Source organism: Amblyomma americanum, chromosome 9 (assembly GCF_052857255.1).
Source record: "Amblyomma americanum isolate KBUSLIRL-KWMA chromosome 9, ASM5285725v1, whole genome shotgun sequence".
NCBI classification, from domain to species: domain Eukaryota; kingdom Metazoa; phylum Arthropoda; class Arachnida; order Ixodida; family Ixodidae; genus Amblyomma; species Amblyomma americanum.
The window spans coordinates 127537199-127607306 of record NC_135505.1 but is presented as its reverse complement, the minus strand read 5'-3'; the positions used below and the strand labels follow the sequence as shown (position 1 = coordinate 127607306).

At 48.8% G+C, this 70108-nt stretch overlaps 4 protein-coding genes across 4 annotated transcripts; 1 reads left to right on the top strand and 3 right to left on the bottom strand.

Annotated features, from left to right (window-relative positions):
- The first annotated feature begins 9860 nt into the window (after positions 1–9860).
- LOC144105479 (short-chain dehydrogenase/reductase family 9C member 7-like) lies at positions 9861–21879 on the top strand. The gene is made up of 5 exons (XM_077638599.1): positions 9861–10092; positions 12179–12385; positions 13672–13854; positions 16066–16198; positions 21543–21879. The coding sequence occupies exons 1-5, from the start codon at positions 9882–9884 to the stop codon at positions 21877–21879; spliced, it is 1071 nt and encodes a 356-aa protein (XP_077494725.1). The 5' UTR covers positions 9861–9881.
- A 2303-nt stretch (positions 21880–24182) lies between these two features.
- LOC144103665 (uncharacterized) lies at positions 24183–34942 on the bottom strand. The gene is made up of 7 exons (XM_077636326.1): positions 34850–34942; positions 32670–32738; positions 31375–31677; positions 28758–29084; positions 26869–27745; positions 25647–25941; positions 24183–24671 (listed from the first exon to the last, which is right to left on the bottom strand). Exons 1-7 carry the CDS (start codon positions 34940–34942, stop codon positions 24326–24328), a joined length of 2310 nt encoding a protein of 769 aa, XP_077492452.1. The 3' UTR covers positions 24183–24325.
- Positions 34943–36218: 1276 nt separating this feature from the next.
- Positions 36219–55341, bottom strand: LOC144103664 (dehydrogenase/reductase SDR family member 9-like). The gene is made up of 6 exons (XM_077636325.1): positions 55190–55341; positions 45511–45752; positions 42928–43134; positions 42470–42652; positions 41102–41234; positions 36219–36770 (listed from the first exon to the last, which is right to left on the bottom strand). The coding sequence occupies exons 1-6, from the start codon at positions 55339–55341 to the stop codon at positions 36428–36430; spliced, it is 1260 nt and encodes a 419-aa protein (XP_077492451.1). The 3' UTR covers positions 36219–36427.
- Positions 55342–58403: 3062 nt separating this feature from the next.
- LOC144103662 (short-chain dehydrogenase/reductase family 9C member 7-like) lies at positions 58404–65483 on the bottom strand. The gene is made up of 5 exons (XM_077636324.1): positions 65279–65483; positions 64270–64476; positions 62609–62791; positions 59453–59585; positions 58404–58743 (listed from the first exon to the last, which is right to left on the bottom strand). Exons 1-5 carry the CDS (start codon positions 65481–65483, stop codon positions 58404–58406), a joined length of 1068 nt encoding a protein of 355 aa, XP_077492450.1.
- Between the last annotated feature and the right edge of the window lie 4625 nt (positions 65484–70108).

Sequence of the window (70108 nt, the reverse complement as noted above, 5' to 3'; positions counted from 1 at the left end):
CTTTAGCCCCTCGAGAGCGCAAGGCATGGCAAGTCCCATCTAAAACAGACCGATAAACGGTCAAAGCACTCAAAGCCAGGTTTAATTAGACGTGCTACGCGTCCAAGACAGCAGGGAGCTCGTGCGAGGAAGACGAAAACCTCTAGCCCCTCGAGAGCGCAAGGCATGGCAAGTCCCATCTAAAACAGACCGATAAACGGTCAAAGCACTCAAAGCCAGGTTTAATTAGACGTGCTACGCGTCCAAGACAGCAGGGAGCTCGTGCGAGGAAGACGAAAACCTTTAGCCCCTCGAGAGCGCAAGGCATGGCAAGTCCCATCTAAAACAGACCGATAAACGGTCAAAGCACTCAAAGCCAGGTTTAATTAGACGTGCTACGCGTCCAAGACAGCAGGGAGCTCGTGCGAGGAAGTCGAAAACCTCTAGCCCCTCGAGAGCGCAAGGCATGGCAAGTCCCATCTAAAACAGACCGATAAACGGTCAAAGCACTCAAAGCCAGGTTTAATTAGACGTGCTACGCGTCCAAGACAGCAGGGAGCTCGTGCGAGGAAGACGAAAACCTTTAGCCCCTCGAGAGCGCAAGGCATGGCAAGTCCCATCTAAAACAGACCGATAAACGGTCAAAGCACTCAAAGCCAGGTTTAATTAGACGTGCTACGCGTCCAAGACAGCAGGGAGCTCGTGCGAGGAAGACGAAAACCTTTAGCCCCTCGAGAGCGCAAGGCATGGCAAGTCCCATCTAAAACAGACCGATAAACGGTCAAAGCACTCAAAGCCAGGTTTAATTAGACGTGCTACGCGTCCAAGACAGCAGGGAGCTCGTGCGAGGAAGACGAAAACCTTTAGCCCCTCGAGAGCGCAAGGCATGGCAAGTCCCATCTAAAACAGACCGATAAACGGTCAAAGCACTCAAAGCCAGGTTTAATTAGACGTGCTACGCGTCCAAGACAGCAGGGAGCTCGTGCGAGGAAGACGAAAACCTTTAGCCCCTCGAGAGCGCAAGGCATGGCAAGTCCCATCTAAAACAGACCGATAAACGGTCAAAGCACTCAAAGCCAGGTTTAATTAGACGTGCTACGCGTCCAAGACAGCAGGGAGCTCGTGCGAGGAAGACGAAAACCTTTAGCCCCTCGAGAGCGCAAGGCATGGCAAGTCCCATCTAAGACAGACCGATAAACGGTCAAAGCACTCAAAGCCAGGTTTAATTAGACGTGCTACGCGTCCAAGACAGCAGGGAGCTCGTGCGAGGAAGACGAAAACCTTTAGCCCCTCGAGAGCGCAAGGCATGGCAAGTCCCATCTAAAACAGACCGATAAACGGTCAAAGCACTCAAAGCCAGGTTTAATTAGACGTGCTACGCGTCCAAGACAGCAGGGAGCTCGTGCGAGGAAGACGAAAACCTTTAGCCCCTCGAGAGCGCAAGGCATGGCAAGTCCCATCTAAAACAGACCGATAAACGGTCAAAGCACTCAAAGCCAGGTTTAATTAGACGTGCTACGCGTCCAAGACAGCAGGGAGCTCGTGCGAGGAAGACGAAAACCTTTAGCCCCTCGAGAGCGCAAGGCATGGCAAGTCCCATCTAAAACAGACCGATAAACGGTCAAAGCACTCAAAGCCAGGTTTAATTAGACGTGCTACGCGTCCAAGACAGCAGGGAGCTCGTGCGAGGAAGACGAAAACCTCTAGCCCCTCGAGAGCGCAAGGCATGGCAAGTCCCATCTAAAACAGACCGATAAACGGTCAAAGCACTCAAAGCCAGGTTTAATTAGACGTGCTACGCGTCCAAGACAGCAGGGAGCTCGTGCGAGGAAGACGAAAACCTTTAGCCCCTCGAGAGCGCAAGGCATGGCAAGTCCCATCTAAAACAGACCGATAAACGGTCAAAGCACTCAAAGCCAGGTTTAATTAGACGTGCTACGCGTCCAAGACAGCAGGGAGCTCGTGCGAGGAAGTCGAAAACCTCTAGCCCCTCGAGAGCGCAAGGCATGGCAAGTCCCATCTAAAACAGACCGATAAACGGTCAAAGCACTCAAAGCCAGGTTTAATTAGACGTGCTACGCGTCCAAGACAGCAGGGAGCTCGTGCGAGGAAGACGAAAACCTTTAGCCCCTCGAGAGCGCAAGGCATGGCAAGTCCCATCTAAAACAGACCGATAAACGGTCAAAGCACTCAAAGCCAGGTTTAATTAGACGTGCTACGCGTCCAAGACAGCAGGGAGCTCGTGCGAGGAAGACGAAAACCTTTAGCCCCTCGAGAGCGCAAGGCATGGCAAGTCCCATCTAAAACAGACCGATAAACGGTCAAAGCACTCAAAGCCAGGTTTAATTAGACGTGCTACGCGTCCAAGACAGCAGGGAGCTCGTGCGAGGAAGACGAAAACCTCTAGCCCCTCGAGAGCGCAAGGCATGGCAAGTCCCATCTAAAACAGACCGATAAACGGTCAAAGCACTCAAAGCCAGGTTTAATTAGACGTGCTACGCGTCCAAGACAGCAGGGAGCTCGTGCGAGGAAGACGAAAACCTTTAGCCCCTCGAGAGCGCAAGGCATGGCAAGTCCCATCTAAAACAGACCGATAAACGGTCAAAGCACTCAAAGCCAGGTTTAATTAGACGTGCTACGCGTCCAAGACAGCAGGGAGCTCGTGCGAGGAAGACGAAAACCTCTAGCCCCTCGAGAGCGCAAGGCATGGCAAGTCCCATCTAAAACAGACCGATAAACGGTCAAAGCACTCAAAGCCAGGTTTAATTAGACGTGCTACGCGTCCAAGACAGCAGGGAGCTCGTGCGAGGAAGACGAAAACCTTTAGCCCCTCGAGAGCGCAAGGCATGGCAAGTCCCATCTAAAACAGACCGATAAACGGTCAAAGCACTCAAAGCCAGGTTTAATTAGACATGCTACGCGTCCAAGACAGCAGGGAGCTCGTGCGAGGAAGTCGAAAACCTCTAGCCCCTCGAGAGCGCAAGGCATGGCAAGTCCCATCTAAAACAGACCGATAAACGGTCAAAGCACTCAAAGCCAGGTTTAATTAGACGTGCTACGCGTCCAAGACAGCAGGGAGCTCGTGCGAGGAAGACGAAAACCTTTAGCCCCTCGAGAGCGCAAGGCATGGCAAGTCCCATCTAAAACAGACCGATAAACGGTCAAAGCACTCAAAGCCAGGTTTAATTAGACGTGCTACGCGTCCAAGACAGCAGGGAGCTCGTGCGAGGAAGACGAAAACCTTTAGCCCCTCGAGAGCGCAAGGCATGGCAAGTCCCATCTAAAACAGACCGATAAACGGTCAAAGCACTCAAAGCCAGGTTTAATTAGACGTGCTACGCGTCCAAGACAGCAGGGAGCTCGTGCGAGGAAGACGAAAACCTCTAGCCCCTCGAGAGCGCAAGGCATGGCAAGTCCCATCTAAAACAGACCGATAAACGGTCAAAGCACTCAAAGCCAGGTTTAATTAGACGTGCTACGCGTCCAAGACAGCAGGGAGCTCGTGCGAGGAAGACGAAAACCTTTAGCCCCTCGAGAGCGCAAGGCATGGCAAGTCCCATCTAAAACAGACCGATAAACGGTCAAAGCACTCAAAGCCAGGTTTAATTAGACGTGCTACGCGTCCAAGACAGCAGGGAGCTCGTGCGAGGAAGACGAAAACCTCTAGCCCCTCGAGAGCGCAAGGCATGGCAAGTCCCATCTAAAACAGACCGATAAACGGTCAAAGCACTCAAAGCCAGGTTTAATTAGACGTGCTACGCGTCCAAGACAGCAGGGAGCTCGTGCGAGGAATACGAAAACCTCTAGCCCCTCGAGAGCGCAAGGTATGGCAAGTCCCATCGAAAACAGTTCGGCCGCGGCATGGTGCCACTGGATTGATTGGGACTGTGTCATTACTCCCCCTCTCTGAAGGGCAACGACTCGGTGCCGCAACAATGAGGAGCACGAAGACAAGGGACGGCGCATGTGTCCGGCGGCTGGTGTGGACAGGCCTGAAGTGCTAGCGGGCGTGGTACGGCTTCATCCGTGCGACATGGACGACTTCGGGGGTCGGCCGTCGAGAGGAGCGAACTGTACCCTGGGGAAGAACTTCATAGTTCACCTCACTGACTTTGCGGAGTACCTCGTAGGGGCCAAAATATCGGCGTAGAAGCTTTTCGGAGCGCCCACGCATGCGTATTGGGCTCCAAACCCAGACTTGTTCGCCGGGCTGGTAACTAACAGCTCGGTGGCGGAGGTTATAGCGGCGAGCGTCGAGGGCTTGCTGGTTCCGGATGCGCTGTCGGGCGAGTTGGCGGGCGGCCTCGGCGTAACGAACGAATTGGGCAGCACCCATAACAGATGAGGTACTACTAGTCGGGAGCAACATGGCGTCCAGGATGGCTGTGGCTTCGCGACCATGCACCAAACGAAATGGAGTGAAGCGTGTCGTTTCTTGCAGAGCAGTTTTATAGGCAAATGTGACGTAAGGGAGTATGGCGTACCAGTTGCGGTGGTCTGCGTCAACATACATGGAAATCATGTCGGCGATCGTCTTGTTGAGCCGTTCGGTGAGGCCGTTCGTTTGAGGGTGGTAAGCGGTTGTCTTGCGGTGACTGGTGCCGCCCAGGCGCATAACCTCCTGCATAAGGGCCGAGGTGAAGGCCGTTCCTCTGTCAGTTAAAACGATGGCGGGTGCACCGTGACGAAGCACAATATTTTGAACGAAAAAGTTCGCAATTTCGTCAGCGGTACCGCGAGGGAGAGCTTTAGTTTCACAGTACCGGCTGAGGTAGTCTGTGGCGACCACAATGTAGCGGTTACCCAGCGAGGACTCCAGAAATGGGCCCAGTAAGTCCATGCCGACTTGGTGGAAGGGGACTTGTGGCGGATTAATAGGCTGCAGTAGTCCGGCTGGCTTAGTCGGCGGCGTCTTGCGACGTTGGCACTCACGGCAAGTTCTGACGTAACGCTGGACAATTGAAGCAACCCTGGGCCAGTGGTACTTTTGGCGTATCCGCGCCATAGTGCGAGAAAAACCCATGTGACCAGAAGATGGGTCGTCATGGCACGCCTGCAGAACTTCGTCGCGCAAGGCCGCAGGTACGACGAGCAAATAGGCAGCTTCCTTCGGGTTGTTGTTTTTCTTATACAGAATGCCATCGCGCAAACAGAATGACGACAGTCTACGTGAGAAGATTCGCGGGGGTGACGCAGCGCTTCCTTCAAGATACTCAATGAGAGGCCGTAGTTCACTGTCGTCCCTTTGGTGTTGAGTGAGAACGGATGTGGAGACGGCGCCGAGAAAAATAGATTCATCGTCGGGATGTGCTCGGTTGTCCTCGATATGAGCACGAGACAGACAGTCGGCATCATTGTGCTTCCTGCTGGACTTATAAACGATGGTGACATCGAACTCTTGAAGGCGAAGGCTCCAGCGTGCAAGCCGTCCCGAGGGATCTTTGAGGTTCGCCAGCCAACACAGTGAGTGGTGGTCACTGACGACCCTGGAAGGACGGCCATATAAGTACGGGCGAAATTTGGTCACCGCCCACACAACGGCCAGGCATTCTTTTTCGGTGGTGGAATAGTTTGCCTCAGATCGTGACAAGGTGCGGCTCGCGTATGCGATTACGCGTTCGAGACAATCCTGCCACTGCACAAGGACCACACCGAGGCCGATGTTGCTGGCGTCTGTGTGCAGTTCAGTAGCGGCTGACTCGTCGAAGTGTCCAAGGATGGGCGTACTTTGGAGACGAGTTCGGAGGTCTTCAAAAGCCTTCTGTTGTTTCAGGCCCCAGAAAAACGGTTCGGAATCTTTCGTGAGGCGGGTGAGGGGCTCAGCGATCTGGGAGAAGTTCTGCACAAAACGCCGATAATAGGCGCAGAGACCCAGAAAGCGGCGCACGCTTCGCTTATCGGTGGGCACAGGAAAAGCAGCCACGGCGGCTGTCGTATCAGGGTCAGGGCTAACCCCTTTAGCACTCACGATGTGGCCCAAAAACTTCAACTCTTCGAAAGCGAAGTGGCACTTGTCGGGCTTCAGGGAAACTCCGGCCGACCGAATTGCTTCGAACACAGCGCGCAGGCGTCTCAGGTGCTCTTCAAACGTATCAGAGAAGATGACAACGTCATACAAGTACACGAGACAGGACTGCCATTTCAGATCGGCAAGAACGGTATCCATCATCCGCTAGAAGGTTGCAGGAGCCGAGCACAGGCCGAAAGGGAGCACCCGGAATTCGTACAGACCATCCGGTGTAATAAAGGCGGTCTTCTCCCGGTCGCGTTCGTCCACCTCGATTTGCCAATAGCCGCTGCGTAAATCTAGCGATGAGAAGTACTTGGCATGGCGCAGCCGATCCAGGGAGTCATCAATGCGCGGCAGAGGATAAATATCTTTTTTTTTGTGACTTTGTTTAAACGTCGGTAATCAACGCAGAACCGTAGGGTTCCATCTTTCTTTGCTACTAGAGCAACAAGCGACGCCCACGGGCTCGTCGACGGCTGTATCACGTCGTCCTGGAGCATTTCTTGAACTTGGCGGCGAATGGCATCACGCTCCTTTGAAGAGATCCGGTAAGGCGGCTGACATAACAGCCGCTGGTTGGCGTCGACTATAATTCGGTGCTTAGTGAGCGGTGTCTGCCTAACCTTAGAGGTCGAGGCGAAGCAGTCACAGAAAGACTGGATAACGCTTTCGAGACAGTGTTTCTGATTAGACGGGAGGTTCGGGTTCGCGTCAGTTTTTATGGGAGTGGTCGGTGCCTCCACTGATGCCGAGGCTTCGGACAAAGCGTGCTGTCCCGCGAATTCGCCGAGTTCTTCGAAATGCGCAATAACTGTTCTGCCAGGCAAACACTGAGGTTCACAGCCAAAATTGGTTCAAGAGCTCAGTTCGGCCATTGTTCAGCTCGACAATTCCGCGAGCAACACAGACTTGCCGACCAAGGAGCAGCGACATGTTGGTTTCAGCGATGCCACGAGTACCAGTGATGTCGCAATCTACGGTAACAAACATGCTAGCTCTTGACGGGATTAATACGTGGTCGTCAAAGACGCGTAACTTAGTCCCGCGTGGCTCAGGATCGCCGTCAACAGGGGGTTGAGTGGAAAATAACAGGACCAGCTCCTGAAGGTTGATGACAGCACCGTACTCCCGAAGGAAATCCAAACCAAGTATCAGGTCTTTGGAGCACTCCGGTAGCACTGCAAAGCAACCAGGGAAAGTAGCACCGCGGATCTGGATTCGTGACGTGCAGACGCCAATTGGCGTAACCACATGACCGCCGGCGGTGCGGATCTGGGGTCCAGACCAAGGGGTCAGCACCTTTCTGAGGGCCGTAGCTAGCCGACTGCTCATTACAGAAAAGTCAGCGCCGGTGTCCACAAGTGCGGTCACATCACGATTATCAGCGATTACTGGGATTTCGGCAGACACCAGTCGGTCGCAGCACGTCGTTGTCGTTGAGGTCGTCGGGTCAGGTCGTCGTCGGTCGGATCGTAGCCGCGAATCGTCGGGTGGAGGTTCTTGACTTGATCCAATAGCGGCGGCCCTACCCCCGGGGGACGCCGTCTTCAGTTTTCCCGATGTGGGGACGCGCCTCTGAACTGGCTAGAAAAAGACGGGCGGCTTGGCAAAGAAAACCGCTTTGGGGATGGCGAACGGGACTGGCGTCGCCGCGAGGTCGTTGGCTGCACGTTATCGGACAGATGCTGCTCGATGTCCCGCGGCCGTTCTCCGTAGCGTGGTCGAGGTGCGTCAGGTGAAAACCCCCTTAAGCCCATTCTCCGGTAGGGGCAGTGGCGGAGGATGTGGCCGGGCTCCCCACAGTGGTAGCAGAGCGGCCTATTGTATGGCGTACGCCAAACGCGCGCTTTGCTCATGGTGGACAGGGGCTCCTGTGGTACGACGGGTACAGCTGCAGTTGGGTACCGCAGTGAAGGCACAGGAGTGACGGGAGAAAATGCTTGACTCACTGGCCCAGGACGACTTTGTAGTGCTTGACTGTACGTCATCACATAGGGCGCTGGCTGCGGAGCTGGTGGCGACTGAACAGCTCGCCGGATTTCATCTCGGACCACGTCCGGTATGGCAGCGACGCTTGCCTGTGGAGCTTCGAAGCGAAGTTTCTCGAGTTCTTCGCGCACCAGGCTCCTCACAAGCTCTCGAAGCTCCTCAGTGGGTAACGACGTGGGCGTGCAGTGGTGAGCAGCTGCAACACTAGCCTGACGGCCGTAGTGCGCGCCCCGTTCATGCAGAGAACGCTCCATGCTTGTTGCCTCCTTGGCAAAGTCGGCCACCGTTCTTGGCGGGTCACGTACCAGTCCGGCAAACAATTGCTCTTTGACGCCGCGCATTAGGTGGCATACCTTCTTGTCCTCGGCATAGCAGGGTCGGCGCGATTGAAGAGTCGCGTCATGTCCTCTATGAACATGGCGACGCTCTCGTTCGGCTGCTGCGACCTAGATTGCAAGCCGATTTCAGCCTTCTCCTTTCGTTCGCTGGTGTTGAACGTGGCTAAGAGCTCTCGGCGAAAGATCTCCCAGTTAGTGAAGAAGCTTCATGGTTCTCATACCACGTCTTGGCCGAGTCCTGTAGTGCGAAGTACACGTTCCGCAATTTGCGCTCGCCGTCCCACTTGTTGAAGCCCGCCACACGGTCAAAGCTGGCCAACCAGTCTTCGACGTCCTCAAACCTCTCACCGTGGAATGATGGGGACGACCGAGGTGTCTGAAGGACAAACGGCGGGGCATTCCCGGAATGCTGACTTGTCTGGCTAGCCGTAGCGGACGTCATGACCCTTGCTGGTCTTGCGAGTTGGTCGAACTCTGGTTGTAGGCCTCGTAGGCGGCGGCTCGCCTTGTGGACTGTTGCTGTAGCCACGCGTTGAGAACTGACGTCATGAGTGTCCTCGAGGTCAGCGTACATGGATCGTCACCCGGCTCCTCCACCAAATGTCACCGATAAACGGTCAAAGCACTCAAAGCCAGGTTTAATTAGACGTGCTACGCGTCCAAGACAGCAGGGAGCTCGTGCGAGGAAGACGAAAACCTCTAGCCCCTCGAGAGCGCAAGGCATGGCAAGTCCCATGTAAAACAGTTCGGCCGCGGCATGGCGCCACTGGATTGATTGGGACTGTGGCAATATGCAACAACTCCCAGTAGCGCCATCTCGGTGAATACTACGAAAGTAGGGACCAATTTTTCTCGTCTTTGGAAATGTCGTCACGCCACCTCAGCTACTTCTATCAAAGTGCTGTCCTCAACATGTGAATTTTAAATAAGGCATGCGCCATTTAAACGGCGTCTACGTGACAGTATATATATGCTTGTCAGCACCTCATGCGTTCACCGACTTTCAAAAGGCATTGTGGGCTTTGAGTTTCGCGGACTCATTCCACTCTGTGCGACAAAGCTTATCCAAATACTTTCTCCCGGCTTTCGGCGCCCCACTATGCGGACTGGCCAAAACTTCTCAGCATACCTTAGCCGACCACTTGATTAAAAGCGCCATTGTGTTTCGCTTCCGCTTCGCCCGCTCTCTCTCTCTCGTAGCTGAACCTCCCTTGCCGACGAAAAAATTAAAAACTCGTTACTTAGCTCAAAAAGCTGCTTTCTTTTTTTCCTTCTAAGAAGCTTCTCACTTGGTTGCTGTGTACGTGCCAAGCATGTTCGCCCGTCACTGGGACAGTTCATAATGGCCGGCCGTGGTGTACGCAACGACATCCTCCTCAGACGTTACTTCGCCTTCTTTGTATTCTGTTTCTATTACACAACTTTGGGCTTTCCAACTCTCTTGCATCACTTAACACAATCTTATCCCGGTATGAGAGATTACTTTTGCCGCTCCCTCAAAATGCGCTTTCTTTTGGTCAGTGTCTTCCACTCCGGCTAGCGTTCAACACTTCGGAGCTCTGGAAATGTACAACCTTACCGCGGCTCGGTTAACCTCTGTGGCGGCTGCGTTGTTGTGGCTGCTCGCGCTGCGGATACCTTGGCTCCTGAATTTGGCGACCAACGTGGGGTTGCTTCTGCTAACTCTCACTGCAGGATATTGGTTGTTGTGGTACGCTCACCGAGCACTATTTAATGGAAACGTTGATCCTAAAGGAAAGTGCGTCCTCATTACAGGTGAGAAGGCTGTTTGTTACAGCGAGGTTTAAAAGCTTGTTTTAGAGTTCAGCTCTTCTGCTCCCGTTCCTGCGTTCCGCATCGTAGTCGACGCCGTCGGTGTTGGCGTATTCGGCGTAACACGCCACCTGACAGGTGGCGTGTGCAGGCGTGACAGGTGGTGTGTTGGCTGTTAGTAACAAAGCGAAACGCCACCTGTCAAGGCGAGAGCGGATGAATTGGCAACCGTGGTAGGTGCCTGCCACGGAAAGATTCCGGAAGGTGGCTAGCAGCTTAACACGCCACCTGCTAGCCATGGCACCTGCTTGCTTTGTTCACTGTTTGGAGCAGCAACGTTCTCTTGTTCTTGCAGCACTAAAATGCGCTCGCATTCAATGAAATAGAATTCAGAACCAGAGCTTTATTTGCGAAATTGATATAGTGTTTACAAAAATTTATATTTGGTTATTTCCTACAGCAATGTTATTCTATGCCAGCCATTTCGGATCTGCCTTTTCAAAAAAGTTATTACAGCCATTATTAGCATTAGAAAATAATCTTTAGTGCTTGATAGTCGTTTCGGGGCTTTTCGAGGTCCACGGCGTAGACGTCTTTCCCTGAACGGCGTCTACGCTGAGCAATATCAAGTGACGGATAATAATAATAATAATAATTGGTTTTTTGGGGGAAAGGAAATGGCGCAGTATCTGTCTCATATATCGTTGGACACCTGAACCGCGCCGTGAGGGAAAGGATAAAGGAGGGAGTGAAAGAAGAAAGGAAGAAGAGGTGCCGTAGTGGAGGGCTCCGGAATAATTTCGACCACCTGGGGATCTTTAACGTGCACTGACATCGCACAGCACACGGGCGCCTTAGCGTTTTTCCTCCATAAAAACGCAGCCGCCGCGGTCGGGTTCGAACCCGGGAACTCCGGATCAGTAGTCGAGCGCCCTAACCACTGAGCCACCGTGGCGGGACAGTGACGGATTCTTGGACATAAATTTTAATTGAGGCAATTGTTTTTAACTGTTAGGCAGGTGCGGAAAATTGTAAGGTGCTGCTATGGAAATATTAAGTAATGGTTCCTTCTTCCAATGCGCAGCAGTATCTTTTTTATTTAGTTTGTCCATTGCTCACGTCGAGTAGAAAAGACTGCCATAGAAAACCAATGGGAAATGTTTTTGCCGATAGCAAGAATGTTAATAGCAAAAAAATGCAAGCCTGCCGAGGAGAGGCATAGTGCGGATATATTGATTATAGTGGCATCTTATTATATCAAAAAATTGCTTTAAAAAAACAAACCGTCGTTGAAAAATGCGCTTGCCCAGAGTTATTGGTTTCAGTTGATTGATATGTCTAGTCTGTCAAATAAAAATGGCGGCCATTGGCAATGCGCTATTTGTGGTCATGTGATAAATTCACGCCGCAATGTAGTGTGCCTTTCGATCGCAACCTCGCCGCAAAACTGGATTTCGCGCCCGAGTTGCCAGCATGTGGTTCTGATGCCGCAAAATCGATGCTCCAACTCAACGCAATTAAGATTCTTTCTGGAAAATAATTTCCCGAGGAAGGTCACAATGTAAGTATTTCATCTTAACTGCACTAAATAGGCACCAGGAACGGCCGCGTCTTTGAACACCTGAAGAAAAAAATATCTGCGTCACAGAATTTTCTCCTTCGCAAACGTTCAGCTCTTGCGCAAGGTTTTGTCTTCTTCAAATTAAATTCCGTCAGCACGTCGTAAGGGTGAGTATTGCTGATCCGGATCTGTTAGTTATGCCAGTTAACACAAGAAAACCGCTCGAAAAAACGCCATTGAAGAAATCAATGCCTCATTCTCTCTGTCGCTTTCCGAGTCGAGTCGCTTACTAACTTCTTTCAGTTCTTTCTCACCAGTGAGTGTACTTCGAACACGTGCACGAAAATTCTTATCCTAGGCATCATCGAATGGAGCTTAACTAATTACGCATAGCAAGGCAGGCTCACAAGCCCGGGATAAGAAAGTTCAGAAATATTTTATAACGCTCATCAGAGATTCATCAAGAGATGAAACATATGCGGCCACCATGACATTGTTCATTCAAAGGTGGCATCTTTTACACCGCAGGATGCGACACCGGATTCGGGCACATGTTGGCTGCGCAGTTGGCCGAAGAAGGGTTCTTCGTCTTTGCTGGGTGCTTGGATGAAAATGGTGATGGTTCCCAATTGCTCAAGCGGTCCAAGAACATCCAAGTGATGCAGATGGACGTGACGAAGGAGGAGGACATTGCTCAAGCATTCCAAAGCGTGCAGGACACCCTTGGAGACAGAAGTAAGGGTGTTTAAAACTCCGAGTCGCGACCTGACCAAGAAATCAATGTCCAGACTGAAGTCACGAGTAAGATAATAGTTTCCATGTGATGTGGACACAATCACCCTCATCATTACAACTGTCATCAGCAGCCTATTATGTACATAGCACTACAAGGGATCTCCAAATTATTTTCAATTCACCCGGCCCTGCACTGTCCTAGAACACTTCATAAACGCCGTAGCTAGGAACAGTTCAAAGCAGTCAGGAACGCTGTTGGTGATATGTGCATTAGACGAAAGCGCAACTTTGTGCCGAACTCCTGAATGGCTAATATGGCAGTTGCGGCAAAGTGCAAGCTTTCGATGAAAGGTGACAAGTTAGATCGTGTTTGCTTAATTATTTCAAATAGCTTTTCAGGATACCTGAATGGACATGGGCATGTGCTCCCAGATTAACACACTTCTGAGATTTTGAGACCGCCTTCGACAGATCTACAACAGAAGAGACCTTAGCGCTGAGTAAAGTGCTGGCACCACTTATCGGAGTGTGCTTTTGACCATGTAAACAACGGGCAGTACATTAGATTGTCTTCAAACGCAACTCCTGTTCAGAAGACGCTGGTCGATCGGTAAGGAAAGCTACATAGTAGTGCTGGCTTCCGGCTAGTTTTCACTGCAACGACAGTACGTGGTTAACGTAACTAAAGGTATGGTAAGGCAATCAGTGCACCAATTCACACCTTTAGCGCTATTCTTTAGGGGATTTTTTCCTTGTCCAATAAGCTCTAAAGTTACCAAGTCCACACCTATCGTTTAGCGCTATTATATGTTGCTGCATAAGAAAAACGGTTGTATTAGAGGGCTTAGCTTGTTATTGAATTATGTTTTCATTGATTCTTTCATGCAATCATCCATTGAAACTTTTATTCAGCCCATAATTACGGTCTCTTGGATTAACCTTTCGGACCGGTGTGGTAAAAAGATAAGGCTGAGATGTACACATTCTTGCCTTTCCAAGAACAAGCACAATACGAAAACTCACCAGAGCAACTTTACGTGGTTTATGCACCTTCGTAACACCGAAGACTTCTGGTCTATAGTTGGATGTGACACAGAATTCACAGTTATAATCACAGCCTGTGCTGCACGAAAGTCGGCGCTGTTGGTCTTTTTTCCTCGACATTGAACGTTTCGTTAAACACCTGCATGTCTTTCTTGTCATTCCGGCCGTGCCACATCTCAAGTCACTGGACGCGACGAACAAGACTGTAGCCGGCACCTTCGCGTCTTCTTCCGTTAATGCAGAGCTGTGGGCCGTGGTTGCCAACGCCGGAGTCGGCTGCATTGGTTACATCGAGTGGCAGCCCCTGAGTCGGGTACGCTCCGTTTTCGACGTCAACACGTTCGGTGTCCTGTCGGTCTGCACCATGTTTTTGCCGCTGCTGAAGAAGGCTCGCGGCAGGCTGGTACTCGTCACCAGCCTCATGGGTGTGTACCTTAGGCTCTTTCATGTATTACGTACTGTTACCAGTGAGCTGCTCTAGGGGCTAATAGACCTACGTTATGGAGGTGTCACAGTACCCTTATGTTGAACAGTGTCTTTCTGATCGCTTTTTATCATCATCAGTCTCATTACGCGCACTCCAAAGCGGAGGCCCCTCCCATGTCTCACTAATTAACCCTGTCCTTTGCCAGCTGCGCACACCCTATGCCTGCAAACTTTCTAACCTCATCCGCCCAGCTAACTTTCTGCCGTCCCCTGCTACCATTAAGGACCATCGGTTACCATGTCTTCGCATTACATGCATTGCCCAAGCCCATTTCTTCCTCTTGATTTCGACTAGGATGTCATTAACCTGCGTTTGTTCCCTCACCCACTCTGCCTGCTTCCGGTCCCTTAACGTTACACCTATCATTTTTCTTCCTGGCTCGCTGCGTTGTGCTTAACTTAAGATGAACCTTTTTCCTTATATTCCACGCCTCTGCCCCGTAGGTGAGTACCGGTAAGATATAGCTGTTTTATACTTTCCTCCTGGGGAATATTGGTAAACTTATTTGGTTATCTGGTTAAGCAGCCTCGTGATCGAAATTAATTCAAACACCTTTACTGTTCACAACAGCGCCGGGAACACGGACAAAAGGGGAGAATAGACAAAACAAGCGCTGTGCTTGTTTTGTCTATTGTCCTCTTTTGTCCGTGTTTTCTGCGCTGTTGTGAACAATGCATTTGTAAAAACTCGCCCAACTTTTTACACTCAACTTTAGTACGACCTGCCTCAACACCCAAAGTTCCCTTGGCACTTACAAACCCATTAACATAAATCTAACTTTTGACTTCTAACTTTCTAGTGATCAGAAAAATCTTGCATCGTTCAGTCGGTCAATCCTGGTGCAAAAATATGTGACCAGATTTAGATGTCCCTGCTCTAATACTGCATTATTGCACTTCGTATATGTGCCTGTCGTTATGAGCTTAAAGGTCTCTTTCTCAAATCGCAGAGCTGCCTCTTTTTTTGGATTGTATATCCACCCCACATTCCCGTTTGCGAAAATAAGCATAAGAATAAACACTGCAAACTCTGCACTTGCAACAGATCACATGTGAACTTCAGTGCGCCACGCTTGATCGTAATTATGTTAATAATGCGTGTAGCTGCACCACCTAGGTCAGAAGTGTTATTAGTTTAAAATCACGATGTAATCGTTCGCATACTAAAAACTTTTATTACAATCCAGCCAACATGAAAAAAGTTCTCCCACGTCAGGAATCTTACGTCGTGATCAAGACTCCCTCGGAGGTGGTTTTCATCGGAGTTGGTTTTGCGATATCCCTTTTCAAAGCCGGTGATCCTGAGCGGATCCTGTACGAATCCTCTGGCTTGCGTGTGTTGCCCGCAAAGGCATTTCATCATCTTTTCTTAGCCTTAATTGTTTACTGTTTCGTGATAGAAGCTTAAACAGCGGGCTTTCGTCTTCCCTACAGTAGGATTATAGAGCCGCCTGCACACCGCTGAAAAGCGGCAACGCTGCCAGCAGCTCGGCTGTGAAACAGTCCTCTCTAAGGCAACCACCACAGAGCGAATGAGCTCATTAGTAAGGAAGGCAGAGCGATTTGTCTCCTCTGGCCTGCATCTCTGCGCTTCCCGCCAGGAGTAAGGAAACAAGTAAAGCCACGAAGGTTGCTGAGAAGGTTCTAATGCCGCTAATACGCGTCTAAAATGACTAATTTAACAACGCGTGTGAGTCGTGAGCCAAAATGACGAAAAAAAATGAATATTAAAAGTTGTTTTTGGAGAAAGAAAATGGCGCAGTATCTGTCTGACATCTCGGTGGACACTTCGGTGGACACCCGAGCCGCACCGTAAGGGAAGGAATAAATGAGGGAGTGAAAGAAGAAAGGAAGAAAGAGGTGCCGTAGTGGAGGGCTCCGGAATAATTTCGACCACCTGGGGATCTTTAACGTGCACTGCCGTTAAAGAAGCAAGCAGGTTTTGTGGACGAACAGACGTTAAGTTTCGTTGAACGCTCATTCCTTCCTTTCATGGCTCCCTTCATTGAATGAATGAATGAATGAATGAATGAATGAATGAATGAATGAATGAATGAATGAATGAATGAAACACCTTTCAGTCCAGAGGAGGCGGGGATAACCTCTGATAGAACATAAACCGAACGTTTCGCATCTCTTTTTGTGCGCAGGTCGGATGACGCTGCCTGAGTGTCTTGCCTACTGCATGTCCAAGACCGCCTGCACCACACTCGCCGACGGTCTTCGCCGGCAGTACTTCAACAGAGGAATTCACGTCTGCACGGTTGAGCCCGTAGCTTACAGGTTTGCTCGCTTCCTGCGGAAATTCTTTGTGATGCTGGAAGTTTCACTCTTTTCATTCGAAAATTAAAGTTCAAAAGTGTGAGCTCCACACAGCAATTGGGTGCTGTAACCAGGTCGTTCAACCCGCCATCGCGCAATACTTAGGAACATGTAAGTGCCAAACCTTCATCCAGCTTTAAAAAAGACTACAGTTTGGAACCGTTAGACGGAACACGCTAAATGGTTGAACTGGCTCTCTGAAACCTACCAGGCCGACTTCGAACCAGTACACCACAGTTTTGCGCCCATAACTTGAAGCACAAAGACGGAACACCATACTCATACATCTGCGCGCGTTATCAGAAACAAGCTGGTTGCAGTGCTTGCATGGCACTCTCATTACCCATAAAAACTCTAGCAGCGCATAATGGCTATAGATGCGCCCTTTCAAAAGCAGCCGTGAGCTTGAGAAAACATGCGCTTTACTGTCACGATGAAATAACGCCTCAAATTCACTTAGTCTGTCCTTCAAGTGTAGCCCGAAGAGAGTAGTAAACAGGTGGTTCTTGCATACAGGTACAGTAACGTAACGCTGCTAGAAAAATCAACAAAAACAATGAACGCGCTCAAAGTAGGAACTATTTCAATGAAACAATTAACGTCTTCATCAACAGGCGTAGCCATAATAACACAGTGCGAGATGAACTTAGTTCGTGGTGCAAATAAGAGCCGAACTGCATTGGCGTTTTTGTAATGTAGCAGTGTGAGATCAGACACGCATACTCTGTCTCTCGGAGAAATGCTATGGCAGAAATTTGGGTTTGGGCCCGCGTGAGCGGGGTTCATGAGTGAGCCTCCTGGAACGAAATGTGAGTCATTTTTTGTCGAGACGACCTCTACTCCGCTTTCAAAATGAAGTGCCCGCAGCCAAGCGGTCGCAGCCAAGCGGTCGCGGCCAGCGGCTCAGATAACAGGGATGGACGAATCCATGAGAGTGCACCGAAAGGGCCGGGTGACAGAATGCATCTAGTAGGTTCTTCGCGGTGTTTGTACACGCTGGCCATTCACGCCGGCAACGAATTTTATTCAACCATCACACTATAAGCATTCCTCCAGCGCCGCTTGACTACAACTTTGACAAACGTCCCGTGCTCCAGTCTATAGCGTTACAAAACAACTTTGGTTAAACGTCCCTGTCGACGACGCGCAACAAGCGAGCGTCTACAAGTAACAAGTAATGCACACCTCTTCTTGAAAAGCACTCTGTGATCCGGACAGGCGATAACGCAAACATTAAAAACCCCAGAAGATGAGTGTGCGTTTCCGGAGGTAGGAAGTAAATCGAGCTCACACAGCGCTTACTCACGCAAAGTTCCATTTCGGTCATCATTCACGGGCTGAGCGATAGTTCAGGCCGCGCATCTACCTTGCAACACGAAAAATCCAGTGGACAGCTCGCGATGAGCGGCTTATGGTCGCGGGTTTCACACCGACTGCCTTTCCGCCCGTTTGGAAAGACATGGCGGCACAGACATAATCGGCATTAGTCTTGAACCCGATGGCTACCGCTGCTTATAAAGCCGATTATAAACGAGGATAGGAAGTTTGTCGCTGCGCACATAATCTGTTCTGCACACACAGCTTTGTTCTAAGTGGATTAGGAAGCCAAATGAATAAAAAATACCCGCGTATACTTACCGTATAAAGACGATTAAGTTGGATTTCGATGAAAACGTAATCCCCGACAGAACACGCCGACGTCACCGACACATGCACGCACACAGTTGTTTGCAACCCGAATGATTTTCCGCCGTCTCACGGTAAAATGGGTAAAACGTGAAACAGAAATCCATTTCACGGTCGTATCTCTACCGCTCGCACTCTTGCCATGTGTAGCTTGTTCTGGTATCCGATACCACCGAGGGCAATTGGTTTATAAGGTTGAACTCTCCACTCTCGCTTTAAAAACGTCATTGTTTTCGCGAAAACAAAACCACAACCTTATTGCTTTGTCCATATACGCAGCATCTCCCACCGAATAGTATGTGGCAAAATTTTTGAATAAAAATTAAAAGGTTGCAGAGCATAACGTGCTTTTTGCGTGTGTTCGTGTTTAGGAAACTGGTAGGGGCGACATCAGCGTGTCATCGGGATCCGAATCAGCAGGTGTATGAGAAGGAACGAAAAAATACTAGCTTTGTGGTTGCTGCGTCGCACCACTCTCTCACGTGCATGCAAGCTGCAGACGTATAAATGGCAAATGTTAATCACGCAGAGGATCATACTGTTTCAGACTCTTCTAACGGTGTTTCTAAGAGATTGGCGCACCCTTGAATTCTCGCACCCGTCTTTGGCCCTACATTTTCAGGACGGTTTAAAGATAAATGTAGAATCGCTGAAGAAATGTTTCAGAATTAGGCGCGTTGGACAGCAACCACTGAAAGATGGAATGGAATTGTGTCGAGGGATTCCTTTAAGGGAGAGTGTTTTCCTTTTATGCAGTACAGTTTGCGGGCATTCTTACTTCAAGAATGGCTGCCTTCCTCTATTTACCTGTTAGTAATAAATAAACATTATTGAAATGTATTCACAATATATGTCTCGGTATAACGAAAGGAGCTTTTCAAGGCTTCTAAAAAGAATATGCAGGGGGGTGTTGCGTTGTGCTCACACAATATTTTTTTAATTGCCGAAATAGCGAAGGAGGGGGAGGACTCGACCCATAATTGCTGTCACCCGTTACAGTTCCCCTCATAATAATAATAACAATAATAATAATAATAATAATAATTGGTTTTTTGGGGAAGGAAATGGCACAGTATCTGTCGCATATATCGTTGGACACCTGAACCGCGCCATAAGGGAAGGAATAAAGGAGGGAGTGAAAGAAGAAAGAAAGAAAGAGGTGCCGTAGTGGAGGGCTCCAGAATAATTTCGACCACCTGGGGATCTTTAACGTGCACTGGCATCGCACAGCACACGGGCGCCTTAGCGTTTTTCCCCTATAAAAACGCAGCCGCCGCGGTCGGGTTCGAACCCGCCCTCATCATGCAGTGCAAAAAGAAATTAACATTGTTCTAGACTTAGCCGAAAGGCAGTTTACATATTGTCAGATAAAAAAATTGAGATTCTTATAGACTGGCCTATATAGACTATCTCTAGTCTATAAATAGTATACAATCTATAGACTATAAGGCTGTTATAGATTTACGCTGTAGATAGTATATAGACAAAAAGAAATTAAGAGCGTGTAAGCTATGAAAAAGATAGAAGGGAGCAAAACATGAAGCTTTCATCCAGGTCCGCCGATGCCCCTCAGTGACATTGCGTCACAACGTGACTGTTAAATAAAATTCTGAGGGTACTTACGTCTGCTTAGGTGGAGGAATGCCAAAACATCTCTTTGATCTTTATTCTATTTTGTGAAATTTCGTCATTTTCCGTTACGACATACTACACGAGTTGGTCGTTTCCGGTTACATCACAATTTTAATACCAGCATTGATTTTTGAGGACAGGGAACAGTAGCTCTCACATCTCGACATCTTAGTGGGCACCTCAACCGCGCCTCAAGGGAAAAGGTAAACTCTCAGAAAGAATCGAATTGAATGCATTGTTGCCGCATTGGCCAGTTGGTTTTTCCCAGTTGTTGGCAAAAGTTTCCAATTTTTCCCGCAAATATATATATATATATATATATATATATATATATATATATATATATATATATATATATATATATATATATATATCAAAATATAGTAACTTTAGAGCGAATACAGCCAAGGTAATAAATATAAGAATCGGTGAAATAAAATATACGAAGCCCATTAATAATGAACATCAGGGCTGGATTGTTCTTGATCACATCACCGTCAACCACCACTTTATTTTTATTAGTTTTTGCGTTGGGACGGGGACCATTGCGGCTACTTCCATTTCCTTTCTAGCCTCTCCTGTATAGACCATAGAAATTTTCGGGAATTCCTTTACAACAACATGCATACATAGGGGATTGTGTGATTAAACAGCTGGGAGTGGCTGGAAGCAATTAATGGAAGGTTCACTGCCACTATAGCTGGAAGAAACCGAAGGACGCAGCACTCGAAGCCTTAATGAACCTGAATGGACCAGGGCTCTGTATCCAAGGCTAGGCAGCAATTTAAAGGGAAACATCAAGCCAAATTTTTTCTCGCGACACTGGTCAGGCCGCCATGATAACAGCATTTTCCCTTCATCTCTGCACATTTCTCCAAGAAATCACATTTAGAACACCAGTCTTTAGCTAAACCAAAATTTCTCACGTTTTCAATGAGTTATTAAACAAAATTCCCTTTTTCCCTCAGTGGCTTGATTTTCCCACAATATGGGAAATTTCCCACGATTCGGCAACACTGATTGAAGGTGCCGATGTCATTGTTCTGAACTGCTGCCGCAAGCTAGCGTCCAACCAGACTAAAACATTTCAGTTATATGCAAAGAGAAATGCTATTACACCACCCGAAACGCTGTACGATGAGAGGTTGCTCAAAATTTTGGTGCGACTTTAGTCAGGAATGTTGCCACCACATTGACGTCAGCCAGCGACGCCGTCGCTGGGATTTCATCTACACCTTCATAAACTTTGAGCCTCATTGAGTCACTTTAATCTGACTCTCACGTACGTTGTAACGTTAGAGGTACCATTTCCTGTGGACACATTTTCCGGACACCGTCTGCGGACAACTTCCAGTAACGGCTTTTCGTTCGCATGAGCCATAAAAGCTTTTGCATTAGTAACATACTGACATGTCAATCAGCCTGCGTAGTTACTCGCTGCGTATAGCTTGCATATAACCGCTGGTCTTTAAGGGTAACAGAGTGGATTCCAAGACAAGGCAAGCATTTCAGGGGCCCGCAGAAAGGATGAGATTAAGAAATTTGCGGGCATGCGGTGGGCGCAGCTGGCAAAGGACAGGGTTAATTAGAGAGACATGGGAGAGGCCTTTGCCCTGCAGTGGGTTTAGTAAGGCAGATGATGATGATGATGATGATGATGATAGGTTGTGGCAGGTATAAGAACCGGTTGAGCCCTTTACTCGACCAGATGGCCCACATTGAGCCAGCATGGCATCTATGCAGCCATGCAGTTCTGGACATTGGTTAACCCTGCACTTTTATCGACAGCTTCGGAACGCCGGTGCTGTTGCCGGCTTTGGAATCACGGCAACACCCATTCCTGTTACAGTCCTTGCCATCAGTATGATAGCTGAGGGCTATAATATGGCCCGACGTATGCTTTAGGCAGTTGCGCAATGCAGTCTTTAATTCGGACGAGAGTATATGTCGCCTTTCAGTCACACACGTCATGTTTATCGCCTTACAGAACACGAATGATGGACCACGCAAGCATGGAGAAGACATTCGACTCCGATGTAGCCCTGCTACCGGAAAGCGTCCGCAGCGCCATCAGCGAGCGGTCCGTCGCGAAGTCCAAGCATACGGCGCAAGTGCTCCACTCCTTCATCACGAGAGACCAGCCGCAAGAGGCCGTAGACGCCATGAAGCTGGCCGTTCGAGAACGACTGCCCCGCTCATCGTACAAGCCCGGTGGTCTCTGGAACAACGTCATGCGCTGGCTGTACGACATCGGGCCGACTGAGATGGTTGACGATGCTATCGACGCAGCGCGCAGATTGGCCGCGCTTACGCGAATAAAATAGCACTGCGAAACTCCTTCCCACTTAGCTGGGCCTGAGGAACCCCGAAAGGTCGAAATCACATCGCAAGAGAAACTAGCGAGTGTTCATCTGGAGTTACCACCACCACCTACAGCTACACAGGGTGTTTCGGCTAAGACTTTGCACAATTTTTAAAAATCGACTTTTTGAGTTAGAACAAACCGCCGCGGTGGCTCAGTGGTTAGGGCACTCGACTACTGAGCCGGAGTTCCCGGGTTCGAACCCGACCGCGGCGGCTGCGTTTTTATGGCGGCAAAACGCTAAGGCGCCCGTGTGCTGTGCGATGTCAGTGCACGTTAAAGATCCCCAGGTGGTCGAAATTATTCCGGAGCCCTCCACTAGGACACCTCTTTCTTCCTTTCTTTTTTCACTCCCTCCTTTATACCTTCTTTTACGGCGTGGTTCAGGTGTCCAACGATGTATGAGACAGATACTGCGCCATTTCCTTTCTCCAAAAACCGATTTAAATAGTTAGAAAATTAGGACCACGCCTTGTTTGGCATAGCCTTGTCAGCAGTGCAGCACATCAGAATACAGGTAAGACGTGCCACTTAGCAGGGTGGATAACTATTTTAACTATTACTGTCAGGCTCCTTAACTGAACGGCGTGTAGCCATCGTAAGTCGTATCCATATATTTTTTTAGAATTTCGAAAATACGGTTACTGTCGGCGCTGTGGCCCAACAAAGTTTCGCTATTTCGACGAGTTACGTGCACTGGAGACGTTGCTTTACCTGCAAGCTTCTCGAAAGCGCATGTATTTTGGCGCGATGTAACCAAAATTAGTTGGGCCACAACTCTGAAGGTAACCGCGTTTTCGAAATTCTAAAAACTGATATGGATATTACTTACGGTGAGATACATGCCTCTCAATAATTAAGGAGCCTTATAGTAATAGTTAAAAGGTAACTATTCCATATTAGTTAACCATCCTGCTCGATAGCACGTCTTAGTTATATTCATATGTACTATACACCGATTTATCTTACAGAAAAAAAATGCCGTGCTAAATTCCACGGGCTTAAACTCGAGCAAATTCAACGCGGCACACATTGCAACAAATTGCCTGCTCACGCAGAACCAGTGTCACAGTGCTCGTGTAGACTCTGCATTGGGACTAGCTCGAAAACTCGGTGATAGCTGCGAGCGATAAATCAACGGGCTGTACGGTATCTTTCTTGCGTAATAATGTACGGGGTACACCCATACAATATTCACTGAACGGTCGAAGGGCTGCGCATTTTCGCACGCTTCAGATTGTACAAATGTGTAAGATTTGCTTTAAATTTTAAACGATCACCTTCCAAGCACCGGATGAGCTAAACTACCCTCACGACAAATTTGTATTTTCAATACATTCCACCTGTCTTGTTTAGGGAAGCTGGCAATAAATATTATCACAAAAAACACAACCGAAAAGCTCCAAAGAAAAAAAAATGGCAGTGCCTTAACTTGGCTAACCCTGGAATTCAGCGAAAAGCAAGCATACTTGCTAAACGTCTGAGGCTCGTCCATGGCAGCACCGCTACACGCTTCCGACAGCCGTTCTATATATACCCACACGACCACGTGGCTGTGACGTGGCATCATGGTCTTACGACCCCCCCCCCCCCCAATCGGATGTCATCACGTGGCTTCACATCACCCCATCACATGTTCTTAAGGTCAAAGGTCACCCAATATCAAAGGTTAAAGGTCAACTAAAGGTCATGTGTGAAGGTCAAGCAACGGCCAAAGGTTCGACACCATAACTGTACCACATATGGTCATACACAGCTACCCCTGGTAGGGCTGAAGGTCGTTCAAGGTCTTTGTGCTGCCTACCCGAAGACTGTTTTACATAGCGTAGTGAAGTTCTTCGCTTCAAAAAAAAAAACATTTATCATGCCCTGTCATTATACAGAACAGTTGCTCTGGATTGTAGGTTTTTCATTCTGAAGCTAAAAGCGCAAATAGTAGACAAGAACAGGATAAAGCCTGTGAGTTTGGTTTAAAATTAACGAGTGTGCTCATCGAAACGATCAATGGCGGTGCACTAAAGCCGCATTGCTGCGCATTTGGTTGCCTAATTAATAGAGATACATGCTTTGAGCAAAGTGTGCGACATTCTGCACAGTATTTTTATTCGACACATGCTATTTCAATTTACGCTGTAGAAGCAGTATATTTCACTTTAAAATGTCCACCCGTAGATGTTTACACGACGTAGATGTGCAGTAACGAAGCCTTTGTTGCCTTAAACATTCCTGTGGCGTCCTGTAATAGTACGCAGCATGCCCTATGTAACACAATAGGACTGAGAAGCAGCAGATTAGCCAGTTCACGAAGTTCTCATTCGTTCGCGTCCCTTAGCGGACTCAGAAAAACAAGAAACAGACCAGGTGTAGCTCTGCACGCATCAATCGATCGTTTCGTCACACCTACAGCATCAGCACCCAATGCCCACCATGACGGGGCATCCAAACGTCCGAGAAAACGTTGGCAAAGTCATGGCGGCCACCCGTAGCGCAGTTGCCGCGGTGGTTCGTCCACTGCCGCCTCCGGGCACTGCGCAAAACGTGTGGCCCAATCGGAGGTAGAAGAGCTGCGCGAGCGCCCTCTCTTGGGCCGCCCGCGATTCACGCAGCACAGACGCCCTGAAGGCGGCCTCGGAGGCCCAGCGCACCTGGACCACGTCTTGCCACCAGGGTTCGTCTCCGTTCATCTCGAGTCGGGAAGCATCCCTCGCGTAAGAGGCCAGGCACTGAATGTGCTCGTTCAAGTCCCAGCCTGAGCTTTTGAAGCGCCGGTCGCAAAAAAAAGTAAGATGTTTCAGTGATGGCAGGCATGGTGCACAGTAAGAGCTATTTACCACGTTATTCAGCAGCGGAATGCCTATTAAATATAGTAGTACCATCTCCGCAAAAAGTAACCAGGCTGTAATTACGGGTAGCAAAGCCGAGGTAAGAGTACAATTTCACAGTAATGCAATCACGGCGTCCTGTAAATGCTCTCTACAACGCTCTTAAACAGGATGCTTACTACGCTATAGCATAAGAGCCCCCTTGCGACGAAAGGCCGGTGGTCTCAGACTTCCCTCCTGCCCAGGTTGGTACACGAAACAGCCAGCTGTGACCTGTAAAATTCCATGGTTGACAGGTGGCTATGTGGAAAGAGGGAAATTCCCCTGTCCCCTTCTAGGGGAATGGAGGGAGAGACCAGAAGGTGGCTGACACAGGAAGAACCCTGTCAACTTCAGTCATGCATGGCAGCTCACAACGAAGTTTGCTAAGTACATGTCTTTCAAGTTTTTAATAGTACATTAGTCTAACCCTGTGGTGAAAAGGAAAATAATATAAGCTAAGAAGAGAGCAACCGTGTAAGGTATGTAAGCGTTGATGCATCGATGTTTATTCTGGTAAAAGAAAGCCATCCTTGTGATTAATCGCTTCCTTCTCTTGGCTGAAACTAGGTTTATAAGGTTCAGTGTGTGGTAGCAGCGCCTGCCGAATCGGTTCTCCAGCACGTAAACACAAGTTAAACCGTCGTGCTCGCATGAGGCCTACGAACACGCATTTCAGTCGCTTCGTCCTCTTCATGGCTGCGTTGTGTGGTGCTCTCGTCCTCATCAAAACGCCTCCGAAACCAACCCCTCCGCTCCCACCCGTCACAGTGGCTCAGTGGTTAGGGCGCTCGGCTGCTCAGCCGTAGTTCTCGGGTTCCACCCGCACTGACAACCGCAAGGAGAACACACAAAACCTAAAAGATACCTGTTATTTAAAGATTGCGGCCAGGGAGACCCGGCTTGAAATGCCAGCCTGGCCAGGTAGTATCCGATGGTGCCGTAGTTGAGCACGTGCTCTCCCACTTGCGCGTAGTAGAAATCGGGGATTAGGAGGCGTTCCGCAACCTGACCATCACTCCAGGGAGTGGACAGCGCATCGAAGTCCAGTAAAGGTCTTCCGGACCGTCCCCCGCCGGCCAAGAACAGGACAGTGTTGGCAATGAAGTCTGATTCGTAGACTGCCATGAACGTAGGGTTGGTGTCGTTGGAAAGTGGCAACACTGTAACGAGAGAGCAAAAGAAATTCGGAGAACACTTTAGCTCCGCCTTAAGAGTATGGCGCGATAGCTTTAATGGGTCCCTTCGGCGGCGTGGCGTCCTCTTTGTATATCATTTCGAGGATGCAGGCACTGTATTTTCCTTTTTAATATTTTATTTATTTTCTATATTTTTATTTATCTGCATTTTTTCAGCAACGACTCACAAGGCCTCCCTTTAAGCAAATGAACAAACGTTCCTCAGTGGTCGACGAGTAGTGCCTCCCGCTCACGACACATAAGGCAGCGGTGTCAGTCCCGGCTCAACTATTTTTCTTTTCAGCGCAATCGCTTTTCTTTCTCCAGAAGCACTACGTAATAGAGCTAGAATGATACCACGACCCTGTATACCAATAAAGAATTTGTAGTGACGTCATCACTGTAGTACTGTGTTATCATTGTGGAGTGTGATGTCAACTCCACAAACTACCATCATGGTGACCTCTAACGTCAACGTCAAACGCGAATCGCTACGAAGGTTGCGACGTCACAGCCCCTTTCGACCGAAGGAGAATTACCGGCCCATAGACACTGGGGTTCGCGTTGAACTGGCAGTCTAAGGCTGTAGCTTTAAATAACCGTACGGATTGAGGCAATAGCTCTACAGTGGCGCAAACAGTCTGTAAACCGTACCGCGTTCTACATATACATGCCCGACCGAGTACAATGCTTGCAAACAATGTCGCTTCCAGGCAAGACTCACGGTCCACTGTTTAATCTGACGCTTGTCGGTTCTACCCATGATGCTATCACACAAATTATGTAACCTTCATTAGTGTATGTCCTAGCGTTCCCCAGCGATTTTCTGAGACATATTATTGTCCCTAAACTCTGTCTTGACATCATGCGCGGTAACAAGGGTAGTTAAACATTTGTTACCATGGCACTCACTTCGCATGGGATAGCTTGCGGATTCCATCTTCGCGTAGTCCAAGACGGCGCCCTGCGCTATTTCTAGCTGCATATTAGCAGCCGTCAGCACGCCGGATACCATGCGTTTCAGGTCGGCTGCAGCCTCCCATCCGACAAATTCGGTCACTATCCAGCGACGATATACTTCTCCGAACATCGTCTCCAACGCCGTGATGCAGACCTCATACCTGACATCGTCATCTGGAAGGTGGCGGTGGACCTTAACTCGCTCCTCGAGGGCGAAGAACTCGGCAAGTGGTACGAGCATCAAGTATACCTTTGTCACGAGCATGTCCTTCTGGCTGGACAAGGCCTCCAGGATGGCGCGCACGCCTTCGAGATTAGTGACACGCGCCGTCAGTGGCAGGGCCATCAGCTCCTTGGAAGCTTGTGCCACCAACACTGCCGTCCAGTTCCACTGGGACGAGTCCAGCTTGTGGAGAGGAACTTCTACCGGAGCAATGCCAGGTCTAACCACCAAGTTGAAGATGACGTTGTCGATTTTCAATATGGCTTCCGCCACATCCTCTAAAGATCGACTGCCGTTTCCGGGGCTTTCACTTACATTCAGCTGGAGTTGTGCGCCCCCACTGACATGGTTCTTGCTGTCCAGCAACGTCTTGATGGCGCGCGTCACGATAACGTGACGGAACTCGGCGCTCACGTGGCCCTTTATGGCGGTGCCCGGAGAAATTTCGACGAATTGGCCGTCGTACGCAACGCTCACAGCGGACAGCAATCGGAAGCTCAGCAAGTGAGTCACGGCCAGGAAAAAGGACTCTTGGAATGTCTTCGCCTGCAGCCACAGGGCGGTGAGTATGTTGGCCGCTCGCCAAGCGGTGGTCAGGTTTAGTGGCTGCGTCCAGAAAGAAAACATCGATAGGCCCACAGACTTTTTTATCATAATTCTTTTGCAAGCGCGCGTTTAACTTTATCTTTTCCAACTTGAAATGCATCAGCCTGCAACGTAGTTTGCCAGCTATGGCAACATATACGGCGAACATCAGAGTGTCTCATCTTCCTCGAGAAGAACCAACTGTTTCAAACGAGAGTTTTAGCCCGAAGTTGCTCTCTACCACTAAAGTTATTGTTACATAATACCCGCCGTGATGGCTTAGTAGCTATGACGCTCTGCTGTTGACCATAAAGCCGCGGGATCGAATCCTGGCCGCGGTGGAAGCATTTATATGAAGGCTAAAAGCAAAAACACCCCTGTGTTGTGCGATGTCAGTGCACGGAATTGAACCTCTAGCGATCTGAATTGATCCGCAGCCCTCTATGACGGCGTCTCTCATAGCCCGTGCGCATCTATGGGGCGCTGAACCTCACATGCCATACGACACCGTTTTTCCCACCACCGGGAGTAAGTTGTACACGTGCAGCAAGTAAACAGGCGGTTACTTGCAAGCCAAATACCTTTAGTCAAAATGCAGCAGTGGTAAGTTTAAACGCTCTATATCTGCAGACAAGCTCAGCTTCCGTGCGTATCTAGTCCATAACAAAAACTGTTACGGTAGCGGAACGCTCTAAACACGAATAGGCCTATATGGGAGTAAAGATGGACTAAGTTGTTCTCCAGCACATTCCCTTTTACAAAAGGAGGTGCGTTAGAGGACAGCTTACTCCCCTCTTTGCTCCTTTATGTTTAGAGCGTATAGCGGAACGCTAGGCAAGTGCCCTCCTCGGTAGATTTCGTTCGCTCAAACTGGCATTACTTTAATGCTCATATTTGGCCTGCAGAACGGCCATCCGGACTACTTAAATAGCCCACACTTATCCGCACTTGCAAGCATAGCGTGACCGCAAAGCAAAGTTTACAAGCCCCGCTGAAGATCGATGGCAGTGGCGTGCCCCGCGCTTTCACTCACTTTGTCGGCGAAGAACGCCAGGCAAGAGGCGTACACTTGTCCCATCTGGTTGACCTGCTCGTCGTACGGAGTCGACCCGGCCGCGACCCTCCAGAGGCTGTCGTTTACAGCCGCCACGTAGTCGCTCCTCAGTGACGCCATGTACGAGACGTTCCGGTCGGCGACACTCCTGCTGAACGCCTTCCTCGTGGACGGGGCCAATGGGCTCCAGTGACCGCACACGAATGCGTAGAAGTTGGTGCACGGGTCGGCCGAAACGTCCATAGCGGCGGCGATGACCTTGACGGCGCTCAGGCAGTCGGTAGAGCTGCACTGTTTGTCCATCTCCTGGACGAGCAAGGATGCGGTGGTCATCCAGGATCTCCGCCGTAAGATTCACGGCTGATTACCAAGTTCCCTCGATGCAACCGACATTTATGTACCCACGCATAATAATAATAATAATTGGTTTTTGGGGAAAGAAAATGTCGCAGTATCTGTCTCATATATCGTTGGACACCTGAACCGCGCCGTAAGGGAAGGGATAAAGGAGGGTGTGAAAGAAGAAAGGAAGAAGAGGTGCCGTAGTGGAGGACTCCGGAATAATTTCGACCACCTGGGGATCTTTAACGTGCACTGACATCGCACAGCACACGGGCGCCTTAGCGTTTTTCCTCCATAAAAACGCAGCCGCCGCGGTCGGGTTCGAACCCGGGAACTCCGGATCAGTAGTCGAGCGCCCTAACCACTGAGCCACCGCGGCGGGTCCCACGCATATTGAAAAACGGTTTTTAGGAAAGGAAATGGCGCAGTATCTGTCTCATATATCGGCGGACACCTGAACCGCGCCGTAAGGGAAGGGATAAAGGAAGGAGTGAAAGAAGTAAGGAAGAAATAGGTGCCGTAGTGGAGGGCTCCGGAATAATTTCGACTACTCGGGGATTTTTTCCGTGCGTTGGCATCGCAGAGCACACGGACGCCTTTGCGTCCCGCCTCCATCCAAACGCGGCCGCCGAGGCCGGATTCGAACCCGGGAACTCCGGCTGAGTAGCCAAGCGCCCTAAACACTGATCCACCGCGGTACATTATCTCTTTTCATCTCACCAGTGATGCGCCGTCTTTCAATGTTTTTGATACTTTCGTTAATGATGGCTCAAATTACTTCATAACCCTGGACTGCGTTATGCTCCACGTACTCTGGGAAATGTTAAACAAAAACAGAAAAAATGCATTTTTCAGCGGACTCGTCAGGATAGGATATGTCTGCCGTTTATCTGTCAGAAAAAAAATCCGTTATTCTCTCCAGGCTACAGATAAATCTAGCAGTTTTTTACATCATTTACGGCAAGGGTTGCCACGACTTTCGCCAGAAGGAAGGGCTGTCTAATTTAGAAAATATGAGTCGATTTAACGCAAGAACCTTAACCGCACATTCTCACAAATGCTGGGGAGCCAATATCTATAACGTGCACTAAACAGGCTAGCGCATTTTACAGTATCAAGATATTATAACATGCGCCTTCTCTATTATGGTGGTTATGCAGCACAGAAACGACGAAATTATTTTACAGAAAATTCAGAAAAAAGTTTTATCCAGCTTGTTCTACCGGCCCAATTCGGCACATCACTGTTCGACGGCGAGGAAGGACACTTGCAGCCGTATCGTTCTCCTTTCTATACCTTTTTGCACTCAAGTCACGTCAGAAGAAACGCCCTTGTGGTTCTTTACTTTATTTCACATCACTATTGCACCCGACCAGACGAGATCACATCAAACTTTAAATTTCGCAGTGTCACCCTCTTAACCGAGGGGAGCTACATCCAATTATTGCCGTCAGCGAAGTTAGATTTTCTGGGTTCTCTGGATATTTGCACTTTTTTCCGGCCACAAAAGGAATACTTATGACTGACAAAATGACGTTCAAAAACTCTCCCAGCATTCGATTCAAAGTAATAACGTCTGCACATAAAGGGACTGCTTAATTGCCGCCGTTTCGAAGTGAATCGGGATTTAGGCGAAGTGAATGGCAACCCGAACTTGCGCCCAAAACTAGGAGTTGACGCATGCAGTTTACTTTGGAAATAGGTGGTTAAATCCTTATGAAAATGATCTGCAGACAGCCTATAGACTTCTTATAGACGCTATTGCTTTTTATAGATATTTCTTGTTGTTTATACATAATCTATGGGCATTCTATAGACAACGTTCTAGCAAAAGTGTATAGCCATAAATGTATAGATTGTCTATAGACTGTCTACATGATTTGTATTGCCTATAAACTATTGTTTAGGGTTTGTCTATAGAAAGTGTATAGACTTTGTTGACAGAAGATCATGGACAGTCTGTAGACTGTCTTAAGAAATTTTAGTAAGGGAAGCGTACAGCTGCATTCAGTTTTGTGGTGTTTTCTTCCTTATGAAAGCTCTTTGTCCCCTGTATGAGTAGAGCGCGGCAGCCAGTTGATACAATCTAACTTTTATTCGCCCTCATTTACCTTTAAATTGGCTGCAACTTCAACAGCAAATTCTATTATCATTACTATGAGCCACGAGATGAGCTAGTATACTGGCAAACTCTTGTCAAGTATAACCTGCCTTCTTTGACCAGACCAAAAATAAATCAACCAAGGCGACGTACCTTCACCCACGCAGCCGGTGCGAAAGCCGCGCCATGCCAGCCGCGAGCTCCCACGATCCGGATGAGCAGAAGCACGATTGTCACAAAGGCGGCGAACAGGAAGGCCACTAGGCCGACGGTGAAACCATCCGGCCTGTATAAGCCTGAAGAGTCTGCCGAGAGGCAGCTTCCCCGTCGGTCTGCCGATATGCCGGAGCTGCCTTGGTCGGGGAAGACGTTGGTCTCGGCCACCAACCTGGGGCCTTTTGTAGCAGCCGCATTGACGCTGGCGACCGGGTCATGACCTTGCTTTTCAAGCCCGAGCTGGGAAAGGGGGGGTGGGGGGGTGGGAGAGAGAGCAAAATGTGCACCACACTCTTGGTTGAAAGCAAGAAGGCAGAAAAACTGCGATTCTTTTGAAGGCTTAGCTGGCTTCAGTGAATTTTCGTTGATGTCGAGGCAGGAAAACTTGGTGCCGTGATCGTTTATCCGCCGCGGTGGCTCAGTGGTTAGGGCGCTCGACTACTGATCCGGAGTTCCCGCGTTCGAACCCGACCGCGGCGGCTGCGTTTTTATGGAGGAAAAACGCTAAGGCGCCCGTGTGCTGTGCGATGTCAGTGCACGTTAAAGATCCCCAGGTGGCCGAAATTACTCCGGAGCCCTCCACTACGGCACCTCTTTCTTCTTTCACTCCCTCCTTTATCCCTTCCCTTACGGCGCGGTTCAGGTGTCCAACGATATATGAGACAGATACTGCGCCATTTCCTTTCCCCAAAAACCAATTATTATTATTATTATTATTATTACTTAGAAGTAGTAGTTGTAATACTTATACCAGCATTATTATTAGCAGTAAAAGTAATACTAATAATTATTAATGGTAGAAATATTTGCCTTAGCAGTAGTAACAGTACTACTTGCAGCATTAGCTCTCGTTGTTGAGTGGAAATAATAAAAAGACAGCAAAAATGGCGCCACTATGGGCACCATCATTGCTCGGTGCAAATGAATCGTTGAGAGGGACCAGATCGCACAAACGAAGACCAGTTTATAGAGAAGAAAAAGAACTAGCCGCCTGTGAGACGTGAAGTCGCTGAATGCTCTTGTCACACCCATTGTTTATCGGAGAACGCTGCGACACATTATTCCACTTTGGCCTGGAAAATTGTGACTCTAGAACTTTTCAAATTGAAGTACGAAGCGAGCATATATGCACTTGCCAATTCAAATTACAGTAGGCACGAAAAACCAACGCCTCAAATCAGTGCGCGCAAAAACGTACAATGGCCGTTAGTTATAGTCATAAAGAGACTTGCCTTTTCGACGACGAGACCATGGTCCCGTTGTGAGCTAACCTCTTCGTCCGTAGTGTCGTCCTTGTCATCCTGTTGATGACCGATTGCAGGCGGGTTCTGTACCACAGACGGGGCTCTCACTCGCGAATGTCGTCTAAAGGTCAGAGGTTCGGGATGAACCGTTGACCTGGAGCCCTGAACTTCTTTTTGAGCGGGAAAGTTGATCCTGTCGGACTTCGTGCGTCGCTGATTCCTGTCTGGAGAAAAATGTTCTCCTTCTGGCAGCTTTTCTCGAATCTCTGAAATGCTTTCCCCTCCACGATGTTCCACTGCGGTCTTGAGTTCCACGACGTCCAGTAACGAGGTACCGTTTTCGCCAGAGGACCTCGCCTTGTCGCGCTGTAGTACTTCGTCAGATGAATCTTGCAACTTGCTTCGATGTGGCTTCGGGTGCTGTACCGACAGTGGCTGTCTCAACGTGGGCCTTCGTTCCGCCGCTGTAGGTTTCAGCACATCAGCTATCTTCCTTTTAGGCAGTCGGCCGCTAGGCTGGGAACTTTCAACATGTCCCTCAGAGTCTCCCGCTCTCTTGACTGAGCAGCCAAGTTCGTTTTCTCTTTCCATCAGCGACCTCGTTGCAGTCTATAGTTCAGCTGCACACACTTATCAAAATGCTCCTGCCTCTCACAAGAGGCGCTGTGGTAGCGAGCTTCTCCCAGGCGAATGCTCAAAGCCGGAAGCTAATCTGACTCTTTGTAAAAGCTCGCTGTCTTCACTGTTCTTTTCATAGATGGCCACGAGACTGCGCGGTTTAAAGTGCTACCTGCCTTGAGAATGGCGAGAGTGCCTTTTGGGTCGGCAAGGCAGGCCTTCCTTGACGTTGCTCAGCACAGGAGAGGACAGGTTTTGATCAGAGTGCGACCAGGAAAGAACAGCTTCTTCTTCTACATTCCATCCCTCCACCACTGGCACGCTATAGAACGACGCGCGCTGCACAAATAACACTATTCTTTTTTTTTCTCACATCAGGTTGGCATATTCGCAACAGTCAACATTCTTCAGTTTAAAGTATTTAAAAAAAACATGTTGCTCTGCCATGAGGCTGGAAAGGTGCATCAATATTGGGCATATACTGAACGCAGTCTGGACCGCTGTTAAGATACACGATAGAGCATACAGGAATTTTTAGATTAACAATTCACTATTCGCTCAAAAGAAATGCACCCCGAGTGCTTCAGTCAGACATTAGTAAGAACCATCTCTGTGTCTCGTTGTGTCGACGATGCTTATCAGGCGGCAATGAGGTTAAATAAGCTGTCCGTCACAGTTTTTGGGATGTTTACATGAAATCATGGATCGACGCGATCTGCAGAAAAATATTCAGAAAATGATTCCCCTTGTCAACAGATACTGTGAATTCCAGCGCTAGCTGGTTGTGCTAAATTCTTAACCGATCTTACTCGGTCGTCTCTCTAGTCTTCTGGGGGGTTTTAACGCCTTAACTCCACTTTGCGGGCGGGACATTTGAAGTGCTGACGAGTCTTGCCTCTACGTTCAGGGCCGGTTTCTTACCTTTCACGCTTTTTAATGGCTCGTAAGAGACACTCTACGGGCTCCAAGATGCAACGCGTTTCAAGCTACCATATATATCGCTCTTGAGTCACATCCCGAGCACGCCCGATCACGGCAATCTGCATGAAACCGTTCTGCCTCGTTCATGGCACTCCTTTCTCCGTGACCAACTAACACAGCAGTTGTAAGCACATGTTGCAAGGCGCATTTCTATATCCGTCTCCACAGCAATCTGCGCCTGTGCCGTACATTTGACGTCGGCCGTCGGCGCCTCTGACGTGCGTGTGGTGCGCGGTGACGTCTTATCTTGTTGCTCCGTTTCTCCTGCCCGCACATACCTCTCCCCGTCGAACACTCGAGCTCTTGTCACCTCTTGCTCCGTGCCTGTGGTGACACAGACGCGCTGGTACAGTAGACGCGGACGCAGCTGGGGCCACTCGCTGTTAACAGCTAGCGCTGTAAAAATTCGATCTCTTCGATAAGTGACCAGAAGTGCATCGTTAGTTGATAACGCAGTATACGTTGCAGAGAAACTAGAGTGCCCAGCATTTCTAAACAAGCATGTTGCCTGTTACGTACCGAGAATTACTTTATTCCGCACGTAGTGCACGTAATGACCGCGGCCTTGCCGGAGATGGCGACCACACTATGTCACTTGGCGCGAACACGCTGTCCACGTGACTGTCCCACACCAGGGCTTGCCAGGGATGTGGCGCCCCCATCGACACAGTGGGGAGCGTTCACGTGTAGTTCCAGACGCTCCCACTACGCGGCTGCACCCGTCCGCATCCTAAGACCGAAACCCGAATTTAATCATAGGCACAACACTTTTCCCCCCTTATAAGGATGCCTTGTACCAAGTAGGTTGCCGTCTGATCCGTACTGGTCATTTCGGTATGTTCGATTCGAATTCGAGTGGACGTGAAGACAGCATAGCTGCTGTGCTTTTTGCTGGATTACTGCCCATGCCTCACGTGAGCGTTGCTGAGGCTTGTCTGTCCACCTTAAAGGGACACTGAGGAGAAATTGAAGTTGGCTTGTATCCATAGAACAGCAGCTCCTGATCACAAAAATGCCACTTTTCATGAAAATAAAGCTCTTGTAATGTAGAAAATAGCAAGAACCAAAATACAGGTATCGCCGCCACAGGCCAATCTCGCAAGTACAAGCGTGATGACTTCCTTGGACAAGAGGCGCCACCTTGGAGGAATTTTCCTTAGTTCATGGAAGTCACGAATCTCTGAGGCTTGCAAAGGAAGGTTGCGCACAGCACCGCTAGCCGGCAGAAATCACGGAGTCTGCGTTTACGTCACGATTCACGTCACTCCGTTTTGTGACGTCATAAGAGTTGCCGTGGCGTCATAAGAGTTTCCTGAGTTTGAATCAGAGGGGCGGGAAAAACTTTTTCAACTTCGAATCCAAATTTCTTTGAAAGAAATGCATCTTTCGCGCCTGGACAAGCGGCAACAAAGCCATGAAATGGCGAACTGACAGATTTTGCTAACAAAAAAAATTGATAGAGTTCTCCTCAGTGTCCCTTTAACTTCGCCAGTACTCTTCCTGACCTGGTTTAGATGGCGTCTCACAATTCTTCCTGCGCATTTCACAAGTCAAGATTTGTGGCCCATCCTCTTAACCAGAGTTCCTTCTGTCCAATCTGGTCCCTTGCTGAATTGTTTTACCCTTACCGCTTCACCTTGCATGAGTTGACGACTCCTAGGTAGGTCAGGTTTGCCCCTATGCGAGGCGTGAACCATATCCTACTGTATCTTGTTGAGGTTTCAATAGTGAATTAACCGGAACAGATTTCCTTTTCTCTCCCATCTCCGTAAATCTGAACACATCACATGTGATACACAGCGTAAAGATATGAATAATGTTTATTTCTGTTCACATAATTACGACAATTTTCTGAAATTCCTGTAGAAAATGTCTTCTCCAACATATTCATCAATGCAAGGTCTGAACGAAAGCTGGAAGAGATGCACGTGACCGGCTAAAATATACATTCATGCAGAAGAACCCTAACGGCAGAACAGCCTAAGCTTTCTCTGGTCGCAATGCTGGACTGACAGGTAGTGGAGCACTTTTGAATTTTGTACTTGATTTACTGTATGGGCCTGCGCACGATTTTATTTAAACTATATTGAATAAATAAACCATATGGTTAAGAATCAACGACATCTGGACCAAATTTGTTTTTTTTATTAGCATTTTCGCTTCGAAAACATTCCTGCCGCGCTTCCAAGCATATGCATCCCTTCGTCAATGACTTCTGCTGGCAGGAGGTCCATCAGCAGCCGGTAAATGTGATCAATACAACCGCCACACGTGTAGTGAGCCTTGGGCACCAACTCTAGCACGGCAGTCCTCATAACGTGAGCGGCCTCACGAGGGTCATCCCGCAAAAACCATGACATGAGACGTCTACTAGCGAGCTTCGTACGATTCACAAACCTCTCGTCCAGTCCTTCTCGAATCTTCGGGCGCAGCATCTTCAAGTCGGAGTCCATCTCTTTTTCAAGTAAGTTACGATCGGTAATGGCAGTCCTGAAATGTACAGTGATTTTTTATGTCCCCGAGCCTTCATCTTTTCAAGAAGGAAAGTCCGCACATGAGTAGAGCTACGCAGTGGCAGGAAAGGAGAGACCTTCCTTAACCTGTGATAATAGCTCCAGTAAAATAAGTATTATTTAAGCACTCGGAGTTGGAAAAATATTCAGGCCTAAAATAAGACTCCACACTCAAACACAATTCGTATTAAAACGGAAATGACAGCTCTACTTGGGCCCGCTTGTATCCCCTTGCTCCGAATGTGCAGACGGGGACCTCGTGCAGATGCATAACATAACTGGAAACTTACGCTACCGCAAGAAATCCCTTTACACTCTAACCCAAGATCAAGACAAAGAGTACGAAGTGCACTTAAGGCTACTGAGTACCGAAAAGGAAAGCCCGAGTATGCTTATGCCACAAAACACCAGGCTGTGTGATATGAGCCCATAATACACCTGTACGTCCTCACTATCCCAAACATGAAATGTCTGGGAGGCACACACACGCATCGAGATGGAGGAGCCAGCTATAGGCCGCTCTTCCAGGGCAGCCTTTACTCCCCACACCAAAATACACTGCTCACGAAGCAAATATTTCGATGACCGTTGTGGTTCGGCGTGGCGTTCTATCATGCGGCTCTTCCAGAGACTAACTAGTCCCATCAACATAAGTAGATCATATGGCACAACACAGTTTTTCTCCACAGGCAAAAAACGGATACTGTAGGGTCTGATTTCCATGTCCTTCTTAAGTGTTCGCTCTAATGCGTCCCAGAAGACCATACACCATTGCACAGAATAAAACAATAATCAATGGTCTCCGGCGCATTGCACAGGCGGCAATTATCCGTCCATGGCACAAACATCTCCTTGCCATGAATCCGTGCCTTGACAGGCAGCATCGATGTGTGCAGTTTAAAGAAGAATTTTGCAGCATAAGAAGTGCACATTTGCTTAACACGTTTCAGAAGACTCGTGTCAAGAAACTCCAGAAAAGATTGCCGATACAATGATATAGGGGTCATCTGCCTTCTGGAGAGGCTATACAGGTAGTCTAATGAAAAGCGCACAATGAGGAAATCGAAAGTGCCAGCAACTTTCTTAAGGAATTGCCATAAAGGCCCTGCACGTTCGTGTCTAGTCCATGAGAATAGGAAAGGCACATGAGCGCTAAGACGCCTAATAAGTACGCCTAATAATAAGGGTGGTTTGGAGAACTGAATAAGAATAAACGCGAGACAAGATTATGCACGAATAAGTGAACAAGGCCAATTCCATCAGACTCTAGAGGAAGAAATAGGGTGTCACGACTCATGGGTTCCCATTGGGAGCGCCATACGAAGGTAGCGAATATTTTATGCACCACCTGCACTTTCTACTCGCACACTTTAAAAATTGCAGCACATAGGCAAGTTTCGCAACTAAAAATATGTTGTCCAGGGGATTTTGCTTGATTCTTTGGGCTGCGAGACGACATCATTTTGGTGGCATAAGCTGGGACTGCGGCGCCTTTCAATACCTAGGTGTTCCTCTGCCCCAAATTCCTAATAGTGGAGCCTACCGAGATTTACAGATAATGTCCATGAGGCGACAAACCCAAGCTTGGATGGGTAGGGCACTGTCAGTGTTAGCTCGGGCTCAAATTCACCACAAAGGGTCTTTGGTTCAAGCGTGTTAGAGGGGCATGAAGCGAACGCGTTGTGGCGCGTATGATGGTAAAGTGTGTTGGGGATGTGCACTGATGTTAGACAACAATGACCTGCAAAAAAAAGTTGCTGACGTTCAAAGGCAAACGCTTTCGCATTTATCCACTGCAGCAGACTGCAGTGCTCTCCAAGTTTTTTTGGACTGTGGCTGTAATTTTACGTTCTTGGTTTCCGCAAAGCACGCTATGTTTCTGCTATACGGAGTCCTTCTGGTGTAGTAAGGTGCCTCGCTGCGTTTCGACATTTCAATTGCACAAAAAGTTACTTTAGGTACGTTCAAGAGCAGTGCAGGTTTCGTCTCGTCAGAGCAGACGAGCATGACCAACTTGCGGACAAACCTGTCGCGAAGTGATCTTTATGTACTGTACTGAAACCACTTTGGAGGAATATTCTTCCACCATGAATTAAACTACTTAAATCTTCGACTCAAGGACGCTTGAAAACCAGGCCGCATGTTCCCTGTTTATGGCGGTTAATGCGGGGAACACGTCCACATCTGCGTGAGCATAGATACTAGCGCTGAACAGAATCATTGGTTGAGATAACTCCGTTCGTAGAAAATCACGTGCAAAGCGAACTCGTCCGCGTTACTCCAGATCATGCCCTTCACCAATCCGACTGCTGTATTAGCGCAACGCATTCGCCTGGCGCGTTGTCCTGTTGTATAAAAGTGCTATTATAGAAGGGCACCAGAATTCTGACACGATGCGCTACTTTTGCATTCTTGAAAACTTGGCTGCTGATAAACTAGGAAGCGCAAAATACCGGACGACGGACAGAGTAAGGGACACAAAAAACAGGTTGACGAGCGCTTACTCTGTCCGTCGTCCGGTATTTTGCGCTTCCTAGTTTACAACATGCATCACCAACTAGCCCGGCCGCTTGCTCTCTTGGCTGCTGACAGCACCGAATTATCCAGGAGAGAGAGAAACTTTATTGATTCTTTGTTGTTATCGCAGCTCGAGGCCCTGCTTTAGTTCACCTTCTTCTACATTATAAGAACAATAAATAAATGCGCAAAAAGGACGGGACAAGAGAGACGAAGCACACGGGACGACCGCTTTTCCTCTGTGTCCCGTCCTTTTAGCGCAGTTGGTTATTGTTCTTGTAATGTACCAACTCGTCGTACCAACTAGCCCACACCGCACTCTTCTAGATTTCATTTCTTCTACATGCCCAACAATTCTGGACAAAACCATTATTGAAAGAGAAAGAGTTTATGAGCGCAGTTTTTCCATCTATTGTAATGAAAGGGGGTTTGTACACAAACAAGTCAGGGGAAAGAGTTCACGGCGGGCGACACAAAGCGACGAGCAGGACAGCGAGCAGCGCCGACGGCCAGTCCAAAAAAACCAAGCGATCTCGTGCAGCGAGGCGACACTTCGTCTTCCATCAGCGCCTTGTCTTCATCGGCGCTCCGCCAGTGATCTGCCTATGCGGCATCAGGCGCGGCCGTCATGGTTGGCTACAGTAAGATTTCACTATAACAATCAATATATCCGCACATCTCCCGTCGGCATCCATGAATTTTTTTGCCATTAACGTTTCTGCTATGGTCAAAAGCGTTCCCCATTGGTTTTCTACGGCAGTCTTAGCTGCTCAATGAGAGCTATAGAAGAAAGATTTTGCTGCACATCGGAAGAATGGACCACTACCATCAATATTTCTGAACGCGTAACTTTAGGTTTTTCAATATTCAATTTTTTTTTTCTGAGAATGTTTGACATGAATGCAGCACGCCTACCCTGCGGGTCTGCTGCCCGCATGGGACGTTGGACCAGGCTTTGCTGATCCTTTTCGTCCTTTCTGGTCAGCCTCTGCTCCCACTGCGCTGCACTCAGGTTTTTAATGATTGGGTTTACAGGCGTTTGGTCACACCCACGTTTAATGTGATGTAATGTGAAGTTACTCCCGCACCAGGGAGACAGGCCCTGTAGTTTTCTGGGTACATTTTGCTCAACCTATTGAGGATGGGGTAAGAGTCTGTTTGCAGTTGCGCCATATGACAGACTCCTCTTTGTTTAGTGATTTGTGCGAACCAGATGGTCCAGGAAGCCTCTCACACTAATCATAACGGGGCGCGATTTCGCTAGCTTTGACCGTGCTTAGAGATGTTTCTGGGGTCGACATTGCTCACTCGGAAGAACGAATACTGTAAAGCCATGGTAGGGTTTACACACCTGGAGTGGACTAGAATTTACCTCCTTGCAGTGGAACGAAAATGCTCCGATCTACGGACACACAAAATTCAAACGCAAGTTGCCTTGGAGCTGGTGAGTCATCTTAGGTACCGTCTTTGCCAAAGGTAACCAGGCTGCCCGGTTTTGCGTCTCTCTCGTACAGCGGAGCTGTTACAGCTTCCCTGAAATTCAAATCTTCTTGGAAGCGGAGGATAGGCGGTCTCCTTACATTACAGAGAAGAGCTGTAGGGGTGGCACACTCGGAAGTGCACCATTACACGACTAAGAAGCAAACCATGCAGTCTGGATGCCTTTGTCGAATAAGCTATTTCTTCAGCCAGTCATTGTCTATTGGCACGTACCGGTCTTAGTGGTCACTTCTCCCCATCACTTCAGTAACTGATAAAACTTGCTTCTTTCTTCCACATGGCTGTACTCACCTGTATCCCGTTGGTTCGACTGTACAGACGTGGACGCCCGTGGCGTAGTACTGTCGCCGTAGTCCATCCGCCAGGGAAATGGCGGCCCTCTTAGATATGCTGTACGCCAGACAAAGCGGAGCTTGGAGCCTACCTGGGTTTCGAAGATGTGCAGCGAAGTCTGATGAACTGACGTCACCACCATGAATGGTCACACAAGCAGTTTCTCGCTTTCCAGAACGCGTAAACTCGAAGAGCTTCATTTTTAGAGCGACAGCCCTTTTTTTCCATGTGATGGCGTCAGCGTAATCATCGTAACCACAAAGGAAGGAAAACATAGGAGAGGCCGCAGCCTCAGGTATGTTAAAAAGAAAGCATAGAAAAAATTGATGATGGCCTAGCCTTGTTAGGCCAGGATATACGTAGCGAAAGCGTGGCGACATCTGGTTCGGAAGAGTTAATATATGAAAGGCGCGCATTCACTAATGCGCCTTTATTCACCTTTAAACCTTGAACCGTCGGGGCGTCTCCGCCTCAAACGGCAAAGGCCTTGCTTCAATGCCCAGCCTCGACACAGGGTTTTTTTTCCTTCAATGAGTGTGCGGGGAGGGTGGGACGTTGACCACGTGGTTGGCCACGTAGTCGGTCACATGGTGCGGAGCAGCTGCCGGCGGCGCGGCCCCGCGGCTGGTCACGTGGTGCGGTTTCCAGAGAATGCGCAGACCGGTGAGGCGCGCGCGATGGCGGCCCCGGCGCGCCAGCTGTGCACCGTGTAACTTGACTGCTCCTCGCGCATGCGCAGCACAGCTTTCCAGGAGCCACGCGAAACTGCTCAACTTCGGCCAGTGTAGCTTACGCTACAAAAAAACTAGGAGGGAGCATGACGTCAGGCGCTCAGCCTCTGCAAGCAATCCTCCTCTGACGCCGCTGCCGAGGGCCGTTTCGCGCACTGACTCTTGGGAAATAGGCCCTCCATAATTACCAAACTGCCAACCAGCTTAGATAGTGGTGCTTTTTAGTGAACGCCCGTGCTCCGCAACACAGCGAGAGAGGGAAACCGAAATCCGACTTAGAGCTGCCGCTGCCTTTTCACGCGAGGGCCAATTTTTCATTTTGCTTTCCATTATATTTTTTACAACTAGGCTTCAATATTATGACGTCAAGCTCCATCCTAGTTTTTTTTTCCTCCATGGCGCTGCCACCCTGTGGTTACGCCGTCACTCTGTCACGTGGTGCGGGAGCAGCTTCCGGCGGCGCGGCGCCGTGGCTGATCACGTGGTTGGTCACGTGACCAGCCACGTGGTGCGGATCCGCGCCGCCGGCGAAACCGAGCTGCCACAGCTGTGCGCATGCGCCGTGTCAAGTGGGACGAAGAAATGTTTTACGCACCCAGCAGGCTGGAAACAATGACTAGCCCTCCTCCTGCCTTCTTCACAAGTGGCAGAAATGCAGTCGCCACGGACAGCACGCCGAATGTGTTGACGTCGAAGACTCGGCGCACTCGACTCATTGGCTGCAAGTTTATATAGCCGATGCTCCCTACTCCGGCGTTGCACACTACTGCCCACAAAACTGCAGGAAAAAGTGAAAACGTCAGCGGATCAATATTCAGAAAGTGTTGACCTTGCAGAGTGAAAAGCTTTCTGGGTGTGATCTTATTTTGTTCCTTTCAGAAACTGCGAAAAAGCTGCTACCTTCTCTGTCCCGTAACGACATAGGTCGGTTTCCACCGTAGCATGGCAATGCATAGCAAGCATGAAGCGGCCCAGCATAGTTGTGATTAGGCTACCATTCCCTCAGCGCAAAAGTTGGCGGGAATCTGAGATTAAGCAGACGACGTCGCTCACCTCGATTGCCCAGCTCATTTTCCACTCTTTCTACCGCCGCGTCAACCTCTTCTTGCACGGTAACATCCATTTGCAGCACATGAATGCCGGCTCTCTCATTTAGAGCTCTGGCACCCACTCCAGAGGCGTCAAGGCATCCAGCGAACACGAGGAATCCATCACTGGCGAGCCACTCGGCCAGATGATGACCGAAACCGGTATCGCACCCTGCGTGTTTGAAAAATTCAGTATAGACACTTCTGGCTGCTTAGCGTGTGGGTATGCGAAAGCATTAGATCTTTCATTAGCGTTCTTTCCGCACGAAGACCGGCCCACGTGCGCAACTTCGAGCAGCACAGAGTGACTCTACAGTAAGGCCAAGCGCGCTAGAGGAAAAGCAGATGGCGTCGCGTCTGGGAGAGCCTCGGCAACGAACCTTCAAAGCCATGCGTGTTGCAGCGCACTGCATAGGTAAGCGGCCGCTGCGAGACAGTGCCTTGCCCGAGGCTGATCCCATCTGACTCCTACTGAATAGGATCCGTAAGGTGACGCCACTACGCGCAAGTCGCTTTTCCTCCTCACCTGCCGGCCTCCCCAGGAGTCGGATCTGGAGTGGTATCACCCGTGCGAATAGACGGGGCAGTAACGTTAGTATATATGCATGCGCCATCTATCGGCGCAATGCGTGCGCCTCGCTCAGGGACGCCGTGATGACGTCATAATTTTGAGACCCTCATGGCCTCAACAACAATTACGGTCGCGACGGAATTTTGTCTAATGGGGATATTTATGCTTTCGTATTAAAAACTGAAGTTTTTTTGCATTGAGTAGTAAATAACAAAATATAAGCCGCCAAAAATAATATCCCTGTGTTTTGCAGAGCAGGACGCACAGTACGACGCTCAGTAAAATCTCGACTCATCGTCTCAGAATGGGCACCGCTGATTCAAGCGAGGAGTTGGACTCCCGCAGATCTGTGGCCTCAACACAGAGTCCTTTATTCAAACAAGTAACGAAATTCTACGAAGTGTACTGTTGGTACCGGTAGTTAGTTAGCTATCGTAAGTAGGTTAAGGTGGTAAGTTACGTAAGCGCACCTCCTTGTTCTCCTGTCGCGCGTTTGCCAAACGTAGCGTGGACAGCTCACGGCCAGATCGGCACCGATGGATTGGTGCCCAAGCGCGACCATGCATTTGAATGCTAATAGCAGCGAACCAGATAAAGGTTCCAAGAAAATAAAGCAAAAGGTCAAGAACACGCGCAGCATCTCGAATGTTTTTGTCGTTCACACACGCACAACGAACCAACTCGCCCAGTGTACTCTTCAGCATCGGCGTATTTTCAAAAGGAGCCAGAAATATTTTCGCTTTCCACCCACACATTCACGTGCAAATAAGTCCCAGAAGCTGCCTGCTTTCTTCTCTTCTTACAACGCCAGCCATTCGAGCCAGTCCTCCATCTTGGAGTAGTCATCGATGTCAACGTCCCGTCCGCACCACGTGCCCTCCCAATTTGGCGTATTACAGCAGTCAGTATGGTGCAGTGTGCACTCGCATAAGCACGTGGAACCCGCTCGTGCGACTTCGCTTCACAGCGTCGCCTTCATGTAGCCAATGGGGTGCTAGCTTACATCGGGCCGCGTTATGAGTGTGGGGCACGTCCAGTGGGTATATAGTTCTGCGCCGTCCGAAAAAAAAAAGGGTGTAAAACTGCGAGCGTCAACTTGCACGTCAATAACCTTGCGAGTCGGGGATGGCCACAGCCGGCGCCCACCCGGAGTGCCGTCGGCTGAGGCAGGGTGCTGTCAATATGCTCGGGGCGCCGCCCGTAACTTGGGAAGCCGGAGCCTGAAAACGGAATGCGTGCAGCACCACGTTCCCTGTCAATTCGGTGTGGAACCCTCTGGGAGCCAATGGAGCAATGTGCTGGGAACAATGTGCTGGGGACGCAACCCGCAAACATGTGGCTCGACGCGTGCCCGCTCTGGAAAGCCCAGCAGATTTGTGCCTCGCCACGGGACGAAACCACCCCCCAACTCACCATCATCATCAGCCATCACCATACTCATTATGCACTGAGTCGGCACTTGGTCAAACGTTTTGTAAAGCACCCACCGCTTATCACTCTCCACAGCGTTGGGGCAAGCTGCCGTCATTTTATTGCGGTAGCGGTAGCAGTGGAACCTGGCAAGAACGCCGGCACAGTGTCAAGCCTCGGATAATGAAGCCTATGTTAACATCGCTTCCTAACCTGCCGCAGTGGATCTATGTTTATCGCGTACGGCTGCTGACGTGAAAGAGCTTGGTCGATGTCGGCCGAGGCCGTCGCAGTTCGATGGAGGCGAAAGGCTGGAAGCCCCTGTGTATATAGTGAACAATATCAGTGCATGTTAAGAAAACTCCAAGTGATCTATCTACCTGTAGCCCTCCACTACGGTGTTCCTCATAGCCTGAGTCGCTTTGGGGCGTTAAATCCCATAAAACCAAATCTAACATGGCCGCCTGATTTTATTTCATTTATTGTGCAGCGTATATGTTATGCTTTATGCCCGCAAAAGGCTCAGAAACTAATTTGCAGCCGGGAAGACGGCTTTGCAAGACTCACCCGTGATGAGCACTGCTTTCCCGTTGGGCTTGACCGATCCGTTGAAGAGCAGTCGTCGACCGTACCACAAGGACCAGTAGCCAACGAGCAAAGTAAGCAGGGCGAAGCCGAACGTGGCGGAGATTTGCTGCACCACGGGTACCGTCGACCCAAGGGCCCACAAGCACGGAGTGACGAGCACCAGCAGCCTGTTGATGGGGAGCACGCTGGACCAGGCTCGCGCTTCAGAAGAACGAACACCCCTAAATTTGAAAGAGCGCGGTAAACAATATGAGAACCAATGTGCAGTAAGCCCACTACCATCGTTGCTTCTCACAGGATTCAAAAAATCATGCGTAAAAATCATGCGTAGTCTTCCTCGAAAGCTCTTTGGATACCACTGAACGCGCTTGATTTATAGTTGGTGCTGAAAAAGCAAGCTGAACACAATGGCTGGAAGAGAGCTTTTTAAACCTGTGTGATATACTGCTGTTCTGAAATTCGGTCAAATTTTTAGCTTTGTACACGCAATTGAGTACGCAAGGCGGGGATAATCGACGCAAAACTCGTCCCCAGGTGTTACGCGGCGTTTCGCCCGTCAACGGTGATGGTGAAAAGCATTTATATAGGGATATATACAGAGAGGTGCTCGGGGAGAGGTCCCTAGTGGGTCTCGACCGTTACAATACAAGGCGGAGTCCCTCATTCCGGGACCCCGTTGGTCCTGACCGCTGCGCAGGTCCGCCGAACCAGGGCCTGTTGGGCCGATAGTTGCTGGCAGCCGAGCAGAGCCGCCTCCCAGTCCTCTCGGGTAGGGGAAGGGGTGGTGGGGGGGAGGGGGGGATTTTGCCTGCATGCCCAAACCATGTGAAAGGTGGCGTTGCGGGACTAATGAAGCTGATAACTGTATCCTTTCCCTTCCGGTTATTGCAAGGCAAAAATCTCCCAAGCAACAGCTGCGCCGCACTTGGAAGGAGATTAGCGTCGACTAACATCCCTTGCATGCTTAATTACGCGAAATGAGTGGAACCTTCTGGGGCAAAACTAAATGAATCAGTTTAGAAATTCGACCGCCTCTACGTTTGCAATATACACATTAACTCTGGCCTCAATGCCTAAAAAGTTTGTTAAATTATTTTCGTTAATTAGGTGCCTGACGATGACAATTATCATTTTACCTTTTTGTCCCCCTGGTACACAACTAATGTGCAGAGGTAGATTTCATGCACCCTTCAGCTGCTAATTATAAGAAATCTCAATTTTGATCACCCTGTAGTCCTCATGCTTTTGTTCATCAACATCGACCTGGATAACACTGTATTCTTTCCAGGCCACACTGTACATCCGAAAAGCGGTAGAGTATTCTCTACATATGAAGTGCGTTTAAGTAAAATATAGCAGCACTAGGCCAAAGTCGCTAAAAGCAAAACAACTCGTCCTATACGTAACATATAACACCGGCGCACTTACCTGAGCGTTGCTAAAAGCGACCGCAGCTGAACAGCCAGTCTTTTTTTGTCCGTCGCCGCTGAAATAGACTTTGCGCCACGTAAACAACTCAAAAAAGGGAGCCCGAGTTCGGTTCACGGCGACTGCGCACTTTTACACCGGTACAAGGATCACGAGGCGCAGTCAGTCCAGTCCAGCAGGGACGCTGTCACCCGCATTAACTATCGTCTTTCGTTGGGGAACTCACTATATACGATTCGCTTATCCCGTTTCAGCGGCGCAACCAGCCGGACGACGCCTCACTAAGACAACGGCCACCAACTCGTCCTCGCACCTACCCATTTGCATACCTAAGTGCAAGTGCTGCCACCTGCTGCACCACGCTCGCAGGAGCGTATTATGTCTAGCCTACCATTGTGCTTTGTGTCTCGATGATGAAAGCCGGAAGAGTGCATTTTACATTGTGTGCACGAGTCGGAACATTCCCTATTCGGGCTTTTGCCAGCACTCTTGCAATGCGTGGCCTTCGGCTTGCTCCGCCCCAGCGCTGTACGCGCAAATTACAGCCGTCATAATCATGGCAGAGCGAGGAGAGCGCTTCTGCCAGACATGGAGAACGGCCCTAAATAGACCACACGCCTCCGGCAAGCAGTGTCCAAGTCTTGCGTGCGAGGCGAGAACAATCCACCGCTTAAACAGCCCGCGAGGCGCTCGCGCGTAAGAATATGAATGAGTGATCTTTTCCTCCTTATGTTTAACATGCAACAATGAGAGCGTGCATGAATGGTTTGGTTTGGTTAGTTTAGGTTAGGTTAGGTTAGGTTAGGTTAGGTTAGGTTAGGTTAGGTTAGGTTAGGTCCCCCGGCAAGCAGTGTCCAAGTCTTGCGTGCGAGGCGAGAACAATCCACCGCTTAAACAGCCCGCGAGACGCTCGCGTGAAAGAATATGAATGAGTGGTCCTTTTCTCCTTATGTTTAACATGCAACAATGAGAGAGTGCATGAATGGTTTGGTTTGGTTTGGTTTAAGGGGGTTTAACGTCCCAAAGCGACTCAGGCTATGAGAGACGCCGTAGTGAAGGGCTCCGGAAATTTCGACCACCTGGGGTTCTTTAACGTGCACTGACATCGCGCAGTACACAGGCCTCTAGAATTTCGCCTCCATCGAAATTCGACCGCCGCGGCCGGGATCGAAGAGTGCATGAATGAATGAATGAATGAATGAATGAATGAATGAATGAATGAATGAATGAATGAATGAATTAATGAATGAATGAATGAATGAATTTTATTTCCGTCATCATGGGGCATCACGGTCGGCGCGCAGCAATTAGAAGGGTGCTCCTCCCAGCCGGCTCTCAGCATCGGAGACCACGGAGAGAGTCTTGTAGCGATCTGTCTCCGCCTGACGGATGATGAGTCGTTGCTGATCCGGGTCGTGGCTCCAGATCAGCTCTTCCCAGGTGGCAAGGTCTGGGATGCTTTGTGATTTAGCCCCAGAATAATCCTGACACTCCCAAATTAAGTGATTTTGTGAAGTCATTCTGTGGCAGTTACTGCACAGCTCAGGTCCCCCAGTGTCTTCATCGTGTAGTAAAGAGTACGGAAAGAATCTGTTGACCAGGCCCTGCACACCTTTGGAGTGAGCGACCTATCCGGAAGTGAGTGCTCTCCTATCCTGTCTAGGTGTTTTCATTATTTCTTTATACTTTATGAGAGGGTCTTTATTCCTATTCAGGGGCACTTCCAGAGCAGCTCTAATGTACAATTATCGAGCGAGGCTATGAGCAGCCTCATTTCCCGGAATGCCCTCATGAGCAGGAACCCATGTGAGGGAGACCTCTTTGCTTGAGGGGTATCTTCTTAGTAATTTGTCGGCTTGACTGGAGACCACCCCCTTCCAAAAGTTGTGAACAGCTGCCTTACTGTCAGACAACATCATCTTGGCTTTGGTACTGACGCAATCTAGGGCAATAGCAGCCTCTTCTGCCACTAACGCATTCTTAGTATTTATCGATGCAACAGTCACTTTCTCCCCATTCCCGTCAACGGCGGCCATGACGGAGGCGTCATCAAACCCACAGGCTGCGTCGCAGATGGCTATGTTATCCGACGGGTCCCGGGCAAGATTGTTCATTATTGTTCGAGCTCTATGTCTTCTCCTTTCTTTATCATGCTCCGGGTGTATTTTCTTAGGTATACTGGCAATTTTGAAATGCTTCTGTATGTCTGAGGGGATCAGCTCTGCAGTATACGGGGGTTTCCTCTCGCTCTCCCCTAGGTCATTGAGGATCTGCCTGCCTGCTATTGAGGAGCTAAGCCTCCAAATTTGCGCTTCTCTTACTGCCCTGGTGATCACCGCAAAGGTATTGTGGACTCCCATGCTAAGCAGTTTCTCTGTTGAGGAGTTCGGTGGGATGCAGAGAGCTCTTTTGTATGCATTTCGCATTAACTTGTCTATTTTCTCCTCCTCTTGCTGACTAATATTCAGAAATGGAGTCGCGTATGCAACCCTACTCACTATGAATGCTTGTACTAATCTCAGGAGACAGTGCTCTCGCAGGCCTTTGTTGCTGAGCGAGATCCGCCTAAAGATACCTACGACCTGGGTGACATAGGTACTAAGCTTCTTGGTAGGGGTTGTGTTACGTCCGTTCGTCTGGAGAAAGTATCCAAGACCCTTATGGTGTCAACCCTAGGTACTAACCTATCACCAACGACAACCTCTATCGGGCCGTATAGATGAGGGAAGCGAGTCTCTTTCTTCATCTGGTCTTTGGTATTAAGCGAGAAGATCTCAGATTTTTTAGGGCAGCAGGAAAGCCCTCTCAACAGAGCCTAGTTTTCAACTACCTCTGCCGCTGCCTGCAGTCGGTACGAGATATCAGCGTACGTTCCCCCTGCTGTCCAAATGGTTATATCATCGGCATAAATACTGTTCTTTAGCCCCTCAATTTTATTTAGTCTGTGGGACAGTCCTCTCATGGAAAAACTGAAGAGCATTGGAGAGAGGCCTGAACATTGAGGGGTCCCCTTATTGTCGAGCCCAATCTGCTTTGAGAAGAGCCCTACAAAGCTTATATTGGTCTTTCGATTGTTTAGGAATCTTTTGACATAGTTAAAACACTTGATGCCTACTCAGGACTCACTGAGGCCTTCAAGCACCGCTCTATGCTAAACATTATCGAAGGCTTTTGTAAGATCCAACCCCAAGATTGCCCTTCCCCCTTTAGTTCCGTTGGGATCAAGTATATTATGTTTAAGCCTTAACATGACGTCCTGTGCGCTAAGACGCAGTCTATAATCTACCATTTCAACAGGCCAGAGTCCCTCGCTCTCCATGTAGCACGAGACTTGTCTGCACCACCTCTTCCATGAGCTTGCCCAAGCAAGACGTCAGAGAGATGGGTCTCATGTTGCCCAGATCAAGACTTTTGCCTGTCTTAGGGATAAGTACTAATTTAGAGACTTTCGATTCTTCCGGTAAGTCTTCCCCGTCCCAAATCTTGTTCATGAGCTCAGTTAGAAAAGAGACAGAATTATGATCCAAGTTCTTCAGAGTGGTGTTGGTTATCCCGTCAGGACCTGGAGCCGATTTCTTTTTCAGGGCCTGTGACACTGCCCACACACCTGCAACCTCGAATGTAGAATCAATGCTTCTATTTTCCCCGCCTTTATAGTCCGGTAGTGGAGAGCCTGGGTACTGACAAACATAAGTTTTGCAAATCTTATGCATTCGTTTGGTAGAAGAACCACTTTCGTTTGGTAGAAGAAACAGCCCGCGAGACGTTCGCGTGAAACAATCGTGGGAATTCCGGAATGCCGTATCCTTCCCTGGTCGGCGAGGAGCGCTGTGGAGACGCAGAAAAGCCGACTATTTACTCCTTCCCCACGGGCGAGTAGCCAGAAGGTCAGCTCGAGTGCGCTGCGCCGCCTCATTCCTCAAGTCGGTCACAAGCGCGCACCGCCAGGTGCCGCCGGAACGGTCGCTGATTGGCTGAAAGTGACAACGGGCAAGAGCGCCGAGATTGGCGGGTACCGACTGTGGCCAGAGGGACATTTCAACGAACCGCAAAAGCGAGAGGACGCAAGGCAAATACCTCCCATGTTCCCTCTTTGTTGTCGCCATCTTGCCCCGTCCGCCGCACGACCAAGCCAAACGGCAAGGGTCGCAGATCAAGCAGCTAGTGATTTTGGCAGAACCCAATAAACGTTTGACCCCGGGCAAAGCGTCCTGTTCAGTGTTGTGTTTATTTCGCATTTCCGATGCGCCGCCGTGAGAACGGCCGCGCGTGGTGTACGATACCGGGAGCTCGGAGTTCGCGGCCGAGACCTCAAAGGAGGCTCAGCGGCCTTGTAAGAACCCCCACACAATACGAATGAGTGATCCTTTTCCCTTTTTTGTTTAACATGCTACAATGAGAGAGTGCATCCGTTTGGTAGAAGTACGTGCTGTCTGCCGAGGGGCAGTTCTTCCAGAGAGCTACACTCTAGCTTTCGTCACCTGTTGCTGCGTGCCTGTGGTGACACGGACGCGCCGGTACAGCAGACACGGGCGCGGACATCATGAAGCGGGGGCCACTCGCTGTTGACATCTAGCGCTTTCAAAATTCGATCCTTTCAATAAGTGAGCTGAGCCTCTTCGTTATTCCGTAGCGCACTGCAGGAAACAGAAAAACAGGAGTGCTTAGCATTTCTAAACAGACAGGGGCCTCTACGCGCGGGGTCAGCCACATCCCATTCTAGATCGCGTTAAGGCTTCAGTGGCGAACCGCAAGAGATTTCATTTTCTCTGTAATCCCCGTAAAGCCAAGCGCATTATATGCGATGCAGAGCGTAAAAATGTGAATAATTTAGATTTCTGACCACATAACTACATAAATTTCCTAAAATGTCTGCAGAAACTGTCTTCTCCAACATATGAACGCAAGGTCCGAGCGAAAGTTGAAAGAGGTGCACGAGACCGGCTAAAAGATGGATTCATGCAGAAGCTAACCCTAACGGCAGAACAGTCTACACTTCCTGTAGTCGTAATGGTAAAGGCCTGCACACGGTTTTTGTCGCCCTTAAACATTAAGAAGTTATCAAAATTAGCTTAATTCAATTATCTACAAGTCTTGTGCATTTCTGCCTCGAAGTGACCGTCCATGTGGGAACCCTGGAAGTTCATAACTTTTATCAAACGTTTTCAAAGCCTGGGCGTTACATGTCTTTCACAAGGTTAGACTTGAAAGGTTTTGAATAACCCTCGGAACATTCGCATATGATAAGCGACTACCTGTGTGCGCAGACATGTCAAGGAAGGACAGACGGACGGTTATAGGCTATCCTTATTTATCGGGGAGGTGGGTAGCGCCACCTTGTCTGAAATAGTTGTTCTGCGAATCCATTAATCCAAAATAAGTCGTATCTAACCCCCTTTATATTCTGGATCACTCGAGTTGATATTCACCAACAACCCAGTTTTTTACCCACGTAGCAGAAAAATTGGAAATTGGTTTTTGAGGAAAGGAAATGGCACAGCATCTGTCTCACTTATCTCAGTGGACACCCGAACCGCGCCATAAGGGAAGGGATAAAGGAGGGAGTGAGATAAAAAAGGAAGAAAGAGGTGCCGTAGTGCAGCAGCGCAAACCGTGCCGCTGAGTGGCGCTGCCTCTGTCGCTTTCATTAAAATTAGACAACTGCGTTGAGCGAGTACAAACGACATCCGTTTATTTCAAGTTACATGACACGACTTGGGGCGGTCTTGTTTCGGTTTCGCAACACATCCCCCCCCCCCCGCCCCCGAAAATGACAAGTCAATTTTTTTTTTCCTTTTACGTTAACTCTAGGGGATACACGAGTTCGATTGGTCTCTTGAGTGTTCATCCTCCAGATATTCTCAGAAGGCACGACCGCACTTTCCCGTCTCTTCCCGGAAACAGTTTATCAATCCTTGCGATCTTCCACGGCTGCCGTGGTTGAAGACTGTCACGAAGAAGAATCAAGTCGCCTTCCTTGATCGTTTTTCCTTGGCGCTCGTTCTGACCTTCTACATTTCGCAGTTGCTCTAGGTACTCTCTGGTCCACCTACGCCAGAAATCTTCTGTGGTCTGCTGGCTTAGGGTCCACAGTCTCTGAAAGGATATGTTGATTTGGTCAGCTTCGTTTTTTCCCGCGTTAGGCAGCGACCTGAGGCGTCTTCCTGTCAAGAGGAAGGAAGGGCAAAGAGGTTGCAGTTCTTCGGGTCCGTCGTATAGGTGAGTTAAAGGTCTGGAGTTCAATACAGCTTCAATTTCGGCCAAGGTCATTGCTAGCTCGTCGAAGGACAGAAACCTTGAAGCGATAACTTCCTTGAGAGCAAGTTTGGTTGATCCCACGAGTCGCTCATAAAAGCCACCCCACCATGGGGCGCGCTCTACTATGAACTTCCATTCGATTCATGTCATTGCAAAGTAATCAAGCGCCTCTGGTTTCCGGATAGAACTCCAGAGGTATGAAAGATCTTGGTTGGCTTTCTTGATGGAAAGCGCGTTGTCACTGTAGATGACTCTGCATACACCTCTCCTTGAGATGAAACGTCTGAAGGTCATCAAAAATGACTCCACTGTCATGTGCCTTGCAAGCTCTGAGTGAACTGCTCGCGTTACGGCACAGGTGAACAGTATGATTTAGGACTTGTACAGCGAGTCTTCTCCTTTCACCAGAAGTGGTCCTGCAAAGTCTACTCCTGAGACCTCAAAGGGTTGAGTTTGGGTCACTCGATCATGTGGAAGCGGTGCAGTCACTTCAGTCGCTGGACGAGCATTGTAGCGCTGACAGGTTATGAATCCTTTGATGATTCTTTTTACCAGCTGGCGGGCTCGTACAACATGGTGCTTCTCTCTCAGCTGTACCAAAGTATCCAGTGCTCCTCCATGTAGCACTTGGTGATGTGCTTGACGCCCGAGCAATTCTGCTAGGTGATGTCGCGTCGACAGTACAATTGGATGGCGTTCGTCGTACGGCTTGCCACTCTGTTGAAGTCCGCCGCTTATGCGGAGAATACTGTCGTCAACAAACACTGGAGTGTCCCTCAGCGGCGAGTCTGCTGGAAAGCGATCTCCTTTTTTCGCACATTGAATTTCTCTCTCCAGGTCTTCTCTTTGAGCTTGCCGTATCGAGTATTTCTCGGCATCATCCAGTTCAACTGCCGTCAGTGATCCTTGGTTAGTGCTCAGATGTCGTAGCTTGTTGGCGTACCGTAATATCGAAGCTGTCACACGGAAGAGTCTCGTTGCATTGCTGTATCGATCTGTGTCTAACAGCTTTGGAGCTTCAGGGGAACTTGTCGCATGAAGGCGTTCCACAGTTCGCTTTTCTTCCTCCATTGTCGGGATGTTCCTTGGTAACGAGAAGCATGGTCACGTGTTTTCAGTCGCGTGCGTCCAGGACGTTCCCTCCCACCAGGTGGAACTCTCAACAAGCTGATCAGCTGTAACTCAGCTGGTCATGAGATCCATCGAGTTCTCGGATGCGGGACAATGTTTCCATGCAGAGGTGTTGGTAAGGCGCTGAATTTCAGTTACGCGATTCTTCAGAAATTATTTCCATTGAGAAGTCTCTCCTGTTATCCATAGCAATGCGATTGTCGAGTCAGTCCAGTAATGTGTCACCTGTGGTGGTTCTCAGGATGTATCGACTACGTCTGGCCGCTAAGAAATACGCAACCAGTTCGAGTCTCGGGAGAGTCAATTGCTTGATCGGGGCAACCCTTGACTTGCTAGTCAGGATACTCGAAGTTGTGATCCTATCCCCATCTGTTACGCAGATGTGGGCGACTGCACCGTATGCCACTGGGCTGGCGTCAGCAAATACGTGCAGGACTGTTTTGCTGACAGGTTCGACTGTGCCGGCTTTGTAGCAGCGTTGCACTTGAACTCTTTTCAATTCGTTTAGTTCCTCGCACCACCGCATTCATTTCTCGTCCAGATCCTGTGGTAGGATGTCATCCCATTCCATGTTTTTTTTTTGCCACATTTCTTGGAAAAAAGCCTTTGTCCGGACCATGAATGGTGCTAGCCATTCAAGTGGATCATACAGTCTTGCTGTCGTCTTCAGAACATACCTTTCAGTGCTTGTTCCTGGCTCCGGCAACTCGCTGGACTGTGGGTGAAAGAGAGGTTATCTGTGCTAGGATTCCATGTTAGTCCTAACACCTTAAGGACCCCTGGGAGGTATCCGACAATCATCCTTCGCAAACTGTTCAATGTCAGGTTGTTGGACGCCCACTTGTGCAGTGTCATAGAGGACGCACTAAATGTGGTCCTAGCTTCTTCATAGATCTTCAGGGCTCCCTCTTCATTTTCTGCTTCCGTTAAGAGGTCGTCCACATACAAGGAATGCGCCAGCAGTGATGCTATGTCCATATACTCTTCTTCCATATTCTTCAAGTGATGCTGCAGAGTTGCGGTCAACAAGAAAGGACTCGATGTGGTTCCGAAAGGAACTCGCTTCATTCGAAAAGTCTGCACTTCTCCTGTTGTTTCACCCGCACCTGGTTTCGTATGGTACACCCGAAAGCGCAATGCATCTCTGTCGTCCTCTCTTATCCCTATTTGTAAGAATGCTTCTTCAATATCTGCCCCCAAGGCTATTCTGTTGCTTCTGAAAATCAGTAGCAGTGCGTAAGGTCAGCTGTAAAATTCGGACCGCTCTCGACGCTTTGGTTCAATGACTAACTTCTGTCCACGAGACGAAGCATCGAAAACCACTCGCAGTCTCGTCGTATTGCTCGTTTCTCGGAACACCGGCTGATGCGCCATGTAGTAGATCAGCTTTCAATCTTCTTCCTTTTCTACCACTTTCTCAGTTACGTCTTCCATGCAATACTGTCTGATGACAGCGTCGTAGGCTTCCAGCAATTCAGGAGTTCTTCGAAGGCGGTTTGTCAGTTGGGACAGCCGTTTTTCAGCAGTCTCCTTGTTGCCACTTAGACCGATGTTTTGCCTCCAGGGAAGGGCTACCTCGTATCGTGATCCACTACGCCGTATATTGTCTTCGAAAGAATCGAGCAGCCTTTGCCCAACAAAGTTGTCATCCGTGACTCCGCTAGACTCCGGGGTCCAGATACGGTCCAAGCAGTTTATGGTCTTACTCTCGGCCAGTGATATGCGATGGGCAATGGTTTTCATGCACTGCGAGTCAACTACCTTTCCTTCTACTGGTCCTTGAATGCGCCACCCAAAAGCAGTCTCGACTGCTCGTAGTTTTCCGTCTAGGGCTTGCTTCTTCCAGTTACAAGTTCCCAGTAATGCTCTGACCCTCCGAGGAGGTCGATGACACCTCTTTTGTTATCGCAGGTCCCCTGTCGGCTGCAGCCAAAGGTCAAAGTAGTTACTTGATCCTGTGTTCATGAATCGGGATTTTTTGTTCATATATTATGTTTGTCTCAAGAACTTCGATCTGTTGGATCTTCATGTTTTGCGCTGTTAGCAACACCAGCACTCTGCTAAAGTCTCGCTCTGATTGGTGTCCATCAAACACGCCAACCGTCAACATTTCTGTTCCAAGAACTCGATACCCGAGTCTTTCCGATGCTCGCTTCGTAATGAATGAGCGTTGGCTACCACCGTCAAATAGAGCACGTAAGTATACCGCTTTAGTTTTACCGGCACACAACGCCATTGCCGTTTGTAGCAGTACTTCTCGTTTGCGAGTTTCTTTCACTGTAGATTGCAAATTCACTGGCATTTTTGTCACATGGGTAAATTCTGGACCGCACACTGTCGTCGCATGCCGCCCTGCACCGTTACCGCATTTAATGCTGCTTCTGCACTCTTTAGAACGGTGATTTGGATTCGTACAGCGGAAGCAGCGTCTTCCCGAACGTAGCATTTTCTTCTTTTCTTCTAATGAAATGCCAGCACGGGAGACTTTGGTTGCGTGCTTATTCTCCTTGCAAAGGAAACAATGATCTGTTCTTTCTGATTGCTGTAGTACAGCTGCTGAGGATTTAAATTTCGTTCCAGTGCTGTTCTTGCAACTCCCAGTAGGGTTTAACGTCTTCAGCACTGATACCTGGTGCTTCTTGTTAGTACATTGCTGAGCAACCAGGTTCTCGCGTCTTTGCACTTCAATCCTTAAAAAGTAAATTAACTTCGAGAATAAAGACAGAATACCAGTTGCAGCTGTTTCAGTTTGCTGTCCCGGAGCGTCGTCTATTTGCAGCGAAGATTCAGTTCATTCCGTGTTCTGTGTTGACGTTTCCGAGGTTTCCTCCATCGCCACGGCTCGGTGGAACTCGAGCAATATTTCTTTCGGCAGGGCGCGCTGTACTACGGGGCAGAGCAGCGCGCCGTAAGTCTCCTGTTTCTGGCCGAGCACCTCCAGGCCACGGAGGCGACAGACGAGGGTATCGTATAACCGTCGGCGGGATCGTATGTCTTCGGCGCTTCGCACAGGTTCAAGGTCCAAGAGCTTTCGCATGTGCGCTTGTACGATGGCGTCTTCACCGCCGAAGCGTTTTTTTCAGCAGCAAGATGTCGTCGCCATATCACTGCGATGTGGGCGGAGCCCTCCACTATGGCACCTCTTTCTTCCTTTCTTCTCTCAGTCCCTCCTTTATCCGTTCCCTTACGGCGCGGTTCAGGTGTCTGCCGAGATCTGAGGCGACACATAATAATAATAATTGGTTTTTGGGGTAAAAGAAATGGAGAGTATCTGTCTCATATATCGTTGGACACCTGAACCGCGCCGTAAGGGAAGGGATAAAGGAGGGAGTGAAAGAAGAAAGGAAGAAGAGGTGCGTAGTGGAGGGCTCCGGAAAATAATTTCGACCACCTGGAGATCTTTAACGTGCACTGACATCGCACAGCACACGGGCGCCTTAGCGTTTTTCCTCCATAAAAACGCAGCCGCCGCGGTCGGGTTCGAACCCGGGAACTCCGGATCGGAAGCCGAGCGCTCTAACCACTGAGCCACCGCGGCGGGGCGACACATGCTGCCCCATTTCGTTTCCCTAACAACCAATTATTGTTAATTATTTACCACTATAATTATGTTGCTCCTAGAGGCCTTAGGTGATGCGGAGCTTAACTTTCCCAACAATGTTCAGTGTGTCTTCAGATCCTGATTGATTTTATTGATCTCATATCTGCGGTCTCCAGCGTTTACTGATTACGTCTATAGCTGGGGAGATGGAAAATGTACGTAGATGGAGGGGGCCTCTCTCCATCCCTGGACGATTTCTTCAAATCCTGTATATTCATATAAATGCAATGAAGTTAACAGTAGTGATAACTAAACTCTTAACACGTCACGGGTTTGGAATCCTACTTACGAGAACTCAATGCGCTCAATAGAAATTTATCAGTACAACTCTAATCCGTTCAAAGTAAAGGAACCGCAAGACGTTACTGCGCTCTATGACGTCATGTCAAGCTAAAGAATAATGAAAAAATAGACTGTGGTTAAGAATCGACGACAAGATCTTAGCCATTTTTTTTTATTTTCGCTTTGAAAGCGTCGCTGCCATGCTTCGAACAAAATACATCCCTTCGTCGATTACCTCTGCCGGCAGGAGGCACATCAGCAGTCGGTAAATCAGATAAATCCGTCCGCCACACGTGTAGTGAGCTTTTGCCGCCAGTTCTAGAACGGCTGTCCTTATCGCGTCAGCGGCCTCACGAGGGTCATCCCGCAAAAACCACGACAAGAGTCGTCTACTGGCGAGCCTACGCCTGTTGACAAATTGCTCGTCCAGTCCTTCTCGAATCTTTGGGGGCAGCATCTTCAAGTCGGCGTCCATACCTTTTTCCAGTAAGCTATGGTCAGCAATGGCAGTCCTGAAATGTATGGCGATTTTTAATGACCCAAAGGCTTCATCTTTTCAAGAACGAAAGTATCATCCGCTACATGAGCACAGCCACACGGTGACAAGAAAAGGCACATCCCTTTCTTAACATGAGGTAGGCTTCGAGCGTTGCTGATTGGGCTAGTTCTTAATTTCATGTTCAACATTCTCATAAAAACTTTGAAAATTGAAGGATTGTAAGACACTATTATCGAAATATTGAAGTTAATTGTCCATTATTTCGATATGTAGTAAAATGTTTCTTTTACAGTGTTTTCATTGATTGCACTGAACAGTTAAGACTGCCATGAAAGCCTATGGGGAACGCTTTTGATGATAGCAAGAACGTTAACCTAAAAAAAATTGAAGACTGCCGTCGAGTGATCTGCGGATAAATTGATATTTATAAACAAATCTTTCCGGTCAAACTGTTGGGTATGCGAAAGCTAGGAATACACATAAGCGGAACTTTTAGACAAGGAGAAAGAAAAGACGGGGCACCAGCATGGTGGTGTCCCGTCTTTCCTTTGTCGCTGTCTAATACTTGAGCTGTAGTGTATTCCCACCTGTGATAGCTGCAGTAAAACATGTGCTAATTCAAGCGCTCGCAGGAGGAACCATATTCACGCCTGAAAAAGCACTCTACACTCTAACCCCAAAACGTAGTAAAACGGAACTATAACTGCTCTACTTATACCCACCTGTATCCCGTCGGTTCGACTGTACAGACGTGGACGCCCTTGCCATAGTACTGTCGCCGAAGTCCGTCCGCCAGCGAAATGGCGGCCATCTTAGACGTGCAGTAAGCCAGACACTCGGGAACTGGCACCCTACCTGGATTTTCGAGAAATGTCGTAAAGTCTGATGAAGGGTCGGCCTCACCGTGAATAATCATGCGAGCTGTTTCTTAGTCTCCGAAAATCGCTAGCACAAGGAGCTTCGTGTTTACAGTGGCAGGCCTGTGAGGAGCTTTCTTCCGTGTCCAGTCGGGGACAAAAGTCTCTAGCACGCGTGTGCCGTAAACGAAGCCAACTGTTGTATATTAGCCGCTGGATAGAGACCGCACTTATGGTGGAGAACCTCAAACTCCCGTTCTTTAATCTGTGTTAGTGGAATAACGTAATCGCTGCAAAACATGTAGTCTGCAAGTCCAAATCGCCTTCTAAGCATGCTAAAGATTTTTGTCTTGAATAGATGTGGGGACCTGCCCTGCAGCCCCCTGAGTTTGCTTTCCCGCGAGGCACCGTGCAGCGGCGGTCTCCCCTCGAGGCTGAGCGGATTCCCTTGTCAGTTACATTAACTGGCAAGAGAGGGCACCAGCGTCGCTGCGCGGGAGACTGCTGAAGCCTGCCCGCGGGAGATGGGCTCTCTTGGGCTGGGATAAGCGCCGCGATCGGACGCGTCGCTCGCGGCTCCGCTCTTCGCCGGCGGGGCGAAGAAGCGACGGGGAGACAGGCTCCCGTACTCGTCCCGTCCGGCCTGCGGAGTTTATATCCCTTGCCCTAGCGCGGGCGAACATTCGCTCGGAACCTTGCTGGTGAGTCGGACGACCTTGATTCATTAGCGTACCTTGTTGCTAGCTGGCGTTATTGTTTCTGTAGCAATAAATGCCTGTTTGTGTCAGCCAATGTGTCGTTCCTTTGTTCCCCCAGAGCAAGGCCCGCCGTGGTCGGCGAGCGCTCGGTAGCGTACGCGAGCACGGGGTGGGGTCCGGGCGGCTTTGAACCGTGTCAGCCGCGATTGAGTGGGGAGAAAGTACTTATCTCCCCATGTCAACCCCACATAGTACATGACGTCGGCGTATTCATTTAAGCCTCATCCTCACCTGAATTAAGTCACATGCAGAGCAAAATCATCTCCCAATGCGCTGCAAGACCCCTTTTGTGGGCCCAACCGCGACCAAATTCCCTATCCCAGTGTGTAAATATACTTCATCTGTAGTGAAAACATCATCCACATTCCCCCGCCTACCCTCTCTGCATTCTTTGTAACTGCGGTGGCAGCCATTTTGGCACCACATTTTGATAGCCAGCGGACAAGTGCAGGGTATACTAATTTGGCAACAATGATCTTTTCAGTTAGCGTGACTCTGGAGGTACCATCACGGCAGCTACAGACAGCAGTTTTCTCTCTCTAAAACCACACCAGTGGGTCCCCGGCGCCACTAGAATCTAACTCAACACCTTCCGAAGACGAGGTGGATGCTCTACCTCAAGGTCACCACTTCAGTTTTTCAGAATTTTTGTTGTTGTGACTACTAATTTTTTCTAGAATATAAGGACATCACCATGTAGTAACAACAGAATTTTTACAGTATTGGACAGCTGCCTTGCCGCAGTTTAAGAGCCAGCTCTGTCGTGATAAGATGCGACTTCACATTACTGCATACAAATCTGTCGTAAAGACAGGACGAAAAAATGTTTTGTCGTATTCTGTCCATACTCTCGCATTTTTAGTCTGGGTTCTGCGATGTTTCTTAAAATGGCAGATCTCACACCTACAGGAACCAGCGCACAAAGAAAGACGGAGCACAAGAAGAAAGAGGACGATAAGAGGAGGTGCTGAGGCTGATTCCTGTTGGCATGGAAAACAACCAACAAGCCCAACATCAAGTATTCCTTAAACAGAGAGTTCTCAGTATTTTCGAATAGGATTGCAGTCAAAACTCACGGCGTTAACAACGCATGCTACCAACCGCACACCTCTTTACCCCCAAATTCTAGTAATCGTTAAACATAAACGTTGTTATTTGGCTGCAAATTGAATTTTTTACTGTCGGACTTCGTCTTGTGCGACTGTACGTGTAAAATTTAGAGATGTAGAAAGGGCGGTCATACCTTGCGGTGCATCACACTGCTCTTCTGAAATTACAGGCGCCGACTCACTTGCCTCATCGAACAAATGAACAGGTAGCCACCTTTCAGAAGCTACTAGCTACTAGGCCTCTCGTCAACAAGACTTATGGCTTTCTTGGACACTCGGAGTATCTGGACAATCCCCGGCTGTTACACACTGGTGATCCTAAATGCAAAGACCCTTGTCATCCATTTCCCGCTGTCTATGTTACGCAAGAATGCTTCCTGTTAAAACAGGGTTACAAGAAGGCTGTTGTGTGCTCCATGAGCTAGTATAGTATCTTTACAACGACCGCTAATCAGCACACTTTTAGCGATTAAACTGTTAAATTGTGTTGGCTGTCCAGAATATAGCTACTGAGGCCTTTTAGCAAGGTCTGTGTAGAGACTTATGGAGGTCTTGCAATATAGGTTGTGCCATGATGTGGGAAGTGTGGGACGCAGCCTCTATTTGATCACGCTGGCGGAAACGAGAAACGAGGAAGTCTTTTACCGTATTTTTTTTCTTTTTGCAAGGAAGAGAGAATTGCAGAATATGCGTTCATAACCTGTCACACTGCTCATTTTTTCTGTGATATATTACGCAGGACTGCGCCGGAACGGTTACAACTCATGTCGGACAAGATTTCTGAGCTGTCGCTAAGGCACACTATTCCACATCTCAAGTGGCCTCAGTATCGAGATTTGTTGCCTCGGCCTGGGCATCCGTTATGTAAACGCGAGGACATTGAAGCCGACATTCACCACTTACTGCGGGACTGCCCAGCTCTCAAGCCTACAAGGATCCGGCACCTGAATGTTGCGGGTCTTTCACCGAGCAGTCCTGCTTCATATACTACCTGGACGCAGGGACTATACCATCGCTCACTACTGGACTTCATAAAATCAGCTAACCTTTTCCATTACTTTAATCATTACTGCATTCTTCATCACACCATCGCCGACTGATTCCCTGAGGCAATAAATCTCGTTTAAAAAACAACAACAAATGGCGTTACGAACCCAGCAGGCTAGCGACAACCACGATCCTTCCTCGCGACTTCTTGAGAAGTGGGAGGAATGCGGTAGCCACGGACAGCATACCGAATGTGTTGACGTCGAAGACTCGACGCACTCGACTCATTGGCTGCAGGTCTATGTAGCCGATGCTCGCCACACCAGCATTGCACACCACGGCCCATAAGACTGCAGGAAAGGGTGAAAAGGGCGAGCGGACAAATATTCAGAGATCATTTGACCTCACCAAGTGCGTCCTTTTTTGATCTTCTTTTTTTCCTTACAGAAACGGCTACTTGTCTTCTCGGGTAATGTGATGCGAGTCTACTTTGTCCATGAGGTGGTATGCACGCATGGGATGCATGGGGTGACCTGGCAGAGCTATATGGATGTCACTCCTTCGCCCCGCGAGTTGGAGAGGAATCTGGCAGTTCACCATTGCTAATGCTTTAATACAGGTGTTCATTATGCGGCTGTACTTCGACCTATCGCGTCCGTCCGTCCGAATCTGCAATGACACCATAGTCACGTACTCCTCAACCCAATCTGCATCCGTCTCCGCCACTCCCGTTAAAGCAAAGCGAAGTATACAAGAAAAAAAAAAGTTGCCAGGTGCTAACACTACGCTGCCTAACGCGCTAAACCCAGCGAAAGCCCTCGCTGCCTTCTTGCATTTTTCGTGATGCGCAAGAATCGGGGTGCAGGGGTGCTAAAAATTCGAACATGAAGATACAAGAAGGAGCATCTAACGCGAGGAACAGAAAAAACAAAACAAAAATAAAAGCGCAATAACTGAACAGCCAACAAGTATAACCAAGTATAGTCAACAACAAAACGCAAAATGAACATAATGAAAAAAGCAACGCAATAAACAGAACTAAAACAAAACTCAAACATTACGGTGAGCGGAAGAGAACAATGTGAAAAGTACACATTGCTTTCATTTTTGAAAAGTTCATGAAATGATGAATTCGTTTCAGTTGCGATTGTGGAAGGCAGCCGGTTCCAATCAATAATGGTTTTGGATACGAACGATTTGGCATAAGTAGAAGTGTGGCATGTGATGCGTTTGATCTTGAAAGGATGATCACGGCGTGGAAACGGATGGTGGTAAATTTTGTGGAAAAGAGTTAAGCGAGCGAGTTTGCGACGACGGGAAAGGTTGTCAAATCCAGCATCTATGACAGAGTTCTGTCACTGATGGCAAATTCCATACGGTGATCCGGAGCACCCCTCCGAATCCACGAAGGAGCCAGAGTAGTAGTCTAGCAACCATATAGTCGCGGTTCGATCAGAACTCAGGATCTGAATCCAAATAGCCCACTGAAACAAGATCTTTCAGTTTTTCGGTGCAAAAAAAAAAAACTTGCTCCGAATCGCCCTTTGAAATACGTCATCAAAGCTATTCTTTAGGCGCCATATTCCTTAATAATAAGGCCAACTTGTTAACAGGCAAGAGGCTTGTTTGTTCCCTTCAGTTGCGGTTGAATTGGGCGTGCGAACGATGTTTCTCTGCGAAGTGTATATATTATATACCGCATTTTTTTTCTTTTTCCACAAATACAGCCAATAAAACGACGGATAAAGCCTAGATCCACAGAGCACCTACATTTCTGCGAATGCGGTCATTCCGATAATGCGGTGCACGTCCGCATAGTGTCGCTCACCTAGATTGTCCAGTTCTTTTTCCACTTTTTCTACCGCCGCCTCAATCTCCTCTTCCACGGTGACATCCATCTGCAGCACACGGATGCCGGATCGCTCCTGTAGCTTCCTGGCACCCACTCCAGATGCGTCCAAGCATCCAGCGAACACGTGAAATCCATCGTTGGCGAGTTGTTCGGCCAGCAAATGACCGATTCCGGTATCGCACCCTGCGAGGTTAGAAACTATACTTTTCAGTGCAATGTATACGGCTCGCAGCACACTATGAACTGCCAAAAAGAATCTACGTCTGTCTCGTGGAATGATGCTGGTTCTGAGATTAGTTCCAGCGGCTGCGGATGGCGCTCTTTCTTGGCGCAACGCCAGCTCGTGCTGACGTTTATCTCGTAACCAGCAGGAACGCGAAGCCCTGTCGTCGGTTGTACAAAAGACACTGTGCAAGAGGGTAAGGACCCGTCATTTTTGTCCAAGAGAGGAAACAACCGGAAGAGTTCGTAGGCTGCTAAATTTATGTAACTTATTTCCACTCTGCTTGTATAATTTTGTGGTTCATTTTTCAGTCAGAATGGCTTCATACATTTTACTCACACACGCAATCTTTCCAGCCTGTGTGTAATTACACCTGGGGTATGTTCTCAAAGCGCCCTGCGCGCAGTTCAAGAAGGGCGCATGCGCTGTGCAGGGCAGGCTTAGCGAACACGCATTATGGCGATGGTTTAGAAGACGGAAGTTTCATCCGGACTTAGCGGTGCACAACACCAAACTAGCAGAGACAACGAGCTGGACAAGATGTCCCATAATATGCACCGGAAGTCTTAAGGGCGCAAGCTAGCATTTCACGCGAATTTCCACTTCTCTGAACACCACACTAAGTTTGCAATCCTCAACACTGTCCTTGCATCGGCCCCTGCATTATTTTGTTTGTAAATTAGGCGCACCGTATTCTGCGTTATTCCTGAAAACAGCTCTGCCGTTTATTTTCCGCCGAAAAGAGGATCTTGCAGAACTCACCCGTGATGAGCACTGCTTTCCCGCTGGGTTTGATCGATCCGTTGAAGAGCAGCCTTCGACCGTACCACAAGAACCAGTAGCCGACCAGCAAAGTAATCAGGGCGAAGCCGAACGTGACGGAGATTTGCTGCACCACGGGTAACGTTGACCCAAGGGCCCACAGGCACGGCGTGACGAGCACCAGCAGCCTGTTTACTGTCAGCATGCTTGGAAAAGCTCTGTCTTGAGAAGCACGAGCACTCCAACCTTTGAAATAGAAAGCGTGGTAGACAAGAGGAGAACAAAGGTTGTGTAAGCGCGCGAGAACTCCCTCTTCTCACGAGATTCGAATAAGCATAGGTATACTCTTTGCTCAGCTCCTGTTCAAGGCCAGGGGCATGTATGCAAATTAGGCATAATTTCAAGCATGAAAGACTAGGGCTGAACTCGTCTGCAATCGTCTGAAAGCGGCTGAAAACAGTGCAGAAGGATGTCCCCATGCAGTGATCTAATAATAATAATAATTGGTTTTTTGGGGAAAGGAAATGGCGCAGTATCTGCCTCATATATCGTTGGACACCTGAACCGCGCCGTAAGGGAAGGGATAAAGGAGGGAGTGAAAGAAGAAAGGAAGAATGAGGTCCCGTAGTGGAGGGCTCCGGAATAATTTCGGCCACCTGGGGATCTTTAACGTGCACTGACATCGCACAGCACATGGGCGCCTCAGCGTTTTTCCTCCATAAAAACGCAGCCGCCGCGGTCGGGTTCGAACCCGGGAACTCCGGATCAGTAGTCGAGCTCCGAAAGTCCCTGCACTCCGAGAGTCCCTGCTCTAATGGTTTACTTATTTTTCCTATTATTTATTCGTTTACTTACACTTTATTTTTACTGCAATCCCACATTTTTGGGTTTTAGCATGAGGGGGGGGAGAGAGAAGAACAAAATATCAAGGATGCATTATGATGACAAACAAACTGCCAGGTTAGAGCAAAATTAGTAACGGAAGAAAAATGTCCGTGTCAAGTTAAGTTGCGGAACTTCCCACTGGAGGAGGAGGAGGAGGAAAACTACTAAAAAGAAGGGGAATTGTGCGAGCTTATGGGTGGGGTCCTTATTCCAAGGATCCACTGGCTTGAGCTGCCCTACGGACCTGTTGTATGAGGGCCCGTCGGTCCTCCAGCTTATGGCTGGTCAGCAGCGCCTCCCACCGCTCAAAAGACGAAACTTCCCATAGGATCCAGTATCAAAAAACTGCGGTTTGATGTGGCCAAAATTCGGGTGTTTACGGATTGCCGCACCGCTCGTGGTGAATAACGTAAAAAGTGTTCAAGTTGTAAATTTCAAGATTGTTCATAAACACACAGCTGCCTGCCAACAAAATCCATGAAACAAATCTGTTAGGGTATTCCAGTCATTTGCCGTTCTTGGAAAAGAATATTTATAAAGGTTGTTGCACGGCAGAAGCGGAGTTACTGTTAAAGCGTGCCTTTGTCTAGTAGCATATCCGTTTGAGAAGAAGATTAGTTGCGGTTCCTGATGTGCTGATTCGCTACTGGCATGGCTTACATTTTTAAGTAAATTTTTATAGATCTGCGTACAAAAACGTACTGCTGTATTTCCTTCTCACTTCCTCCTTTCTCTTTCCTTCCTTATTCTGTTTCTTTGTGCGTGAAGAGGTTCCTTCATTATTTCTATCATAAGCGTGCAATGAACACAAGGACAATGCTGCAAATGTGAGTGGAGGGGGCTTCTTTCCGCAAATTGTTTACGCCTATATTCAAAACTTAAGCAAATTATAAAAATAACCTAATCTAGCCTTAAATCTAGTCTAACAAGATATAACGTAGCTTTAAACCTTGTAACAAAGAGTAGGTGGAGGGGGTCTCGTTTTGCGAACTGGTAACCATCACATTAAGCCTAAACCCTCACTTAACTTTAATCCAAGTCTAGGGTAACGTAACCTAGCCTTACACATAATGTTCCTATCGTGCCGGCGTACAATCCGTCTGAAAATGCAAAGCATTGCGGAAAAAAAAGGCAAACCTTCCAAGTGCTGAGCTTAAATCCGGCGCCCAGCGAACCGCCTTTAAGGACGTAATCCGTTTGCCACGAGCTGTGCTGTTGTCCCCTTATTAATTCTTTTAGGCGGACCTCGATAACATTGTTTTCCATCGAGCCTACACTGTAAATCTGAAAAGTGTTAGCATTTCCCCTAGAAATGATTAGCAATAATTAACGGCACAGTCGTCAAACAAACGCGAAGCAACACGTCCTCTGCAAAGCTTCACCCATCGGCTCACTCACCTGAGCGTCTCCAAATGCAAACGCGGTGTGGCTTTAGGGAATTTAATTGCCCTCGACGCTAGACTCGACGTGTTGACCGTGCTGTCGCATGTGCCAGTATAGACAGATAGAGAAATGGAGCCAGCGAAAGTAGCGACAACAGCCTTCCTCCGCTTCTCTCCTCCGTTTCCCGCGCCTCGACGGTAGCGCCACCACTGTCGTGTCTGCCGTAGCACACGCCAGCTGGTACGCTATGGGAAAACATGCGTGGGAAGCATCGTTCCAGTTTCGCGGAGAGGTTTTTTTTCAGGCGAGATTTTTCTTCTTCAGCCGGTTAAGAGCCCCGGGAAAGCCGTGTTGGCATGGCGGAAAAAGAAAGAGAGAGAGAGAAAAAAAATAGCCGCTTTCTAAGGAGCGAAGCGTCTGCATATTAAAAGCACGTGTGGCAAACAAGAACTATCTTGAAACGCGTGGAGATCGAATGTTCCAATATTAGCTTGGTTTCAATCTTGCACTGTGTGCAAGGGGAATCGTGGGTCGCTCTACATGTCTGCAATGGAGATAGAATTCATTTTACAGTTCAACTTCGTTGTGGCGATGTTGAAGGGGCCTTGCGATTACTTCGTTATAGCCGTAACTTCGTTATAGCCCATGTTGACCGAGCTTCTAAGGGGAATCGTCATTCCTTCGTTATATCCATTATTTCGTTCGACTGTATTCGTTTACCATGTGGGATGTTTTCACTGTCTTGTGTCAGCAATGCCCAGTGACAGGGACCCGTTTCAACTTGGTGATGCGCGGGGAATGCGGTTGCCATGAGCGATAGTTGTTTATTTTTACAAACGTGGACGGTATTGACAAGAAGATGTGGAACAATGTACTGGTAGTTTTCCAAGCACGCAGAATCAGCTCTTTTGGACAAAGTGTAAGACGTTGGAATTCGACAGCAAGCAAGAGATTGCTGACAAAACCAGAGAGGGCCTCCTAAAAAAAAAAAGAATGAATATTCCCCATCAACGCAAGTAGTGTTGCCTTCCTTCCTTCAAGTGCTAATTTTATTTATGTAGTCTGCGTTCGTGTAAAATAATTCTCGTTGAATGAAAGTTTCTCGGTGAAGTAGTGCTGCATTGTTTGGTGTTTTACAGCATAAAAAAAAAATAAGACCGCCATGCGCCAAACGTAAGGTCATGTTTCTTATTTGTCGGAAAGGACTGAAATGTTTTTAAGAAATCTTAGCTCGTTTAGAAGCTTTCCCTTGTTTAAGAACCTCAATAAAAATTATGGTCGATTTGCGTAGTTGGGCCAAATCCGAATTAGGTACGCAAGCGATTCGGCTTTCCCTTCGATTCCGGTGATCAGATCCAGTTTTCAACGATGGCAGTTGTTCGGATAGCAATAATGAGTATATGTTCATTTTGGTTATTCTCTCATTTACACTCACCGATCGCTAGGAGTGTTCGTACCACTCCCGGCGCAGCGGTGAGGCGGTTAAGCAATGCGCCACTGCCCTCCTATAGCAGGTGCTGCCATCGGTGCCTCTAGCGATTAATTGAACGGCCGCCTGACACAGGGGGCAGCACTGGAGCTGAAAAACCACAACCTGTGATCTATAGAGTGGCTGAATACGATTCGTCGGTCGGTGAATGCGGACGGGCGCCCTTTTTGCTAACTGTAGTAGTATAGCATAGAAGCAACTCTAAAACAGCTAATATACCTAAGGTAAAAACAAGCAGTAAAAAATGTTTGCTGTCGTCAGGGGCGAGTTGTCCTTTGTAGCACTTTACTGCAAATACCTCACACAAGCGTGCGAGCGTTCGCAAAAGATGCTCGACTAGAATCGTGAGCTTTGCAAAACCGCAACACCGATGCGCCATATTCTGGCGTAACTTGAAACACGGCCCAAATAAAGCCGCTCTAAAGTCCCAACCCAGCCACATGTGTGCGCATTTTGACAGAGAGCTTCGGCTTTGGTTAAGCAAGCCGAGTGCTCTCGAAAAAGTTCCGGTCTAAAATGCGCTAAAAAGCCCGAACGGCGTGCTGGCTTACGAAAACACTTTAAGTTTTAATAAAGGCGCTGCCAGGCGTAAGTCAGGCCAGGTTCAACGGAAGAGTTAATGCAAAAGCAGTGACACTGCTGAGAAATTTATTGCAAGTAAAAGCAGCGTTTATACGTCAGCCGTGACCAACTTCACAAAAGGACTGCAAGGTGAACAAAGAACAATCGAGACAAAAATTATCCAAGCCAAATGGCATCCTTCTGGGGACCTGAAACATGTTCATCTACGAGCACGTCAAAAAAATGGCGGTGGTTAAGCTCTGGTTAAATCTGGAGTGACGCGATAGCTACATCTGGCCCAGTGGAACTAGCTCAGTCGAATTGCAAAGTCAGTGTTCCGCCGCTCTGTTTCGCTGGGCGTTCCTTCTTCATCTTCGTCCCACTTGAGACGGCGCATGCGCACAGCTGTTGCAGCTGTCGCGCCGGGCCGCCGGCCGCAGCAGCTGCTCCGCACCACGTGCCCAACCCACGTGACCAACGGCGCCGCCACGGAGCTCAAGTGGTGCCACGCT

What these genes read in the sequence shown, in the direction of transcription:
- LOC144105479 (XM_077638599.1), top strand. Translation starts at nt 9,882, where the DNA reads ATGTACAACCTTACCGCGGCTCGGTTAACCTCTGTGGCGGCTGCGTTG. An exon ending in GGACACCCTTGGAGACAGAA is followed by an intron (nt 12,386 to 13,671) that starts GTAAGGGTGTTT and finishes CCGTTAATGCAG; the next exon opens with AGCTGTGGGCCGTGGTTGCC. An exon ending in ACTCGTCACCAGCCTCATGG is followed by an intron (nt 13,855 to 16,065) that starts GTGTGTACCTTA and finishes TTTTGTGCGCAG; the next exon opens with GTCGGATGACGCTGCCTGAG.
- LOC144103662 (XM_077636324.1), bottom strand. Translation starts at nt 65,483, where the DNA reads ATGCTGACAGTAAACAGGCTGCTGGTGCTCGTCACGCCGTGCCTGTGG. An exon ending in AAAAGAACTGGACAATCTAG is followed by an intron (nt 62,792 to 64,269) that starts GTGAGCGACACT and finishes CCTTTCCTGCAG; the next exon opens with TCTTATGGGCCGTGGTGTGC. An exon ending in GGTTGTCGCTAGCCTGCTGG is followed by an intron (nt 59,586 to 62,608) that starts GTTCGTAACGCC and finishes TCGAAAATCCAG; the next exon opens with GTAGGGTGCCAGTTCCCGAG.
- LOC144103664 (XM_077636325.1), bottom strand. Translation starts at nt 55,341, where the DNA reads ATGGAAGAAGAGTATATGGACATAGCATCACTGCTGGCGCATTCCTTG. An exon ending in GAAAGCAGTGCTCATCACGG is followed by an intron (nt 43,135 to 45,510) that starts GTGAGTCTTGCA and finishes TCAAACACGCAG; the next exon opens with GGTGCGATACCGGTTTCGGT. An exon ending in CATTGTTTCCAGCCTGCTGG is followed by an intron (nt 41,235 to 42,469) that starts GTGCGTAAAACA and finishes TTCGAAACCCAG; the next exon opens with GTAGGCTCCAAGCTCCGCTT.
- LOC144103665 (XM_077636326.1), bottom strand. Translation starts at nt 34,942, where the DNA reads ATGGGGGCGCCACATCCCTGGCAAGCCCTGGTGTGGGACAGTCACGTG. An exon ending in TAGTGTGGTCGCCATCTCCG is followed by an intron (nt 32,739 to 34,849) that starts GCAAGGCCGCGG and finishes GGTCATCAACAG; the next exon opens with GATGACAAGGACGACACTAC. An exon ending in TGGCGTTCTTCGCCGACAAA is followed by an intron (nt 27,746 to 28,757) that starts GTGAGTGAAAGC and finishes TTCTGGACGCAG; the next exon opens with CCACTAAACCTGACCACCGC.